At 45.8% G+C, this 72,089-nt stretch overlaps 2 protein-coding genes and 2 pseudogenes across 2 annotated transcripts in view; 1 reads left to right on the top strand and 3 right to left on the bottom strand.

Moving 5' to 3' along the window:
- The window catches only part of LOC125506716 (putative disease resistance protein RGA4), a 4,259-nt gene extending 2,346 nt beyond the window's left edge, over nucleotides 1–1,913 (bottom strand). Inside the window, exons 1-2 of the mRNA XM_048671456.1 lie at nucleotides 1,735–1,913; nucleotides 133–1,197 (exon numbers count right to left, since the gene is read on the bottom strand). Of these exons, the coding sequence (XP_048527413.1) occupies nucleotides 133–1,170 (1,038 nt within the window). The 5' untranslated portion in view covers nucleotides 1,171–1,197; nucleotides 1,735–1,913. The remainder of the gene's footprint in view (nucleotides 1–132; nucleotides 1,198–1,734) is intronic.
- A 12,411-nt stretch (nucleotides 1,914–14,324) lies between these two features.
- Nucleotides 14,325–14,467, top strand: LOC125511834 (annotated as a pseudogene).
- Nucleotides 14,468–18,737: 4,270 nt separating this feature from the next.
- On the bottom strand, nucleotides 18,738–48,523 carry LOC125506714 (annotated as a pseudogene).
- A 1,168-nt stretch (nucleotides 48,524–49,691) lies between these two features.
- Nucleotides 49,692–55,754, bottom strand: LOC125507747 (kinesin-like protein KIN-12C). The gene is made up of 15 exons (XM_048672238.1): nucleotides 55,294–55,754; nucleotides 55,048–55,191; nucleotides 54,845–54,928; nucleotides 54,639–54,764; nucleotides 54,490–54,549; nucleotides 54,291–54,344; nucleotides 54,114–54,206; nucleotides 53,426–53,521; nucleotides 52,964–53,112; nucleotides 52,602–52,748; nucleotides 52,364–52,493; nucleotides 51,354–52,274; nucleotides 51,183–51,281; nucleotides 50,361–51,092; nucleotides 49,692–50,256 (listed from the first exon to the last, which is right to left on the bottom strand). Exons 1-15 carry the CDS (start codon nucleotides 55,534–55,536, stop codon nucleotides 50,002–50,004), a joined length of 3,333 nt encoding a protein of 1,110 aa, XP_048528195.1. The 5' UTR covers nucleotides 55,537–55,754; the 3' UTR covers nucleotides 49,692–50,001.
- Nucleotides 55,755–72,089: the final 16,335 nt, after the last annotated feature.

Here is a 72,089-nt window from a genome sequence, read left to right as displayed (position 1 = left end):
ACTTAACACCGTGCAAGAGGAATCAATGCAGTAAGCATTCGAAGTACATTAATCCATGGCTAGTGTTCATCAATGGACGATTAAGTTATTATTAACTTCAATAGAGGTTACTACTAGTAATTGCAAAATTACCTGCTTCTTCAGCAAGGTCCATGCATCTTCAGGCCCTAATTTGCCAACATGGTGGTAGGGATGCTTGGCTTTCATGCCTAGGGCAACAGTCTCATGTCTTGTGGTGACAAGGATTCGACTATTGGATGCAGCATGGCTAAAGGGAGCCATGAGCAAGTTGTTCCATTCATTGGTTCCCCACATGTCATCCAACACAAGAAAAATCTTCTTGTCCCTGACGGCGTCAGCAAGAGCTGGCACAAGCAATGCTTTATCCTGAGACCCACCCCCCGAGCCAGGCAGGTTTCCATTGGCAGCTGTGATGGCCGTCCTCAGCAACTCAACCTCATTGAACACCTGTGTGATGCTCAGCCATATCTTCTTGGCGAATTTGCCCTGGATGGCCTCGTCGTTGAAGACCTTCTTGCTGAGGGTAGTCTTACCAATTCCACCGACACCAACGATGGCAACAATCATGATGCTATCACTATCATCAGCTACTTCCTCTGTGAGCACCTTCACAAGCGCTCTCGTGTCATCTTCAATCTTCTCCCCAACCACACGCGACCGCTCCAACAACGGATCCGTCTTGCGGTCAACAGCTTGAGAACGGGTCACCATCCGGTCCTGGTAGGCTTCTAGCTTGATGAAATTGAAACTACTACCCCTCTTGAAGATGTCATCCAACTTTTGGTTAAGTGTCTTGATGCGGCTGCCAATGTTATGGGTATGGAGGGGGTTCCTCATGCAGAAGAGCAGAGGGTTAAGGCACCCCATATCCTTGGATGGACCTTGCTCCATGACTTTGAGCTGACACAAGTCAAGGATGTCGGTAACATCATACATGGCGCGCTTCAGTTCCTCCACCCACCCCTGCACGCTCTCATCAGTGATGTTCCTCCTATCGGCATCTGCAAGGAAGTTCTTGAGGTCCCTAAGCTTGATGCCCAGATTTTCTATCTCACCAGCCACTCCAATCAGCATGGCCACCTCTTCTTTGGCCATCTCGATGACCATGTCAGCCACGTAGGATGCCAAAGAATCCAGGACCGCCGCCATACTGCTGCAATGAGCTCACTTTTGGTGCTACAAAAAATAAGCAAACAAATTACTCCTTTTATTATTACCACCAACAATCCCATGCTTCAAATAGAATGTCACCTAAAAAAATTAATTCACTTGAGACTACCGATTGAATTGGTCTTGATCCAGTATTCAACTACGAAACAAAATATTCTGGAATGTAGTCTAACTCTATCACAGTTGAGATGATATTGGCTCTATTTACCCATGCCCAATCAAACACCGCAAATATCAAACCTGATTCTAAGTAAAAGTAAGGGTTTCCTTTCTGATAAAAAGGAAAAACTTCTTCTAAGAACAAAAGGCAGCATCTTTATTCTGTAATAAGGTTACAATCACGTCGCAAGTAGTAGGTTAGCAATTGCACAACAATTACATGCACAACATTACTAGAAGATAAAAATAGAGATAGAAAGCTCATGGATTGTCTTCATGTTATACAGGTATACAACTACGAAAAGCGTTAAGACTGACGATGAACCAAACAAATCTAGAGAAATAGTACAACACACACGCATGCAGAGAGAGCAGCGAGATTACCTTCATTAAATTGGAAAGATTAGAAATGAATGGGTTGATCTTCCTCCGGTGATGCTCTAGTACTGAAATTTGTGGAAGCACCAGAGGATCGAACTTTGTTTCCTCCGTCCATGCTCTACAGCTGTAGTACTACAGCCTGTGGAAGCGCAAGAGAACCGAACTTCGTTTCCTTCGGTCATGCTCTACTACTGTACTTCTGGAAGCACCAGAGGATGAACTTCATTTATAATATATAGACAAAAGGGAAATACTTTAGAAGTCGTTAGATGACACCCTTCGATCGCACTGAATGACTTAACCCTGACTACAAGGTGATGCTGCTAACAAGTTTAAAATGCTGAATGACTTAGCCCTGATTCTAACAAATAATTCATAGTGGTGATGCTGTTAGCTAGTAGTATATGATTGTTCAGGAATGGGTAATTATTTCTGGACTAGTTGGGCGGGCATGTATTATCTATCAGATTCATATGCATCTATTGATGTAATCAGTTATAGTTATTAAATCCTTGCTACTCATCAAACAAAAGGGGAAAGAGTAAAAAATGCTGGGTGGCGCCTAGTGATGCCATGATGATTGTGGCCTGCCTCCACAGAATACATCCATCTACCAGCAAACAATTCTTGGTAAACTTGCAAGATGTGACAAGTGGATGGGTAAACTTGCAACTGGATGGCCAACTTGAAATATGTAACTCTTGGTAATCCAAGCTAAGAGGCGCAGGATGTGACAAGAGGAGCTTCCCATGCCCATTTAAGTTTCTTATCTTAATCCAATAACACCTTTTATTTTTTTTCCTCAAAAAATAAAATAAAGTTACAAGCAACTTTGGTGCGAACGCAGAAACATATGTCATGTTAGTTTTACAATGCATGCTGACAAGCTTTATACCACCGTATTTTTCATATATACAAGTTAATCATAGCATAATGGCATATCTACATTACTTGAATCTTCGTGTTCTTGGCAGCAAACCTTTCCTCAAGTATTCTATTATTAAGTAGAGCCACATGCTGCACAGAGGCACCAATACTTGGTATGAGTAGCTAGACTGCTAGAGCGAGATCTGGAGGCTGCAATTGATTCCACCTGGATGCAGAAGATCATCTGAGTTAAATTATAAATACACGTGGTATAAACATAAAATTATATTGCCAAGAAAAAGTGCCGAGTCAGAGTTACTATCTGTCAGTCAATTATTTAAAGCTCCCCACAAAAGAAGAACTAATTATTTAAAGCTGTGGTAACGTCAGGCTGATATAATTAGGTCGATCCAACTTATCATCATGAACTACAAAAGCATTGCACATATAAGAATAGGTAGATCTAACAAGAAATTTCAAGGTATATGAAGTAAACTGAGGTGGACATTCACTGCTAACAGCCTAACACGCAATGTGAACCTGCCCTGTCTGCTTATTCATAGTGTATATAACAAGCAATTTGTTACCTTAAACACAAAAGAACGGACTGGAAACAAAAACAGCAGGTGGAGTTAGAGAGAAATTCAAGGGACACAATCATTGGAAGTGCCTCCGGTTCATGCAGCGGGCATACTAGTCCATTAACAACGAGGAATTAGCTGGAGGAGTTGCATTTGTCAGTATGCTATTTGCTATAGCCTATTGTATTCATCAAACAGAGGTGGGCATATACATACAACATGATAACACACCAAACAATACGCCGAAGGAACCAAGGCAATGAGGATTGAAGATTTTTTGCCGAAAAAGGGTTTTCCCCCGCTTTGTATACAAAGCAACCAACCGATACATCCAACGATAGATGCTGGGGCGGAAGCAGCACAGTCACGCCCAAAAGAAAAGAAAGAGAAAATACAAGAGAAACAAATGCCAACAGCGGCGGATCGACAAAAAAAGGAGAAGCCTCGTGGCTGCTGCACCCACCAGAGATCGCCCACCAAGCTCCGAGCCTCCGAGGCACCGGTACCAATCAGCACCTCCAAGAAGCGACGCGACGATGACGGCGCTGCTGCCAAGGGTTTCCCCCGGTACGCTGTGAGGAGAGAGGAAGGGTAGCCCCGACGCCCTCCAGGAAGGTTAGGCGGTACCCACAAGCGCCACCGTGTTGGTGTCGACCAAGCCAACAAGGATTTCTCCCGATCCCACCCTCCACCTCAGACACTTCAGAGCTCGCCACCAAACAGACCCTCACCCTGCGCCAACCCGGTCATGAAGCTTCCCACTCCAGAGGATTGAAGATTTTGTCTGCATAGTTTATCATTATTATTTAGTTGAGTTAGAAGTATATACTGACCTGCTTATTAAGCAATGACCAAGCATCTTCTGGTCCTAATTTGCTGGCATGATGGTAGGGATGCCCGAGCAACAGTATCATGTCTTGTTCATGTTGTGACGATCAATGACTTTGGCTGCTAGGGGCTCCGTGGCTAAAAGGAGTCTTTAGTGGGTTGTTCCTCTAAAAGAACTTTTTGCCCCTGATGGTGCTGGCAAGAGCCAATACAAGCATGACCATGTTTCCATTCGACACTCAAGTCCGAGAAAGTGCCTCTCGATGGTAACAATGGCTGTCCTAAAAGGCTCAACCTCATTAAACTCTTGTGTGATGCTCATAAACTCTTGTGTGATTCGCCTTGGATGGCCTCGTCATTGAAGACCTTCTTGCTGCGAGTGGTCTTGCCGATCCCACCAACACCATGCTAGCACTCTTGTGGGCTTTCGTGTCATCTTCGATCTTCTCCCCAACCAAGGCAGACTGTTTTACACCAAGATTGCCGATCTGGCCTGAGACGCGGATTGGCATGGCCACTCTTTAGTACTGCCTACCTTTGACATCAACAAGTGCTGAAAATTGGTTCAGACATGCCCATGACCATGAAAAAAAGAAAGATAATCAGTCCAATCACTAGACACTGGCAAAAAAAATTAAACGGGAAAAAGGTGGCTTGCAAACATGAAGACGGCGCTATATGTATGCACACAAATTTCCTTGAGATAAAAAAAAATGCATGCTCCAGGGCGAGATTCGAAGTCAGGCCGACACAGCTAGTAGAAGCGAATCAGATCCAGTGAGATGTATTCAGTCGATCTCTCTCATAGCGCAATGATTGAGCGGCGGGGCTCGGGGAGCATACGCACCTATCGAGCAGAGGGGTGGGAGGCGGGAGCGTGCGCACCGACGTCCCGTCCCCCATCTGGCTCTTTCCCACTCCCTTCTTCGCCGGCGGCGGTGGAGTGGTCCAGCCTCGCGGTTCTTATTCCCCGCGTAATAACGCGCACCCCTCCCAGCAGTATTGCGCTGCTACGTAGGCCCGGCCCATTTTCTGGCTTTTGCTTCCCACTGGTTTTCTTTTTCAGGGTTCCTTTTCTTTCCCTTTTTTTCTAGTTTTTCCTTTTTTTAAAATTCGAGTTTTTTCATATGACAACCCAAGATAGTTTTTAAAACTCCCTATCATTTTCGAAATTCATGATTCACGAAAATTATTGAAAATCTAAAACTATTTTTGAAGTACATGAAAATTTTCTTAATCCACGAACATTCTTTTTAATGGCGAACATTTTAATAATTTGCAAACATCTTTTGAATTCTCAAACATTGTCTTGATTGCTTCTTTTTTTTAATTCGAAAATATTTTCTGAAATTCATGAATATTTTTTATCATCAAACATTTTATCCAAATTCTAGTGTTTTGGAAAAAATGTGATTTTAAAAAGTTCACATCTTAAAAAATATAACATTTTCTGAATCTGTGATTTTTGAAAAAAAACAGAATCTTTTATTTTTTTTGTAAATTATAGTAATTCAGGTATGTCTTTAAATTCCCAATTATTTTTTGAATTCACAAGAAAATTCAAAAACACTTTTAGAAATTTAGAACATTGTTTTAAATTCTAAATGTTTTTTAATTCCTGAGAATTTTTCTAAAATTCAGGAACATCTTTTGAGTTCATGAACATTTTTTGTATCCGTGAACATTTTTAAATGGCAGCACATTTTTAGAGATTTGTAAAAAAAAGGAACTCATGAACACTTTAAAAGTTCAAAACATTCCTTGGAAGTTATGAACTAATTTTCAATTCTTGATCAAAATTTTAAATTTTGTTATAAAATAAAAAGAAAGGAAACTAAAATGAAGAATGAAATAGGTGCCTCAAACCACACCCGCCCAACCTCAACCGCTGGCACAGTTGAGTGGCTACTCGATTTGGAAGCGTGAGTAATACTGAGCAAGGCTTAGTTGCGGCAAGGTGGATTTGGTAGATAGGGTTCACAGAAAAGAGGAAAGTATACCATGAGAACCAGGGTTTATTCTGCTATAAGATATGTGTTTATTTTTTGGTTATAAGATGCCGAATACATGCAAGAGCTGCCTTATGTAATGGTACAAAGTTAATAGCACGACAAGTAAAATGATGCAGTAAAGGCAAAAAACACTTCAGGTAGAAGGCGAGCCTTCGGATCCTGATGCGAGCTTCCATCTAGGTCGTCTGTTAACTAATGAATTGAACACTTACTGTACATCTGAAGCCTCACAAATACCCCCGCATGAAAACGATCTTGTCCTTAAGAAGGTGCTTGAAGATTGAACCATCTTTGTACAGTTTGCTTGAAGAAGGCAGGAACCATCATCTTGATGAAATCGGTTTCTTCCTATGTAGTATCATCAGGTGGAAGATTTTTCCACTAGACTAACCGTTGCAGCGCTTGCAGATTGTTGAGTCGAACTTGCCGAGTTTCTTGCACGAGAGCATGGTAACCATATCTACCAACCTCAACCGCTTCAACTAGACCCTTCCTATGTAGTATCACCAATGGTAGATATGAACAGAGCAAAACTTTGGGCCTGATATGCTTTTTCAACTACTCCCTCCGTTTCGAATTACTCGTCAGAGAACTGCATGTATCTACATGTATTTTAGTTCTAGATACATCCATTTCTGCGACGAGTAATTTGGAACGAAGGGAGTAGATGATATGAAATACTGATGCATGCCAATTTTCTCTGGAAACAACAACTTGTATGCTACACTACACATGAGCTATGGATCAAAATGGACCATAGTATTTACTTTGGAGTTTAATGTTGGTACCAAGATCGAAAGCATTGTGGCATTACAGCTGCATTTTCAGATAAATCATGTAACCAACATAAAAATTGTATCCACTCTTTTGCGGTCAGCATACTTTTTTTTCATCCGAGCTTGAGTTGCTGCTAAATTTGCTTTTCAAGTCGTGCATAAGAGTTTGTATGCCAGTCCGAAGTTCCTCGACTCCATTTTCTAGTACCCGTGGGTATGGTGAAATCACTGATATTTGGTGGGGGATATCCCTAGAGTGCTTCAAATGGGGTTTTTCTCAGAAAAGAATAAAATGATGTGTTGTACCAATATTCAGCAGGTGCTAGACGCGTTGTCACTCTTCTTAGGTTCAGTAGAGGCCATGCAACACAGATAATTTTCAATGCACTGATTGTGGTCAGACTGGGGATGATATATAGTAGAATTGCGACACAATTAAATTCCCATTGCCTTAAATATGTCTTGCTAGAGCTTACTACTCCCTCCGTCCCGAAATATATGTCGTTGGAGAAATCCTTCCGACCAGGTGAAAATCGGGGAAATGACCTTATTGCCCCCGCTACATTTGAATCCTCTGCTTCCCGCTCGTCTTCCACCTCCACCTCCGCCCACGTAGTCCGCCCAGGTCCATCCAGGTCCTCGATCCTCTGCCCTCAGCCAACTCGAGCAGATCCTCCGCCCAGGGTCGCTGATGCTTCTCCTCCCCCGTCGCTGCTCCTTCCCGACCCAGGGTCGCTGGTGCTTCTCCAGCCCCGCCGCTGCTCCTTCCTTGCGGAGTTGGGCAGGTGAATTTCTGGAAACAAAATGATTTGAAAACAATTAATACTCCACTGTTAATTTTGGAAGCAATACTTTTTGGAAAGGATCAAATAAACTTAATAAGTTTTGGAAAGGATCAATAAGTTGGGCAGGTGAGTATTGCATAAATTTTGGAAAGAAACAATAAATGTTGGAGTATTGATTTGGAAACAATCAATCCTCCAATTCTGATAAATTTTGGAGTATCAATTCGAAAATGGCCTATTATTGCTCTCTGTCACTCACTCACTCATCGAAAGCAACCATTATTGGAAGAACAAAAATGAAGGAAGCAACCCGTGTTGATGCACCTAGAGCTGAAGGAGTAGACAAATGTGGAGTACAGTACACCGAATAAGACGGAAGGAATCCATTTTTACAATCTGATGAGGAAGAATAAGAAGGAACCAAGCATATGAAGGAGTATTCAGTTACTCCTGCTGCTGCAACAGTACAGTACTCCAGGAATAATATGGAATGTGGACTAATGTAGACAAATGTGGACTACCCTACTCCAAGATGCCACTCTAACTATCAGTACTGGAGTACGTACTGTTTAGTCTGTTGGAGTACAACAATACTCCAAGATGCTAATCCGGTTTCAAACTTGCAAATACAACAAGACAAGCCATGTACCCATTTTACCTTTGATGTTAGATCTTGGGATAACAAAGAGTGCTCCCAACAAGAAGCACACCAAGTGAGATGAGAACTAGCAGTACTGGATAGTGTATTAACTGAAGTAGTGTTCTGCACAGCAAAATTGGCTGCAGTCAGCAAAACTTTTGGAGTACTTTAATATTCCAGTTAATTAAGAGAGAAAGAAGAGAGAAGAGAGGGACAATTTCTAGTAATGCATTTGATATTCCATGAATTTTCTACTCCAGTAAGTAATTTGATATTTCAGCAATACTACTCCAGAACAAGAAAGGCTCCATATTTCAGCAACCCATAAACAAGAAAGGCTCCATAGAACTTGCTCCACAACATGGAGTTAAGCAGCAACAATCATCATCAGCAAGTGCTCTTGGAGTACAAAGTCAGATAATTAATTGAAAATGCAAGATAACCTAACAGAGCAAGATGGAGTACTCCAAGAAAATTAAGAGAAAAAGGTTTAATTGAATTTAGTGGGTGTCTACAAGTGCTATACTGTTTCAGTTAATACAAGAAGAGAAGAAGAGAGAGCAAGAGCTATACTACTCCAGAAGAGAAGAAGGAATTGGTACTAGAATTGCTACTGGAAATCAGCTTGCTTGCTATTCCTAATTAACTTTCAGTTAATATCTCTAAAACTACAGCACCACCGTCGGCGTCGCCCTGCAAGCACAATATATGATTGAAACTCTGAATCGAACGACAACTAAAGCAAACCAATCGATCATCGACAGTCAAACTCTGAAGAAATGTTGACCCTTTTTTTTTCTGCTGCTGCTGCTTGGTTGATTACTGAAGAAATGTTAACAACCGAAGAAATGTTGGCAGAGGAGTACTGCTGCTGCTTGGTTGATGACAGAGAGCTCGGTAGATTACGTGGTAGAGGCCCCAATGAGTGCTTGATCTTATCCAAGAAGCCACTAAGCAATAAGCAACTAGAGTAGACTTGCTGCTTCAGCCTACACCCTGAAAAAAGATGGATCAATCGAGGTAAGCTACTAAGCCCAAGCACTAATGCACTGAAAAAGCACTAATGTTGTTGATTCTGCTTGGAGATCGTGGAATAAACTGACAGTAAACACTACACCCTGGTAATAAGACTTAACCGAAGTAAGCCAAGGCATTGTTACACTGAACAAAAGTTGCAAATCGGTCGTACTGACGGGATCTTTGTTCGCTGGTAGCAGCTCAGAGTTTGCTCGCTCTGTTCGCTGTATGGATCGAGCGCACTGACGGTGAACGAGCTAACAATCGACACAGAGAATGGCGCAGGCAATTCACATCGCAGCCGCCGGCGTCATACGAGGAAGAGTGGACGGGGCCGTACCTAGCGGGGCGAATCAGTCGTCGAGGATGGCCGGCCACGGAGTAGCCCCGACACCTCGCCCGACGAGGGGTGTGAAGAGGCTAAGCTCGCACGCCGGCGACACGTGCACCGGAGACGAGGCCGAGGGCTCGCTCGGTGGCGTCCATGACGGCGCGGAAGGGGCCGGAGAGGAAGACGACGCGACGGTCGGTGCCGGGGAGGAGCTGGCCCCTGCCGGGGAGCTTGATGTGGGCACCGGAGCCGGCCTCCATGGCTGCGATGGAAGAGCCCCCAGAATCCGACGCGCGAGGCGCCATGGTAGCCTCCGAATCCGACGGTGGGGCAAGGACGCCCTGCCTTTGTTGTTCCCATCCTTCTTCTTCTTTTTCTGTGTGTCTCCGGCACGGACCGCCGCCGCCGCAGTAGCACCGAAGCGAGAGGGAGGGAGAAAACGTGACGCACGCAGAACCAGCGCCTCCGCCGCCCAGAAGCTCGTCGCCGGCGCCTAAAATATTGATCTTTGGACGTCCGGGTGGTGGATTTCTGGCCAGGCCGTGGGAGAAGACGTGGTGGGAGGAGAGGAGAGGCCAGCGAAGACGCGAGGGGTGGGGGAGGAGAGACCGGCAACGGCGGGGAGGAGAGGCCGGCGACGAGAGAGGTGATCTGGGAGGGAGGTGGGCAGCGAGTGGGCTGTCGGGTGGGAGGGCAGTTTGGGAAACTTAAAAAATTTCGTAACATGACGAGATTGGTACGTGGAATACGGCCTACATTTTGGTATAGAGGGAGTACTATTGTGCAGGGTGGTAAAGTAGCTCTATCATTTTGTGTGTTGGAACCCTTGTGCAATGCTCACGGTCTCATGAAGCCGAGAGCAGTCTTAGGGCAATTATATATAATCGCAATCTAATACCTAAAAAAAAAAAAAAAGTTGGTCCCAAAAGTAAATGAAAAAGAAAACACTGGGTATATATTGGATGGCTGGTTCCTAATCAATCCACAAAAATTAATGAACCCAAAGCCACAATTCAGATTGCAATTCTCTGGCATTGTCCATCCATATCAAACATTCAACTTGTTCATCAGCATAAACTGCACAACTGATTCCACTGATGCATTAACACAAGCTTCTAGCTTATTAATCTGAGCTACTCATTAAACAACTTAGCTCACACAAAAGATTTTCTACCATAGTTTCTTGAGATAATTCAAACTTAGCATGAAGAAAACATCTCCTAACAGAACAAAAATTAAACATAGGACTCTCGTATGACAGCTCGCGTCAGTATGAGACTGTTGACTTCTCCAATGCCCGCACTTTGCAGTCTGCAGCGACGTGTTGCTCCGCGCGGTAACTCTCCATGGAGTCGAAGATGAAGATGTTATCCTCCATGAGCTGGTTCTTCTTCTCCTCATGATCACGCTTGTCTTGTTCGTAGGACATGAGTTTTTTTTAGACATTGTATGTAGGACATGAGCTGCAAGAGTTAAAGCCCTTTGGCCCCCGATTAGAGCGGGTTAAAACCACAAAAGGTTGTTTTCCAGGTTGGTGCTATTTTCTCGATTAGAAATACCACCAAACTCATATTCTCTAGTCATAGCCCAGTAAATCTCTTTCCCCCGATAAAATTTTTTCTTTGGGAAAATAATCCCACCTAACTCATCCCTGATACATGTATAACTCCCAAAAACTTAGTGTGATAATACCAAAGTCATACAAATACCAAAGTCATACAAATACCCAAGTCACACAAATGTGTATAACTCCCCAAAACTTAGTGTGTGATAATACAAAAGCCACACAAATATGTGTATGACTCCCAAAAACTTGGTGTAGAACTCATCCCTGATATTCTCTAGTCGAAGCGCAATAGTTTTGTTTATTAGCAAACACAGCATAATGTAATACCAAAGTCGCAACACACAAATATCCGACAAGCTCAGAACAACAATATCCAAAGATCGCATACCATTTCTACGTCTGCACGACATCTATGACTATTTATTCGATATACAGTATCTGCTAAATGTCACCTGACATGCTCCATTGCACTCTTTAGCTAATGCAAACACATAGTACAAGTTAGAAAAACAATATTCAAGATGTAATACCACGTCTATGTCTGCACAACATCTACGAATGTTTATTCCATATATCTGCTAATGTGACCTGAATTAATCGACATGGTTAGGAACTACAGACGGCCACAATGAGCATCCAAGGGGCCCAGTTCAGAATACTCTCTTTCCTACTTCTGTTGAACGTAACATTGTTCCATCCTCACGTGACAGAGTTCGGCACGTTCTGGAGATAAGCATGTTGGGTTTCGTAGTAATTTAAAAAAAAATTCCTACGCACACGCAAGATCATGGTGATGCATAGCAACGAGAGGGGGAGAGTGCGATCTACGTACCCTTGTAGATCGACAACGGAAGCGTTAACTTGGTTGATGTAGTCGTACGTCTTCACGGCCCGACCGATCAAGCACCGAAACTACGGCACCTCCGAGTTCTAGCACACGTTCAGCTCGATGACGATCCCCGGACTCCGATCCAGCAAAGTGTCGGGGAAGAGTTCCGTCAGCATGACGGCGTGGTGACGATCTTGATGTACTACTGTCGCAGGGCTTCGCCTAAGCACCGCTACAATATTATCGAGGACTATGGTGGAAGGGGGCACCGCACACGGCTAAGAATATGATCACGTGGATCAACTTGTGTCTCTAGGGGTGCCCCGTGCCTTCGTATATAAAGGCTCAAAGGGGGGGGGGGCTGGCCGGCCAAGAGGTGGCGCGCCAGGAGGAGTCCTACTCCTTCCGGGAGTAGGACTCCCCCCTTTCCTAGTTGGAATAGGATTCGCGGAGGGGGGAAAAGAGGAGAGAGAGAGGAGGAAGGGGGGCCGGCCCCCTCTCCTTGTCCTATTCGGACCAAGGGGGGGAGGGGCGCGCGGCCCATCTCTGGCCACCTCTCCTCTCTTCCACTAAGGCCCACTAAGGCCCATATACCTCCCGGGGGGTTCCGGTAACCTCCCGGTACTCCGGTAAAATCCCGATTTCACCCGGAACACTTCCGATATCCAAACATAGGCTTCCAATATATCAATCTTTATGTCTCGACCATTTCGAGAGTCCTCGTCATGTCCATGATCACATCCGGGACTCCGAACAACCTTCGGTACATCAAAATGCATAAACTCATAATATAACTGTCATCGTAACCTTAAGCGTGCAGACCCTACGTGTTCGAGAACAATGTAGACATGACCGAGACACGTCTCCGGTCAATAACCAATAGCGGAACCTGGATGCTCATATTGGCTCCTACATATTCTACGAAGATCTTTTATCGGTCACACCGCATAACAACATACGTTGTTCCCTTTGTCATCGGTATGTTACTTGCCCGAGATTCGATCGTCGGTATCCCATACCTAGTTCAATCTCGTTACCGGCAAGTCTCTTTACTCGTTCCGTAATACATCATCCCGCAACTAACTCATTAGTTGCAATGCTTGCAAGGCTTAAGTGATGTGCATTACCAAGAGGGCCCAGAGACACCTCTCTGACAATCGGAGTGACAAATCCTAATCTCGAAATACGCCAACCCAACATGTACCTTTGGAGACACCTGTAGAGCTCCTTTATAATCACCCAGTTACGTTGTGACGTTTGGTAGCACACAAAGTGTTCCTCCGGCAAACGGGAGTTGCATAATCTCATAGTCATAGGAACATGTATAAGTCATGAAGAAAGCAATAGCAACATACTAAACGATCGGGTGCTAAGCTAATGGAATGGGTCATGTCAATCAGATCATTCAACTAATGATGTGATCCCGTTAATCAAATGACAACTCTTTGTCCATGGTTAGGAAACATAACCATCTTTGATTAACGAGCTAGTCAAGTAGAGGCATACTAGTGACACTCTGTTTGTCTATGTATTCACACATGTATTATGTTTCCTGTTAATACAATTCTAGCATGAATAATAAACTTTTATCATGATATAAGGAAATAAATAATAACTTTATTATTGCCTCTAGGGCATATTTCCTTCAAAGCATTGCGCAGGAGTCCAACTAGATAGATTAGAATCTTCTCATATGGTTGTAACTCCCTTATCTCTTTCTCTCCAAGAATGTAATCTGAACAAACTTGTACGCTTCACCAGGAGGTCGCGACCTGGTTATTTAACACGCAGCCGTCGCCCAGGATGGGTACGACGTTCCTCTATATGGTATCAGAGCCTAACTCTTCCCATCTAGCCTTCCTCCTTCCACCGCAGCTTCCTGCCATGGCCTCATCCGCCGCCGCCTCCTCTCCCCTCTCCGGCCAGATCCCCGAGCGCCTTACCCGCACCAACTACGTCCTTTGGCGCACTCAGATCACGCCGTAGCTGAGAGGGGCTGGATTTTTTGGGTACGTTGATGGAAGCATGGCGGAGCCGGCCGAGTTCGTCGTCAGCAAGGACAAGGATGGAAAGGAGGAAACCATCCCCAACCCGCTCCATGCCGTCTGGTTCCGAGAGGATCAGCAGGTACTCGGTTATCTTCTGAGTAACCTATCCAAAGAGGTGCTAGTGCAAGTCACCTCCATCGCGCACGCACGCGAACTCTGGACGGCGCTGGCGAGCATGTTCTCGTCGACGTCGCTGTCCCGCATCAACAACATCCGCGCCGCCCTCTCCAATGCGCAGAAAGGAACGCAATCGGTGGCCACCTTCTTCGCGTATATGCGGGGACTCGCCGACAAGCTCGCTGCGGCTGGCAAGCCGTTGAGGGATGATGATGAGTTAATCTCTTATATCCTCAACGGGCTTGACATGGAGTACCAGCCTTTGGTGTCCGCCCTTGACGCGCGCACCACTCCGGTCACCCTCGACGAGCTGTTCGGGCAGATGAGCAACTTCGACCAGCGGATGGCTCTTTTCCAGGGAGCGGGCGCGGCAGGCGGCTTCAAGTCGTCGGCAAACGTTGCCACTCGCGGCCGGGGCGGAGGCTCCCGCTACCGCGGTCCACCTCGGAACGGCAAGGGCCGGGGCAACGGGAACGGCAACAACAACAACAGCGGCGCCAACAACACACGCGGCGGCTGGCCTTTCTCCTCCAACAATCGAGGCCGGCGCAACAAATCCTCCAACAACCGATTGCGCCCTGATGCAATCAGGTGCCAAATCTGTGGCAAGCCGGGACACTCGGCAAAAGATTGTTGGTACCGTTTTGAAGAAGATGAAGATGATTCCTCCCAAGATGAGAAGGTGGCTGGAGCTGCTGATGGCTCCTACGGCATCGACACCAACTGGTACGTCGATAGCGGCGCCACAAACCACATCACGGTGAGCTGGAGAAGGTGACCATGCGCGACAAATACCGTGGCAAAGATCACATCCACAGAGCAAGTGGAGAAGGTATGAAAATTAGTCATGTTGGTCACTCAATTATTAAAACCCCTCATCGGAAAATTCACCTTAGGAAAATTTTGCATGTCCCTAGTGCTTCAAAAAGCCTTCTTTCCGTTCATCGCATTGCCATTGACAATCATGTCTTTCTTGAGTTTCACCCTTACTTCTTTTTGATCAAGGAGCAGGCAACGAAGAAGGTGCTATATCGAGGTAGATGCGTTCGTGGGCTTTACCCTTTGATTCCGGAGATCCGAAGATTAAATAAACAAGTTTTTAGTGCCACCAAAGTGTCTTCAACATGATGGCACGATCGTTTAGGACATGCATCTTTTTCCTTAGTTGAGAGATTACTTAAGAAAAATAAGCTCCTGTATGTTGGAGAGCGTGATGTTGAGACAATTTTTGATTCTTGTCAAAGGGCTAAAAGCCATCAATTACCTTATCCAATTTCCACCAGTGTTTCTACCAAGCCTCTACAACTTGTTTTCTCTGATGTGTGGGGGCCTGCCCCCTCCTCTGTTGGTAGACACACGTATTATGTGAGTTTCATAGATGACTATAGAAAGTTTTCATGGATATATCTCCTTAAGAAAAGATCAGATGTGTTTCAAGTTTTTCTGAATTCCCAAGCTCTTGTTGAGCGCCAATTTGATTGCAAAATTTTAGCTCTCCAATCTGATTGGGGAGGGGAGTACGAGAAGTTAAACTCGTTGTTTCAGAAAATTGGCATATCCCATCACGTGTCATGTCCTCACGCCCATCAACAGAATGGGTCTGCTGAATGCAAACACAGACACATCGTTGAAGTCGGCCTAGCTCTCCTAGCCGGCGCCTCCATGCCCTTAAAATTCTGGGACGAGGCCTTTCTTGCTGCGGTACATATCATAAATATGCTCCCTAGCCGTGTCATTAACTATGAAACTCCTATTGAGCGTCTTCTTCACACAAAACCCGACTACACAACCCTTCGTGTGTTTGGTTGCGCTTGCTGGCCCAATCTCCGTCCATACAATGCTCGCAAGCTCATGTTTCGCTCTAAGCAATGCGCTTTTCTTGGCTATAGCGCCCAACACAAGGGTATCAAGTGTCTTGATATCTCCACTGGCCGCATTTATATTTCTCACGACATCGTTTTCGATGAGACCAAATTCCCTTTCTCTGAACTCCATCCAAATGCCGGTGCACTCCTTCGTAAAGAAATTCTTCTTCTACCATCTAGTCTTACCGGTATTTCTCATGGGGATAATGATTGTGGTGATCCAATATTGACTAATGTTTATAACCAAGTGCATGAGCTCTATGATGATGCAGATGAAAACAGCGCAGAAAATGGTGCAGAACCCATCCAACATGGCAAAGAAAATATGCAAAATACGCCATATTTCATGTGTCCAGGGCTGGGGGACAGATCTTCCTCGGGATCTGTTCCACTGCAGCCTGCCAGCCGATCTTCCTCGGGCTCGGAGTTGCATGGGAGCAGCGCTGCACGGAATTCCGCGTCGCCCGACAGCCAACTCCGCGGCGGGCCAGCATCTGCCACCCGGCGCATTACGACGGGCCCGGGTGATCCACCCCGCCTCCACCACTCGGACGCCTCCGCGCGGCGGCCCGAGACTCGTTGGGCCACCGATGGGCCCCGCCACTACGTGCGCCGCCAGCCGACTGGCGGGGAGGCAGGCGTGTCTCCCGGTGCAGACCCGGCCCCGTCCACTGGCGCGCCTTCCAGGGTCGATCCGGCCCTATCCGCTGGCGTGCGATCCGATGCTGTCGCGCCGGCTGTCTCCCGCGGCCCTGGATTGTCTGCGCCTGATTCCACCGCATCTCCCCCATCTCCAGCCCGTGTCAGTACAGAGGATCCGACTGGCTTGGTTGGCAGCGAGGCGGGGAATGCCACAGGATCCTCCTCGGATTCTGCTGCCCCTGACGCTGCAGCATCAGGATCTTCTGCACCAACACCTATTGCTGCCCCACGGACACGTCTTCAAAAAGGGGTAATAAAGCAAATTAATTACAAACAGTTGACAAAGTTCAGTCTAATGTGCTCCACAGATGAACCAAGTACTCTTAGCGAGGCACTTAGCGACAAAAATTGGAAGGCAGCCATGGAAGAAGAATACATGGCACTCCTCAAAAATAAAACGTGGCATCTGGTTCCCCCACGGCATGGTAAAAAATTTATTGATTGCAAGTGGGTCTTTAGAATCAAAAAGAAGGCTGATGGAACCATTGATCGCTACAAAGCCAGACTAGTTGCAAAGGGTTTCAAACAACGGTATGGTATAGACTATGAGGATACTTTTAGTCCAGTTGTTAAAGCTGCAACTATTCGTCTTGTGCTCTCCATTGCTGTTTCCAGGGGATGGAGCCTTCGTCAGCTAGATGTCAAGAATGCGTTTCTTCATGGTGTTCTGGAAGAGGAAGTGTATATGAAACAACCTCCTGGTTTTGAAAACAAAAACAAACCGTTCCACGTGTGCAAGCTTGATAAAGCGCTATATGGACTCAAACAAGCCCCCAGGGCGTGGTACTCCAGGCTAAGTCACAAGTTGCAAACTCTTGGCTTTGTTCCTTCTAAGTCTGACACATCCTTTTTTATTTACAATAAGCTGAAAACATCCGTATTTGTTCTTATATACGTTGATGATATTATTGTCACAAGCTCATCTGATGAGGCTATATCAGGACTGTTGAAGGATTTAAATGCTGTGTTTGCTCTCAAGGATCTAGGTGACTTGCATTTTTTCCTAGGGATTGAAGTTAAGAAGCAAGGGAACAGTCTTCATATGTCTCAGGAAACATATGCTACTGATCTGGTGAGAAGAGCTAGGTTACAGGGGTGTAAATCTTCATCAACTCCATTGTCCAGCATAGAAAAATTGTCACTTACAGAAGGAGAGCCCTTGGGTCAAGATGACAGTACCAGGTACAGGAGTCTGGTAGGTGCACTTCAGTATTTGACCTTGACAAGACCTGATCTCTCATTTGCAGTAAACAAGGTTTGTCAGTTTCTTCATGCACCCACTACAACTCATTGGACTGCTGCAAAACGCATAGTGAGATATGTAAAAGATACAGTCAATCTTGGTCTCACATTCCACAAATCCTCATCTACACTTGTTAGTGCTTTCTCTGATTCAGATTGGGCAGGATGCTTAGATGACAGACGATCCACTGGTGGTTTTGCAGTATTTCTTGGTCCAAATCTAGTATCATGGTGTGCAAAGAAACAAGCCACTGTATCAAGATCAAGTACTGAGGCTGAGTACAAAGCTTTGGCCAATGCCACAACTGAGATTATTTGGGTCCAGTCCATGTTGCGAGAGCTTGGTGTAAAGGTCACTAAAGCCCCATGTTTATGGTGTGATAACCTTGGTGCTACCTATTTATCTTCTAACCCTGTTTTTCATGCAAGGACAAAACACATTGAGATTGATTTCCACTTTGTCAGAGAACGAGTTGCAAGCAAACAGCTGGAAATTCGTTTCATTCATTCTCGTGATCAGGTTGTAGATGGATTCACCAAAGCTTTGCCCATACGAAACTTTGAAGAGTGTTTAAGCGTAATCTCAACTTGACCAAGTTGTGATTATGGGAGGGTGTTGAACATAACATTGTTCCATCCTCACGTGACAGAGTTCGGCACGTTCTGGAGATAAGCATTGCGCAGGAGTCCAAATAGATAGATTAGAATCTTCTCATATGGTTGTAACTCCCTTATCTCTTTCTCTCTAAGAATGTAATCTGAACAAACTTGTACGCTTCACCAGGAGGTCGCGACCTGGTTATTTAACACGCAGCCGTCGCCCAGGATGGGTACGACGTTCCTCTATAACTTCCTCTTGAATGTTGGGGGAGGCCGAACTCGAGCAACAAGTGAATGGCATTCCACGAAATTCAGAGAATGTACGAGGCTTGAATTGTTGTAGCATCCGGTCCTTGTCATTTCCACAAACAAACTTACAGGAACCAACAGGGTGCAAAATGTCTCGGTTGCCAGGACAGAATGCGCAACTCCTCCTGTACTGGTCAAGAGGCTCTTCTGCAAGAGCATGTATGTTAAACACATTAATCAAAACTAATAAACCAGTTAAGAAAGGAGGTTACAGACATAGATACATACCGATGATGATGCACACTTCAGCGATAGGTTTTGGGTTGTGGTTGTGGGTTTGTCACGGTAGATGTCCTCGTGAAAGGACTTAGTCGTGGAGCCATCGCTACGGGTTAGCTTAAAGGAGTTAAACCGGACAAGGGGACACGAGGGGTTTTATACTAGTTCGGCCCCTTCGATGAAGGTAAAAGCCTACGTCTAGTTGTGATTGTTATTGCTAGGGTTTCGATCACCAAGGAGCGAATCCGCTTTGCCTGGCTCTCGAGTTGTTGTCTGTCGTCCCTAAACCGCTGCCGGGTCATCCCTTTATATACACAGGTTGACGCCTGCCGGTTTACAGAGTCCCGAGGCCGGATCATAAACGTGTCCGGCTCGGTCTCTATTCCTTCTACTTACAATACAAGTTACATGAGAAAGTCGGTTTACATCTACAGGCCTTAACTCGCCTTTGGGCCTTGGGCATTCGTAAAGCGCCACCATCCTCACGTCTTCATGGGCTCCTAGCTTTCATAGAGCTAATCCGGCCACTCCTGGCCGGTTTATGTTCAGTAGTAATATCCCCAACATTAGGCCCCAGATTGGTTTGAACTTGTTCATGTCAATCTTCAACACTTAGAAAAATTCCTCCTTTGCATCTTTACCTTGATCTTGTAAACCATCATGACATCATATTCCGGGATCATGATAAATCTCCATGACATCATCTTGTTATTAAAATGATACATCTCACCTTCAGTTAATGAACTTCCGACAATCGAGGCGACCGCTCCTGTTAGGCATTCAATATTTCGGCTCCTCGATTCTTGCGCCGGTTACCTCTCCCTTTACCTTATAAATAGGACCAAGGGTCATTTCCCCTTTTCCCCTCCGTCTCTTCGCATCTTCTTCCTCCTCGCGACGCCCCTGCCTCCGAGCGCCGCCGCCATCATCGAGCTCCGCCGCTGCATCACCAACAGTCGCTGCATCAACCTGATTGCATCAGAAAGACGCGGCGCATCTCCGCTCCCTGACCTGCTGCTTGTAAGCTTCTCCTCCTTTCTCTGCAGATCCGTTAGGGTTCATGCAAGTTCCTTTTGTACTCCTCTTGTTCTTCGTCAACCCATAGATAATAGAACTTGATTTTTATATGTTCCGCATAGTAGCTACAAAACTCCCTATCTCAACCACTTGATCCAATCTTTAGATACACTGTAACTTGATCTGGACTTTTCGTGAACTGCTTCAGGACCAAGCTTTTGAATCTCAATATTTTTCCTTTTCCTAACTTACAGCAGATCCAAAATTTCAATGCAGTCTTGTGAAACCTGTTTTACCTTACTTAGTCGTTTTCGCTGTAGATCTGTCCCTTTTTACCACACAGGCGGTTTAGCTTTAAAAAGCAACCTATCATATACCATTAGTCCCCTGGTAAACTGGCAAACCCTTTTACATCCGTTGTTATAATCTGGTTTAACAACTTGTGTTTACCTTTGTTCTGATATGACCTTGTCATTTATTATTGTATCAGCCTCCGGTTTATGCCATTTTCAAGAACTGTATATCTTTATTCCGTTGCACCTTGCGTACCACCATGAATGATTTGTAAACCGGTGTTTTCTTTTCAGCTTGTCGTTCGCAATGGCCAAACAGTTTTATGCTTGCAACTGGGCTCCTTCACGGGTTACCGAAGAACAGCTGAACGGGATGGTTAATATCGGCACCTTACCCAAAAAACTGAGATTCGGTGGCGAGTTCCAAGAACAGAGAATCCTCCTACCCCGAGGCAGGGTGAGGTAGTGGTCTTTGTCGACCACATAGGTCGTGGTTTCAAACCACCCGGGTCGAAGTTTTTCCGAGATGTTCTTGCCAGTTTCCAACTCCATCCTCAAGATATTGGACCCAACTCGGTGTCCAATTTATGCAACTTTCAAGTCTTCTATGAAGTGTATTTACAAGAAGAACCAACTGCTGAGCTGTTCCAGGATTTCTTTCATCTGAACCGGCGCACAGAATTTGTAAACGATCCCAACACTGAACTTGGTGGCGTCTCTATCCAAAAGTGGAAAGAAGTTGAATTTCCTCATGCCAAGCTGCACAATCATCCTAAGGATTGGAACCAAACTTGGTTCTACTGCAAGGATACCTCTCATGAAGATGAGAACCCTCTGCGAGGCTATCCTGAGCACCGGCTTTCCAATACTCATCCATTACCGCCACGTTTAAGTTCTACGGAACGAGCCGCATATGCCCCTCAACTCGCCAAGCTCCGAGCCTTTATGGCCAACGGTTTATCGGGCGTCGACTTCATACGCTGTTGGATATCTTGGAATATCTTGCCATTAAGCCGCTGCTCCGGTTTAATGTGTGAGTACACCGGTGAAGTAGAAGACCCCCAACATCACATCAACATCCAGTTAACCGACGAAGAGGTCACTGAAGGTGTTAAGAAAATTTTGAATGAACCGGAATCTGTCTGTCGCCGAACCGGCGTGAACCCCTTCTACACCAAAAACAAACCACCCGCTGTAAGTACCATCCTTCCTTTTTATCTTCGACATCTTTTTGAATTGTTCAACCCGTAAATATTCTTCTGTTTGTTCATAACCAGGGTGGTGACCCATTCTGGAAGAGGAAACCCGCAGAGAAAGCGGCGAAACCATCCCGCCCCAAAACAAAAGCCGTCAAGAAAACCTCAAAGCGGAAAACAGCTGACCGGATCAACATGGAACTTGACGAAGATGCGGATGAACCGAAAGTTGAGGTAGAACTTGACTCACTTGGCTCCCTTTTCAGGCACCTCATTAACAATGATCTTTATCAGGAGGACGTGGAAGGCAGCCAGGCTGATGATGTAGAGGTAATTACCCTTTCCTCTGGTTCAGACTCTATGCCAACACAAAAAACCCGTCAAGCGGTCTGAAAAGTAAGCTTTTCTCATCCTATTGCTTACTTGGATCCAACATTTATTTTGAAGACATAGCAGCACGAGGCTCGGCGGACAACCCGGCACAGTGGCCAACAGGTCACTTCAGCCGGTTTACCCGGCACTCCGGTTCGGAAGCGCCGATCTGAGGTCTCCCCCACTTCTGACAATTCTTATCCCAAGGCAGGGTATTCCCGACAACCTCTTAATCCGTCCGATTCAAATTATCAGGTGACACCTCCCTCATCCTCTGGCGAGTCAACCGCGACCCAACTCTCTCCTCTCAGAACTGTAGCTGGGAAAGCATTCAAACCCTTTCTTCAAATGTTTTGCAAATCTTGACTAAGACGCTAAACCTCTTTTATTTTTGTTTGCAGAGCCAAAGCCAGACCCAGCAAGAAAACTCGGGTCAACAATCTGTCGGAAGACCAGGTGGTTTTTGAACAAGGGCAAACAGGTGAACCGGACCAAACTCGTGAACCGGAGGGTCCCCATCCTGAAGCTACCTTTGATGAGCCACCCCTTCAAGACCAGAATATTGATGAACAACCAAAAGCTGACATTGCTGTGCCTGACACTGAACCGGCAGCTCCAATCCGGGCTAGTCTGGTGAGAGCTACTGACACTCCATCATCACCCGCAAAAACTACTGGAGGCCAAGGAGATGATGTTATCATTACTGGCATGGGCCACAACTCTCCTGGCCATCCTGTAATCTTGACCCAACATAGTGCCAAAGAAGAACGTGCTGCCAGGGAAAAGGGTAAATGGAGCACTAATTTATCAAGTTATGCTCATCTCAGTGCTGAAGAACTTCACTCCAGTGTTTTAAACCGTCTGCACTCAAATCGTGACTATGAAGCCGGTTTGGTGAACCTGATGAAGGAACACTATGAGGTATTTTCATCTCCTTTCTTTTCTTGATTCCAAAATCTAAACATCAGCCCAAGTAGCTCCCAAGGGCTGTTTTATGATGCTAATCTTAAACCGGGACTTTGTAATACCTTAATCCTTACATGCTGATTCTCAATACGTCAAGTCCGCAGTAAAAAACTGATACTTTATCAATGTAGTTATATAGCTTTCATCGATGTAGCCCCCAAGGGCCGGTTTAGCTTTGCGAGGTAACCCGGGTCTTGAATCCATGCATTAGTTTTGAACAGATGTACATTAGCCCCCAAGTGTTAAGGATAATGCTGGCATTGTACTTGAGACTTGTTGATAATAGAGCAAATAGGCATTAGCCCCCAAGTACGAAGTGCATAACATGTTATACGCTTAGTACTTAGAAAATACATATCCTATTGTTGACATATCTTCACATTTGCACGCCGAGCTAAATAATAGGGATGCTCGAACCGCTGATCTGCAAGAAAATGTGAAGTCCCAACAAGCAGAGGCTTCGAAAGCGAAAGAGGAGCTGACCAAAGCCCTGGCAGCTATGGAGAAGTTAAAAGAGACTTTTAACCATGAGCGTGCTGACTGGGAGGCTGAAAAAGCTGGTTTAACCAAGAAAGCCGAAGACGCAGAAGCAGCTCTGAAGCCAGTTGTAGATGAACTGACCGGTTTGAAGCGACAGACCGATGCTATGACTTTTGCCATGTTCGGTAAGTATCTCCTGATGCTGTTTGTCCAAGTAATGAGATCTTATCATTTACCAGTTTGCTGATATTAAACTACGACAGGCACTCGTATTGCTCATCTGGGCACAGATATGCAGATGAAGCTTAAAGCGGCTTACACCTTAATTGAACAACTATATTCTGGATCCCAGCGTGCTATTTGTACTGCAGCTTACAACTAGTCGGCGCCATCACTGATAAAAGAAACCCTTGAGAAGCTGGCCATGCTACCAGCCCGGATTACCGAACTGAAGAAGGCAGCCGCAAGATCAAGAGCACTAACTGCACTAATCCGGGCCAAGGCATGGATTTCGGATCTTGAAGCGGATGGCATCATTAAAGGTTATCCAGGAGTGAAGGAGGACGGTTCAAACTTCAACAATGATGATCTCCGAAGGCTGACCAAGGAGATGCGGCCAATAGCCAGCAAACTGGCAAAGGATACAGACTTATCTCATTTCCAGACGGTTTACGATGCTGAAGGAAAGAGACAGCCTGCTGAAATCCATGAAGTTGAAGAACTTGTGCCTCCCATCCGTAAGCATACTTACGCTCCTGACATTAACCCCTCCAGCCTTATCCGTGAAGAAGCCGTGTTTCAAGCTTTAACCGGAATTGATTGGTCAACGGTTGATTTCCAGCGTCCGAGGAGGGATGAAGAAGAGGTGATTGCACCAAATGACCCTCAATCGTCAAGCCGTCCCGACAAAGCATCCTAAACCGACAGCCGGATTACCAGCTACTGTGTGCCACTGCTTAAAACAATTATTCCATTGGAGCCGTTTTGAAGCTTCTTGTAATAGGATAGCAAAAACACCCTTATCTGTCATGCCATCGAGCATGTTTATGTTGCTGGATATTTGGAAAACTTGTTTCACTTTTGGGATCTATTTATGCATAGTCCATGATGATTTGTGTTCCTAGATACAAGAACTTGAAAGTGTCCTAGTGGTTTACCACTGGACGGGTCATGATGCCCAAAAATATATAGGACTTGGATGAATAATCAAAGTTTGTATTAATTAGATAAAATAAATAATATCTGTGACATACCTCGTTGTTTGACCAACTGCTTGTATGGTAGAGGTGAAAACACCAATCCGGAGTGTTGATAACTCCTGGCCCTCTTGCCGTTTCATGTAGAAATCATATTGGGCTAAAAAGCCGTTGATTTGTTCGTATAAGGTTGGTGACATCTAGTCAAAACCAAACCGGAGCAGTTCGCTACCGGTTTAGAATCTAATCATGTACTGACAACTAAGCGATGAAAGTCAAGCCGGGTTGTAATGAACACCGGTTTGTCAGAAGAATATTTATAAATCCCTTATCATAAAAATAGCAAAAACAAAAGAAATATGCAAGGCTTTTCATGGGCTGCCAGGCCCTAAATCGAGGCTTTTCATGGGCTGCCAGGCCGCTGAGTTAAACCATTTTGCAAAGCATTTTAAGATGGACCTCAATCTTTAACCAATCACCAATTTAACTTTGACAAGTTCAGGGTCCATGGGATTGACTTGTCAAACGTTCGATGGGTCATACCAGGTTTACCTGAACGGAGTGACTTACTTAAAGAGGCAGGATAACCCGGGGTTTTAGGTGAATACACCTGGCTTCCAAGCCTGGCTTGATAGCCTATTACAAGGGTTCAAACTCATTGTTCTTTGAGAAGCAAAGAGCACCCAGGTAATATGTGAGCTGTGCTCGATGGTTACCTATGTTTGAGTTGTGCTTAATGCAACAGTCTCTCTTTGGCTCAATATAATTTCCTTTTGGCTTAAAGCCTATCAAGAGGTGTAGCTATGGTGTGAAGACAACCAAGCCCCCTAGTGATATCCCTTTGTGGTTTTAAACCGATCAAGAGGTATAGCCATGGTTTGGATACGACCAAGCCCCCTAATGATTTTCTTTATCTCTGTGTGGCCGTATAGGCCGGTTTAACAAAACTCCGTTTTGACAACAGAAGCTCTTGTAGGCTCACACATGATGTAAAAATAACAGACACCCCGCTTTATCGAGGCTCCGGTTTATTATATAATATATACATTGTCATAAATATGTACATAAGAGGAGCCTGTGGCTCAAGTATAGTAAGCCCGAAGAAGAGCTATATTCCATGGCCGCTTGGTCTCCTCCTCCGATTTACGTGAGTCTTTGTGCTCTCGAACATCAATGAGGTAATATGACCCGTTGTGCAGATTCTTGCTGACCACAAAAGGTCCTTCCCAAGGTGGGGACAACTTGTGCATATCAGTCTGATCCTGGATGAGCCGAAGCACTAGATCGCCCTCTTGAAAAGTTCTGGTCTTAACCCGGCGGCTGTGATAACGTCGGAGATCTTGTTGATAGATCGCCGAACGTGCTGCTGCAAGATCACGCTCCTCATCTAACAGGTCCAGTGAATCCTGACGTGCCTTCTCATTATCAGCTTCAACATAAGCTGCCACACGGGGCGAGTCGTGACGGATGTCACTAGGAAGAACCGCCTCTGCTCCATAAACCATGAAGAAAGGCGTGTAACCCGTAGATCTGTTAGGCGTGGTGTTGATGCTCCATAACACAGAAGGTAACTCCTCCACCCAACAACCCGGTGTCCTCTTTAAAGGAACCATAAGCCGGGGTTTAATACTATTGGGGAACGTAGAAGAAATTCAAAATTTTCCTACGTGTCACCAAGATCGATCTATGGAGAAACTAGCAACGAAGGGAAGGAGAGTGCATCTACATACCCTTGTAGATCTCTATGCGGAAGCGTTCAAGAGAACGGGGTTGAAGGAGTCATACTCGTCATGATCCAAATCACCGGAGATCCTAGTGCCGAATGGACGTCACCTCCGCGTTCAACACACGTACAGCCCGGTGACGTCTCCCATGCCTTGATCCAGCAAGGAGAGATGGAGAGGTTGAGGAAGGCTCCATCCAGCAGCAGCACAATGGCGTGATGGTGGTGGAGGAGCGTGGTACTCCAACAGGGCTTCGCCAAGCACCGCAAGAGACGAGGAGGAGAGAGGTAGGGCTGCGCCAGGGAGAGATCAAATCACCATCTATTGGGCAGCCCCAAACCTCAACTATTTATAGGAGGAGGGGAGGAGGGTGCGCCCCCTCTAGGGTTCCCACCCCTAGGGGGCGGCAGCCCTAGATGGGAAAGGGGGGCGGCCAAGAGGGGAGAGAGGGGGCGCACCTAGGGTGGGCCTTAAGGCCCATCTGGACCTAGGGTTTGCCCCCTCCCACTCTCCCATGCGCCTTGGGCCTTGGTGGGGGGCGCACCAGCCCACCTGGGGCTGGTCCCCTCCCACACTTGGCCCATGCAGCCCTCCGGGGCTTGTGGCCCCACTTGGTGGACCCCCGGGACCCTCCCGGTGGTCCCGGTATGTTATCGATAAAACCCGAAACTTTTCCGGTGACCAAAACAGGACTTCCCATATATAAATCTTTACCTCCGAACCATTCCGGAACTCCTCGTGACGTCCGGGATCTCATCCGAGACTCCGAACAACATTCGGTAACCACATACAAACTTCCTTTATAACCCTAGCGTCATCGAACCTTAAGTGTGTAGACCCTACGGGTTCGGGAACCATGCAGACATGACCGAGACGTTCTCCGGTCAATAACCAACAGCGGGATCTGGATACCCATGTTGGTTCCTACATGTTCCACGATGATCTCATCGGATGAACCATGATGTCGAGGATTCGATCAATCCCGTATACAATTCCCTTTGTCTATCGGTATTGTACTTGCCCGAGATTCGATCGTCGGTATCCCGATACCTTGTTCAATCTCGTTACCGGCAAGTCTCTTTACTCGTTCCGTAACACATCATCCCGTGATCAACTCCTTGATCACATTGTGCACATTATGATGATGTCCTACCGAGTGGGCCAGAGATACCTCTCCATCACACGGAGTGACAAATCCCAGTCTCGATTCGTGCCAACCCAACAGACACTTTCGGAGATACCTGTAGTGTACCTTTATAGCCACCCAGTTACGTTGTGATGTTTGGCACACCCAAAGTATTCCTACGGTATCCGGGAGTTGCACAATCTCATGGTCTAAGGAAATGATACTTGACATTAGAAAAGCTTTAGCATGCGAACTACACGATCTATGTGCTAGGCTTAGGATTGGGTCTTGTCCATCACATCATTCTCCCAATGATGTGATCCCGTTATCAACGACATCCAATGTCCATGGTCAGGAAACCATAACCATCTATTGATCAACGAGCTAGTCAACTAGAGGCTTACTAGGGACATGGTGTTGTCTATGTATCCACACATGTATCTGAGTTTCCTATCAATACAATTCTAGCATGGATAATAAATGATTATCATGAACAAGGAAATATAATAATAATCAATTTATTATTGCCTCTAGGGCATATTTCCAACAGTCTCCCACTTGCACTAGAGTCAATAATCTAGTTCACATCGCCATGTGATTAACACTCACAGGTCACATCACCATGTGACCAACATCCAAAGAGTTTACTAGTGTCACTAAACTAGTTCACATCATCATGTGATTAAGACTCAATGAGTTCTGGGTTTTGATCATGTTTTGCTTGTGAGAGAGGTTTTAGTCAACGGGTCTGCAACATTCAGATCCGTATGTACTTCACAAATCTCTAGGTCATATTATAAATGTTGCTTCCACGCTCCACTTGGAGCTATTCCAAATGGTTGCTCCACTATACGTATCCGGTTTGCTACTCAGAGTCATTCGAATAGGTGTTAAAGCTTGCATCGATGTAACCTTTTACGCTGAACTCTTTATCACCTCCATAACCGAGAAACATATCCTTATTCCTCTAAGGATAATTTTGACCACTATCTGGTGATCTACTCCTAGATCATCTTTGTACCCTCTTGCCAGACATGTGGCAAGGCACACATCAGGTGCGGTACTTAGCATGGCATACCGTATAGAGCCTATGACAAAAGCATAGGGGACGACATTCGTCCTTTCTCTTTCTTCTGCCGTGGTCGAGCTTTAATTCTTAACTTCATACCTTACAACTCAGGCAAGAACTCCTTCTTTGACTGATCCATCTTGAACACCTTCAAGATCATGTCAAGGTATGTGCTCATTTGAAAGTACCATTAAGCGTTTTGATCTATCCTTATAGATCTTGATGCTCAACGTTCAAGTAGCTTAATCCAGGCTTTCCATTGAAAAACACTTTTCAAATAACCCTATATGCTTTCCAGAAATTCTACATCATTTCTGATCCACAGTATGTCAACAACATATACTCATCAGAAATTCTATAGTGCTCCCACTCACTTCTTTGGAAATACAAGTTTCTCATAAACTTTGTATAAACCCAAAATCTTTGATCATCTCATCAAAGCATACATTCCAGCTCCGAGATGCTTACTCCAGTCCTTAGAAGGATTGCTGGAGCTTTGCATACTTATTAGCATCTTTCAGGATTGACAAAACCTTCCGGTTGTATCACATACAACCTTTCCTCAAGAAAAATCGTCGAGGAAACAATGTTTTGACATCCTATCTGCAAGATTTCATAAATAATGCAATAATCGCTAATATAATTCCAACAGACTCTTAGCATCGCTACGAGTGAGAAAGTCTCATCGTAGTCAACTCCTTGAACTTGTCGGAAAACATCTTAACGACAAGTCGAGCTTTCTTAATGGTGATACTTACCATCATTGTCCGTCTTCCTTTTAAAAATCCATATGTACCTAACAGCCTTACGACCATCAAGTAGTTCTTCCAAAGTCTACACTTTGTTTTCATATATGGATCCTCTCTCGGATTATATGGCCTCGAGCCATTTATCGGAATCCGGGCCCACCATCGCTTCTCCATAGCTTGTAGGTTCATTATTGTCTAGCAACATGACTTCCAAGACAGGATTACGTACCACTCTGAAGTAGTACGCATCCTTGTCATCCCACGAGGTTTGGTAGTGACTTGATCTGAAGTTTCATGATCACTATCATAAGCTTCCACTTCAATTGGTGTAGGTGCCACAGGAACAACTTCCTGTGCCCTGCCACACTAGTTGAAGAGACGGTTCAATAACCTCATCAAGTCTCCACCATCCTCCCACTCAATTCTTTCGAGAGAAACTTTTCCTCGAGAAAGGACCCGATTTTAGAAACAATCCCTTATTACTTTCGGATCTGAGACAGGAGGTATACCCAACTATTTTGGGTGTCCTATGAAGATGCATTTATCCGCTTTGGGTTCGAGCTTATCAGCCTGAAACTTTTCCACATAAGCGTCGCAGCCCCAAACTTTTAAGAAATGATAGCTTAGGTTTCTCTAAACCATAGTTCATACGGTGTCATCTCATCGGAATTACGTGGTGCCCTATTTAAAGTAAATGTGGTTGTCTCTAATGCCTAACCCATAAACTATCATGATAATTCGATAAGAGACATCATGGTATGCATCATATCCAATAGGGTGCAGTTATGATGTTCGGACACACCATCACACTATGGTGTTCCAGGCTGTATTAGTTGTGAAACAATTTCCACAATGTCTTAATTCTGTGCCAAACTCGTAATTCAGATATTCATCTCTATGATCATATCATAGATCTTTTATCCTCTTGTCACGACGATCTTTCAACTTCACCCTGAAATTACTTGAACCTTTCAATAATTCAGACTCATGATTCATCAAGTAAATATACTCAACATCTACTCAAATCATCTGTGAAGTGAGAACATAACGATATCCACTACATGCCTCAGCACTCATTGGACTGCACACATCAAAATGTATTACTTCCAACAAGTTGCTTTCTTGTTCCATTTTACTGAAAACGAGGCTTTCAGTCATCTTGCCCATGTGGTATGATTTGCATGTCTCAAGTGATTCAAAAATCAAATGAGTCCAAACGGTCCATTTGCATGGAGTTTCTTCATGCATATACACCAATAGACATGGTTTGCATGTCTCAAACTTTTCAAAAACGAGTGAGCCCAAAGATCCATCAACATGGAGCTTCTTCATGCATTTTATACCGATATGACTTACGTGGCAGTGCCACAAGTAGGTGGTACTATCATTACTATCTTATATCTTTTGGCATGAACATGTCTATCACTACGATCGAGATTCAATAAACCATTCATTTTAGGTGCAAGACCATTGAAGGTATTATTCAAATAAACAAAGTAACCATTATTCTCCTTAAATGAATAATCGTATTGCGATAGACATAATCCAATCATGTCTATGCTCAACGCAAACACCAATCTTGATGGTAGAGGGAGCGTACGATATTAGATCAACCTTGGAAATACTTCCAACACATATCATCATCTCACCTTTCATCTAGTCTCCGTTTATTCCGTAGCTTTTATTTCGAGTTACTAACACTTAGTAACCGAAACGGTATCTAATACCCTGGTGCTACTAGGAGTACTAGTAAAGTACACATTAACACAATGTATATCCAATATACTTCTATCATTAGCCTTCTCATCTACCAAGTATCTAGGGTAATTCTGCTCCAGTGGCTGTTCCCCTTATTACAGAAACACTTAGTCTCGGGTTTGGGTTCAACCTTGGGTTTCTTCACTAGAGTAGTAGCTGATTTTCCGTTTCATGAAGTATCCCCTTTTGCCCTTGCCCTTCTTGAAACTAGTAGTTTCACCAACCATCAACAATTGATGCTCCTTCTTGATTTCTACTTTTGTGGTGTCAAACATCCCGAATATCTCAAGGATCATCATATATGTCCCCGATACATTATAGTTCATCATGAAGCTCTAGCAGCTTGGTGGTAATGACTTCGGAGAAACATCACTATCTCATCTGGAAGATCAACTCCCACTCGATTCAAATGATTGTTGTACTCAGACAATCTGAGCACAAGCTCAACAATTGAGCTTTTCTCCTTAGTTTGCAGGCTAAGAAAATCGTCGGAGGTCTTATACCTCTTGACGTGGGCACGAGCCTGAAATCCCAATTTCAGCCCTCGAAACATCTCATATGTTTCGCGATGTTTCAAAACGTCTTCGGTGCCTCAACTCTAAACCATTTAACTGAACTATCATGTAGTTATCAAAATGTGTATGTCAGATGTTCGCAACATCCACAAACGACGTTCGAGGTTCAGCACACTGAGCGGTGCATTAAGGACATAAGCCTTCTATGAAGCAATGAGGACAATCCTCAGTTTACGGACCTACTCCGCATAATTGCTACTATCAACTTTCAACTAAATTTTCTCTAGGAACATATCTAAACAGTAGAACTGAAGCACGAGCTACGACATAATTTGCGAAGACCTTTTGACTATGTTCAGGATAATTAAGTTGATCTTATGTACTCCCACTCAGATAGACATCCCTCTAGTCATCTAAGTGATTACATGATCCGAGTCAACTAGGTCGTGTCCGATCATCACGTGAGATGGACTAGTCAACATCGGTGAACATCTTCATGTTGATCGTATCTACCATATGACTCATGCTTGACCTTTCGGTCTCTTGTGTTCCGAGGCCATGTCTGTACATGCTAGGCTCGTCAAGTCAACCTAAGTGTATTTAATGTGTTCCGAGGCCATGTCTGTACATGCTAGGCTTGTCAACACCCGTTGTATTCGAACGTTAGAATCTATCACACCCGATCATCACACGGTGCTTCGAAACAACGAACCTTCGCAATGGTGCACAGTTAGGGGGAACACTTTCTTGAAATTTTAATGAGGGATCATCTTATTTACTACCGTCGTTCTAAGCAAATAAGATGCAAAAACATGATAAACATCACATGCAATCAAATAATAGTGACATGATATGGCCAATATCATATAGCTCCTTTGATCTCCATCTTGGGGCTCCATGATCATCTTGTCACCGGCATGACACCATGATCTCCATCATCATGATCTCCATCATCGTGTCTCCATGAAGTTGCTCGCCAACTATTACTTCTACTACTATGGCTACCGGTTAGCAATAAAGTAAAGTAATTACATGGCGTTATTCAATGACACGTAGGTCATACAATAAATAAAGACAACTCCTATGGCTCCTGCCGGTTGTCATACTCATCGACATGCAAGTCGTGATTCCTATTACAAGAACATGATCAATCTCATACATCACATATATCATTCATCACATCCTTTTGGCCATATCACATCACATGGCATACCCTGCAAAAACAAGTTAGACGTCCTCTAATTGTTGTTTGCATGTTTTACGTGGCTGCTATGGGTTTCTAGCAAGAACGTTTCTTACCTATGCAAAAACCACAACGTCATATGCCAATTGCTATTTACCCTTCATAAGGACCCTTTTCATTGAATCCGATCCGACTAAAGTGGGAGAGACAGACACCCGCTAGCCACCTTATGCAACTAGTGCATGTCAGTCGGTGGAACCAGTCTCACGTAAGAGTACGTGTAAGGTCGGTCCGGGCCGCTTCATCCCACAATGCCGCCGAATCAAGATTGGACTAGTAACGGTAAGCATATTGAACAAAATCAACGCCCACAACTACTTTGTGTTCTACTCGTGCATAGAATCTACGCAATAGACCTAGCTCATGATGCCATTATTGGGGAACGTAGCAGAAATTCAAAATTTTCCTACGTGTCACCAAGATCGATCTATGGAGAAACTATCAACGAAGGGAAGGAGAGTGCATCTACATACCCTTGTAGATATCTATGCGGAAGCGTTCAAGAGAACGGGGTTGAAGGAGTCGTACTCATCGTGTAATCACCGGAGATCCTAGTGCCGAACGGACGCCACCTCCGCGTTCAACACACGTACAGCCCGGTGACGTCTCCCATGCCTTGATCCAGCAAGGATAGAGGGAGAGGTTGAGGAAGGCTCCATCCAGCAGCAGCACAACGGCGTGGTGGTGGTGGAGGAGCGTGGTACTCCAGCAGGGCTTCGCCAAGCACCGCAAGAGACGAGGAGAGAGGTAGGGCTCCGCCAGGGAGAGATCACATCACCATCTGTTGGGCAGCCCCAAACCTCAACTATTTATAGGAGGAGGGGAGGAGGGTGTGCCCCCTCTAGGGTTCCCACCCCTAGGGGGCGGCAGCCCTAGATGGGAAAGGGGGGCGACCAAGAGGGGAGAGAGGGGGGGCGCACCTAGGGTGGGCCTTAAGGCCCATCTGGACCTAGGGTTTGCCCCCTCCCACTCTCCCATGCGCCTTGGGCCTTGGTGGGGGGCGCACCAGCCCACCTGGGGCTGGTCCCCTCCCACACTTGGCCCATGCAGCCCTCCGGGGCTTGTGGCCCCACTTGGTGGACCCCCGGGACCCTCCCGGTGGTCCCGGTACGTTACCGATAAAACCCGAAACTTTTCCGGTGACCAAAACAGGACTTCCCATATATAAATCTTTACCTCCGGACCATTCCGGAACTCCTCGTGACGTCCGGGATCTCATCCGGAACTCCGAACAACATTCGGTAAACACATACAAACTTCCTTTATAACCCTAGCGTCATCGAGCCTTAAGTGTGTAGACCCTACGGGTTCGGGAACCATGCAGACATGACCGAGACGTTCTCCGGTCAATAACCAACAGCGGGATCTGGATACCCATGTTGATTCCTACATGTTCCACGATGATCTCATCGGATGAACCACGATGTCGAGGATTCGATCAATCCCGTATACAATTCCCTTTGTCTATCGGTATTGTACTTGCCCGAGATTCGATCGTCGGTATCCCGATACCTTGTTCAATCTCGTTACCGACAAGTCTCTTTACTCGTTCCGTAACACATCATCCCATGATCAACTCCTTGATCACATTGTGCACATTACGATGATGTCCTACCGAGTGGGCCCAGAGATACCTCTCCGTCACATGGAGTGACAAATCCCAGTCTCGATTCGTGCCAACCCAACAGACACTTTCGGAGATACCTGTAGTGTACCTTTATAGCCACCCAGTTACGTTGTGACATTTGGCACACCCAAAGTATTCCTACGGTATCCGGGAGTTGCATAATCTCATGGTCTAAGGAAATGATACTTGACATTAGAAAAGCTTTAGCATGCGAACTACACGATCTATGTGCTAGGCTTAGGATTGGGTCTTGTCCATCACATCATTCTCCCAATGATGTGATCCCGTTATAAACGACATCCAATGTCCATGGTCAGGAAACCGTAACCATCTATTGATCAACGAGCTAGTCAACTAGAGGCTTACTAGGGACATGGTGTTGTCTATGTATCCACACATGTATCTGAGTTTCCTATCAATACAATTCTAGCATGGATAATAAACGATTATCATGAACAAGGAAATATAATAATAATCAATTTATTATTGCCTCTAGGGCATATTTCCAACAAATACCTCTCAAATTTCTGATTTGCCCTTCTCCGCTGACTTAGATTGGGGGTGAGCACGATGCTTATAAGCCAGATGTGCTCACGTTGGCAAATTCCTCCATCTCTCCCTTGACAGAATTAGTACCATTATCAGTTATAATACTGTTGTGGAAAAGCCAAACGGAATATCACCTTTTTTGATGAACTGAACCGCCGTGGGCCGCATTCACACTTTACTGACTAGCTTCTGCTCCACTGAACTTGTCAACTGCCAAGTGGGTCTGTCCTTGGGATCGGCTTAAAGGGTCCCAACATATTGAGCCCCCAGTCGCAACGGCAGTTATTGGAATCATCCTCAACTCCTGAGCGGAATAGTCACGGCGTGCGAATTTTTGACCACTATCACATCTTTTGACTAAATCCTCCACATCAGCACGAGTTGTTAACAATAGGAAACCGTGGCGAAAAGCTTTAGCTACCAAGACTTTGAACCGGCGTGGTGACACAATCCCCTCATGGGACTTCTCGCAAAATCTCACAACCCTCTTGAGGAGAGGACACAACGCTGAATTGCCCCTGGACGCTGTGTACGATGTAACTCCCTTGATTATGGTCATTGACTTGGGAACACCGGATTACCTACCGGGCCGAGGTTTCATCCTCCGGTAACTCGCCTCGGTTCATGTAAGCCAGGTATGGGATTGTCCAATTCGGTATGACATGCAAAGCTGCCACCAATTGAGCCTCTGGATCAGGAATAGCCAACTCCTCCTCTGTTGGTACCTTGACCGACGGATTATGCAGTACATCAAGGAAGACATTTGGTGGGACCAGTTTACGCTGAGAGCCAAGGCGGCTTAAAGCGTCCGCCGCTTCATTCTTTCGCCGGTCTATATGGTCAACTTGATAACCCTTGAACTGGCCAGCACCATGTCCACTTCTCGTCGGTATGCAACCATGAGTGGGTCTTTAGAATCCCAAGTGCCAGACACCTGTTGAGCCACCAGATCAGAGTCACCAAAGCACTTAACCCGGCTTAAATTCATCTCCTTTGCCATCCGAAGACCGTGGAGTAAGGCCTCGTATTCATCTGCATTGTTAGTGCAAGGGAACATTAAACGGAGGACATAACAGAACTTGTCACCTCATGGGGAAGTTAGTATGACTCTAGCCCCCGAGCCCTCCAACTGTCTGGATCCATCAAAGTGAATAGTCCAATACGTGTTATCTGGCCTTTCCTCTGGTGCCTGCAACTCTGTCCAATCATTGATGAAATCCACGAGTGCTTGGGATTTAATCGTTGTGCGAGGTGTGTATTTGAGCCTGTGAGGTCCAAGCTCAATAGCCCACTTGGCAATCCGGCCAGTTGCTTCTCTGTTTTGAATGATATCTTCCAGAGGGGCTGAGCTGACCACTGTGATAGGATGACCCTGAAAATAATGTTTGAGCTTCCGGCTTGCGATAAACGCTCCATACACCAGCTTCTGCCAATGTGGATACCTCTGCTTTGATTCAATGAGCACCTCACTGATATAATAAACCGGCCGTTGAACCGGATATTCCTTTCCAGCTTCCTTGCGCTCCACCACAATAGCCACGCTAATAGCTCGGGCATTAGCAGCCACATACATCAATAAAGGTTCTTTATCGATCGGAGCTGCAAGCACAGGCGGTTCAGCTAACTGCCTCTTCAGATCCTCAAACGCTTTATCAGCCGCCTCGCTCCAGACAAAATCATCTGTTTCTTTAGCATCTGGTATAAAGGGATAGCCTTCTCACCGAGACGACTGATAAACCGGCTCAAAGCCGCAATCCGGCCGGCCAAACGTTGAACGTCATTGATACACGCCGGTTTAGCCAAAGGTGTAATTGCTGATTTTTTTCCGGATTAGCCTCAATGCCCCTGTTTGACACCAGAAAACCCAAGAGTTTGCCTGCCGGTACACCAAAGACACATTTGTCCGGATTGAGCATCATCTTGTAAACCCGGAGGTTGTCAAAGGTTTCTCTCAAATCATCTATCAATGTTTCCTCCTTCCTGGACTTTATCACAATATCATCCACATATGCATGAACATCGCGCCCAATCTGCTTATGAAGACAATTCTGAACACAACGTTGATAAGTCGCCTGGGCACTCTTGAGCCCAAAGGGCATGGAGACATAGCAGAAGGCTCCAAAGGGAGTTATAAAAGCTATCTTCTCCTGGTCCTTAACTGCCATTTTGATCTGATGATAACCAGAATAAGCGTCCAACAAACACAAACGGTCACAACCCGCCGTAGCATCAATAATCTGATCAATATGAGGGAGGGCAAAGGGATCTGCTGGGCAAGCCTTGTTCAAGTCTGTGTAATCTACACACATACGCCAAGTGCCGTTTTTCTTGAGAACCAGCACCAGATTAGCCAACCACTCTGGGTGAAAGACCTCCACGATAAACCCTGCGGCCAACAACCGAGCTACCTCTTCACCAATAGCCTTGCGCCTTTCTTCATTGAAGCGGCGGAGAAACTGCCGGGCCGGTTTAAACTTAGGATCAATGTTAAGTGTGTGCTCAGCGAGTTCCCTCGGCACACCTGGCATGTCAGAAGGCTTCCATGCAAAGATGTCCCGGTTCTCATGGATGAACTCGATGAGCGCGCTTTCCTATTTGGGATCCAGGCTAGTATTGATGCTGAACTGCTTGGATGAATCACCAAGAACAAAATCAACCATCTTAGTATCTGTAGCCGTCTTAAACTTCAACGCCGGATCGTGTTCTGTAGTTGGCTTTTTCAAAGAAGTCATATCTGCCGGATCAACTTTGTCTTTGTAAAATTTCAGCTCTTCCGTCGCACAAACCGACTCAGCATAGGCCGCATCACCTGCATATCAGTCTGATCCTGGATGAGCCGAAGCACTAGATCGCCCTCTTGAAAAGTTCTGGTCTTAACCCGGCGGCTGTGATAACGTCGGAGATCTTGTTGATAGATCACCGAACGTGCTGCTGCGAGATCACGCTCCTCATCTAACAGGTCCAGTGAATCCTGACGTGCCTTCTCATTATCAGCTTCAACATAAGCTGCCACACGGGGCGAGTCGTGACGGATGTCACTAAGAAGAACCGCCTCTGCTCCATAAACCATGAAGAAAGGCGTGTAACCCGTAGATCTGTTAGGCGTGGTGTTGATGCTCCATAACACAGAAGGTAAATCCTCCACCCAACAACCCGGTGTCCGCTTTAAAGGAACCATAAGCCGGGGTTTAATACCTCTCAAAATTTCTTGATTTGCCCTCTCCGCTTGACCATTAGATTGGGGGTGAGCCACCGATGCTATATCAAGCCGGATGTGCTCACGTTGGCAAAATTCCTCCATCTCTCCCTTTGACAGATTAGTACCATTATCAGTTATAATACTGTGTGAAAAGCCAAACCGGAATATCACCTTTTTGATGAACTGAACCGCCGTGGCCGCATCACACTTACTGACTAGCTCTGCTTCCACCCATTTGGTGAACTTGTCAACTGCCACTAACAAGTGGGTCTTTTTGTCCTTGGATCGCTTAAAGGGTCCAACCATATCGAGCCCCCAAGTCGCAAACGACCAAGTTATTGGAATCATCCTCAACTCCTGAGCCGGAATATGAGTATGGCGTGCGAATTTTTGACAACTGTTACATCTTTTGACTAAATCCTCCACATCAACACGAGTTGTTAACAAATAGAAACCGTGGCGAAAAGCTTTAGCTACCAAAGACTTTGAACCGGCGTGGTGACCACAATCCCCTTCATGGATTTCTCGCAAAATCTCACAACCCTCTTGAGGAGAGACACAATGCTGAATTTCCCCTGTGACGCTGTAACGATGTAACTCCCCATTGACTATGGTCATTGACTTGGAACACCGGATTACCTACCGGGCCGAGGTTTCATCCTCCGGTAACTCGCCTCGGTTCATGTAAGCCAGGTATGGGATTGTCCAATCCGGTATGACATGCAAAGCTGCCACCAATTGAGCCTCCGGATCAGGAATAGCCAACTCCTCCTCTGTTGGTACCTTGACCGATGGATTATGCAGTACATCAAGGAAGACATTTGGTGGGACCAGTTTACGCTGAGAGCCAAGGCGGCTTAAAGCGTCCGCCGCTTCATTCTTTCGCCGGTCTATATGGTCAACTTGATAACCCTTGAACTGGCCAGCACCATGTCCACTTCTCGTCGGTATGCAACCATGAGTGGGTCTTTAGAATCCCAAGTGCCAGACACCTGTTGAGCCACCAGATCAGAGTCACCAAAGCACTTAACCCGGCTTAAATTCATCTCCTTTGCCATCCGAAGACCGTGGAGTAAGGCCTCGTATTCATCTGCATTGTTAGTGCAAGGGAACATTAAACGGAGGACATAACAGAACTTGTCACCTCATGGGGAAGTTAGTATGACTCTAGCCCCCGAGCCCTCCAACTGTCTGGATCCATCAAAGTGAATAGTCCAATACGTGTTATCTGGCTTTTCCTCTGGTGCCTGCAACTCTGTCCAATCATTGATGAAATCCACGAGTGCTTGGGATTTAATCATTGTGTGAGGTGTGTATTTGAGCCCGTGAGGTCCAAGCTCAATAGCCCACTTGGCAATCCGGCCAGTTGCTTCTCTGTTTTGAATGATATCTCCCAGAGGGGCTGAGCTGACCACTGTGATAGGATGACCCTGAAAATAATGTTTGAGCTTCCGGCTTGCGATAAACGCTCCATACACCAGCTTCTGCCAATGTGGATACCTCTGCTTTGATTCAATGAGCACCTCACTGATATAATAAACCGGCCGTTGAACCGGATATTCCTTTCCAGCTTCCTTGCGCTCCACCACAATAGCCACGCTAAAAGCTCGGGCATTAGCAGCCACATACATCAATAAAGGCTCTTTATCGATCGAAGCTGCAAGCACAGGCGGTTCAGCTAACTGCCTCTTCAGATCCTCAAACGCTTTATCAGCCGCCTCGCTCCAAACAAAATCATCTGTTTTCTTTAGCATCTGGTATAAAGGGATAGCCTTCTCACCGAGACGACTGATAAACCGGCTCAAAGCCGCAATCTGGCCGGCCAAACATTGAACGTCATTGATACACGCCGGTTTAGCCAAAGATGTAATTGCTGATTTTTTTTCCGGATTAGCCTCAATGCCCCTGTTTGACACCAGAAAACCCAAGAGTTTGCCTGCCGGTACACCAAAGACACATTTGTCCGGATTGAGCATCATCTTGTAAACCCGGAGGTTGTCAAAGGTTTCTCTCAAATCATCTATCAATGTTTCCTCCTTCCTGGACTTTATCACAATATCATCCACATATGCATGAACATTGCGCCCAATCTGCTTATGAAGAAAATTCTGAACACAACGTTGATAAGTCGCCTGGGCACTCTTGAGCCCAAAGGGCATGGAGACATAGCAGAAGGCTCCAAAGGGAGTTATAAAAGCTATCTTCTCCTGGTCCTTAACTGCCATTTTGATCTGATGATAACCAGAATAAGCGTCCAACAAACACAAACGGTCACAACCCGCCGTAGCATCAATAATCTGATCAATACGAGGAAGGGCAAAGGGATCTGCTGGGCAAGCCTTGTTCAAGTCTGTGTAATCTACACACATACGCCAAGTGCCATTTTTCTTGAGAACCAGCACCAGATTAGCCAACCACTCTGGGTGAAAGACCTCCACGATAAACCCTGCGGCCAACAACCGAGCTACCTCTTCACCAATAGCCTTGCGGCTTTCTTCATTTAAGCGGCGGAGAAACTGCCGGGCCGGTTTAAACTTAGGATCAATGTTAAGTGTGTGCTCAGCGAGTTCCCTCGGCACACCTGGCATGTCAGAAGGCTTCCATGCAAAGATGTCCCGGTTCTCACGGATGAACTCGATGAGCGCGCTTTCCTATTTGGGATCCAGGCTAGCATTGATTCTGAACTGCTTGGATGAATCACCAGGAACAAAATCAACCATCTTAGTATCTGTGGCCGACTTAAACTTCAACGCCGGATCATGTTCCATAGTTGTCTTTTTCAAAGAAGTCATATCTGCCGGATCAACTTTGTCTTTGTAAAATTTCAGCTCTTCCGTGGCACAAACCGACTCAGCATAAGCCGCATCACCTTCCTCACATTCCAAGGCAATCTTCCTACTCCCATGTACTATGATGGTCCCCTTATGACCTGGCATTTTAAACTGCAGATAAACATAACACGGCCTCCCCATGAACTTAGCGTAAGCCGGTCGTCCAAACAGAGCGTGATACGGACTTTTGATTTTTACCACCTCAAAAGTCAATGTTTCTGATCTTGAATCATGATCATCTCCAAAATCCACCTCTAAGGCTATCTTGCCCACTGGATATGCAGACTTACCGGGTAGTCGGGCACCACACCATGGAAAACGGTGTTTGACGGTTTAAGATTCTTATCTGTCAACCCCATATGACGGAAGGTATATCATAATATAGAATGTTGATACTAATTCCCCATCCATGAGCACCTTGGTGAACTTATACCCCCCAACTTGAGGAGCCACCACTAAGGCCAGATGACCTGGAGTGTCAACCCGGGGCGGGTGATCCTCTCTACTCCATAAAATGGGTTGCTCAGACCAGCGCAACTACTGAGGCACCGCCGGTTCAACAGAGTTCACAGCCCTCTTGTGAAGCTTCTGATCACGCTTGCACAAGCTAGTGGTGAAGACATGATACTGTCCACTATTTAACTACTTCGGATTGCTCTGATAACCCGACTGCTGCTGCTGGTTCCCCTGATGGTTGTAACCTCCCTGGTTGCCCTGGTTCCCTTGATTGCTGTGTCCGGTTTAATTGCCCTGAAATCCTGAACCGGAGCTGCCGCCTCCGTAACCCGGCCCGTGAAAACCACCTCCTGAACCGCCGGGCGGGCCATTATCGTACTGAAATATATTGGAGTTCTTGAACTCTCGCATGATATAACAGTCCTTCCAAAGATGCGACGCTGGCTTCTCCTTTGATCCATGCTTTGGATAAGGTTGATTTAACAGGCGCTCCAAATTGGGGCCTGAACCTCCGCCCTTCTGGGGCCGCTTGCCCTTACGACGCTGACCGTTCTCCTGAGCATTGGTGTTAGCCACAAAGTCCAAACTATTGTCGGTCTTGCGCTTACCATTATTCCCATGGCCTGCCGGATTATGCTGCTATCACTTGGTGTTGCCGTTCTTTTTCCCTTTCCCCGGTTTGTCCTCCTCCAAGTCAGGGTCTCTGGTACTATCTAAATCGGCATACTTAACCAAAGCGGCCATAAGCGTTGACATATCATTGCAGTGACATTTGAGCCTTCCTAACTTCTGTTTGAGCGGCAGAAAACGGCAATTGCCCTCCAATGTTAGTACTGCGGTATCTGCATTGATGCGATCCGATGAATGCAGAATAGCCGAGACCCGTTTCACCAAATGGGTTGTAGACTCCCCATCCTCTTGGGAACAAGCGGCCAGGTCAACAATTGACATAGGTTGCTTACAAGTATCCTTAAAGTTCTGGATAAACCGGTGCTTCAATTCGGCCCATGATCCGACAGTTAGTTGGTAAGCTCTTCAACCAAGTACGAGCTGTCCCTTCCAACATCATGGTGAAGTATTTAGCACATACCGCTTCATCCACATCTAACATCTCCATTGCCATCTCGTAGCTTTCAATCCATGCCTCTGGTTGTAGATCGACGGTGTAATTGGGTACCTTACGAGGGCCTTTGAAATCCTTGGGCAGTCGCACATTACGCAAAGCGGGGGTGAGACACGGCACGCCTAAGGAACTGAATACCACACCTGGCTCCACTGAAGCGGCAGGGTGAACCAGAGTAGGTTGACGGGCTCCATGCAGAGCTGCTAACTCGGCCTCTCGACGTGCATGACCATGATCCACCACATCCTGCGCATTAGCACCTCCACCTGCCGGGTTGTGCCCTCGCGGCGAGTTACGGCGACGTGCACTGCTTGATACGGCCGGTTCATCCTCAACGTGCTTGCTGTAGCTCCGGCTCGGACGGGGGGGGGGGGGGGGGGGGTGTGGAATGAATCCTCTCACGACTATGTGAATAAGCCTGTTGCTGGTTTAACACTGTTTGAAGGAGCTCTCTGGCCCGTCGTGCCTCAATCGCAACTGGTGATTCATCGTCGGTTGGGAGGGCTGCCAATCGTGAAGCAGCGGCCACAATGTTGTCCAACGGGTTGGAGTAATGCCCCGGGGGTGTTGGAACATACTGTGGCACGATGTTATTCTGACGAGGCGGGTCCATCGTGCGTGGCTGAACCGACGCTCCTGTTCCTGGCGCCTTAGTCCGGTTTAATACTGGCTGGTTACTAGTTCCTGCTCCTGACGTGTTGAAGAGATTTCTTGGCTCATAACTCGGCGGGAGATGCGACCGGTATCTTCTTCTCATGACTTCCTCTGAGGCATTCTGATCTAGCCTAAGCCGGTAGGCCTGAGCTTCCAACTCGGCCCGTTCTGTAGCCATCCTAGCATTCTCTACTACTAGGTCCACTTTAGCCTGAGTTATCTGATCTCCTACCTTTGCGATCTCCCGTTGTGCTGATCCCGGGCTGCTGCGTCCACCTCCGCGGCCATCAATGTTGCCAAAGCGTCGAACAAGTCAGACAGAACTTGAGCCGGAGGTGGTGCAGAGCCCCCTGCTTCCGCCGGCGTGGCTGTTGCTGAACCAGAGAGCATTGCTACGGCGGTTGATGAGTGGGGCGCTGATTGTGTACCGGCCATGAAGATAGCGACCCGGTTTGGCAGATCAAGGGAGTCCGGAATATTGTTGCCCTCAGAACCTCCACTAATCCGGCCGTCCTGCAACTGATATAGCGATTCGGTTTCTTCAGAAGACTCGTCGTCGGAGCAGACAACGGTTTCTCCATCAGATGTCGGTCCGTCCTTATATTCTGCTCCATGGATGACACCCACGAAAACATGCCTCGCTACGGGCTGAACCGGGGAAGGGCTTGCATGCTGAGCCGTCTCGATGATGTCGGCACAGGTGTCCGGCTCAGGGCCCGGTTCGCCAATCTTGCCGATGAAGACGTGAATCCCACCAAAGGGGACCCGGTACCCGTATTCGATTGAACTGGCCTCGGGGCCCCATCCTGCGTCGTCGATGTAGAGCTTGCCGCGATGACTCTTCGTCATCCGGCCCACAACGCATCCCTTGAGTCCATCAAAGCTGCCCTTCAAAAACTTGAAACCATCGTGCGACAGCCCCACGGTGGGCGCCAACTGTCGTGGTTTGTCACGGCAGATGTCCTCGTGAAAGGACTTAGTCGTGGAGTCATCGCTACGAATTAGCTTAAAGGGGTTAAACCGGACAAGGGGACACGAGGGGTTTTATACTAGTTCGGCCCCTTCGATGAAGGTAAAAGCCTACGTCTAGTTGTGATTGGTATTGCTAGGGTTTCGATCACCAAGGAGCGAATCCGCGTTGCCTGGCTCTCGAGTTGTTGTCTGTCGTCCCTAAACCGTTGTCGGGTCGTCCCTTTATATACACAGGTTGACACCTGCCGGTTTACAGAGTCCCGAGGTCGGATCATAAACGTGTCCGGCTCGATCTCTATTCCTTCTACTTACAATACAAGTTACATGAGAAAGTCGGTTTACATCTACAGGCCTTAACTCGCCTTTAGGCCTTGGGCCTTCGTAAAGCGCCACCATCCTCACATCTTCATGGGCTCCTAGCCTTCACAGAGCTAATTCGGCCACTCCTGGCCGGTTTATGTCCAGTAGTAATATCCCCAACAGTTGTAGTGTAGCTCAGCGAAGAAGCGCTTGATTTTGTTGCTTTTGCGGCTGCGAGCCCAGAAGTTGACGTGAGCCCACATCTGTTTCCTGAAACTAGCTCTGGATTCCATCAGAGGCTTCACAGCATCAAACTCGTCACCTTGCAGAAATTACATCTTATGTCATGAAACATTCAGCACAACTTAATTGCGATTAACTTGATCAGGACCAATTAAATCTCTAGTTGAATGAGAAGAAAGGCATGTACCGGGTGCCTGGCATTGTAATAGTGGAGAGCGTGGCGGACGTGAGGCATGATGGTGGTGTCACGCTTTCTGCATCATATGAAATTAGTGTGTAATTTATTTGATATGTTAAGTTGTTTGACATATGCACGAGCATAATATATAGAAGACGATCTGCCCTACTATCAAATGCAAACAAGTCTTCTCATTAAGGCGCATCATGATCAACAAAACTAGAGCCGATGGGTAATCTCACACAAATCTTTCCATGATGCAATTCTCCAGCCACGACAGAAGAACCAGATTGTTATTCGTAACTGCAAGATTGGGGACGCAGAAATCATAAGAGCGATTGGAGTCACATGAGCATGCTATATTTATAACTTCCCTTAGGATTTCCTCAATCGCTGCATCAGAAAATAAAATATATATATAAATAAAAAGGCTTGTATCTGAGAATTATAGTTGTTTGACTTCAACCACAGTTGCCAAACATAAGCTGTCATTCCAACAAAGGCCAACGAAAGAAGAATTTGTGATGAACATGTCTATGCTCGAGGAGTCAGAAGCTCTTTGGTTAAAACCGAAGGCAAGGATGTCACTTTGTTTATGTCGCAACTGTCTCTTTTGTTGACCAATAACTACTTGTGCCACAAGCGGACATCACATGTGACCGAACCTATCTGCAGGTGCAGTAGCATCATATTTTAAAATTAATTGCCGCTGTGATCTTCGAGTTTGTTCCTTCCAGGTTGACGGGACCAATTCATAGAGCTCCAAATCAAGGGACTTGGTGCAGGCAAGTTTATGTGTTACTCCCATTTCCTTAACAGCACAGACACACGCACTAAGTGATTGAACATACTTTTAACTGTAAGTAGGAACTGTGGAGTAATGTCGTTCATATTCTAGACATTAGAAACGTTGCACCCAAAATATATATCACGCTTATACTACTTTCGGTCAACAAAATTAATGCATGAACTGCCAAGTGATTCCGATTTTCAGAAACCTCTACTGCATGGCACTTACTCCATCGCTTCACTTTGCGCTCGTGCTCGCGTAGGTCAGTAGGTGGCTCTGCAATCGTACCCGCTCCTCAAGGGAAAGCTGTGGCAGCAGCTCCTCCAGCGATGGCGCAATAAACGGCTCAACTTCCTGTCTAACGGAATCCGGCCCAGACTCCATCAGTGATTTGGAATATACCCCCGCTGAAGGTGATCTGTAGAAGGAATATGCCCATTAATTTTGCAAAACATCTTCAGAGTAACAGGGTAACAAACAATTCGCTGCAGTTTGAATTAACAGTAGTGCAGCTCCAATGTTATATACACAACCAATGCAATTACCTAATACACCGGAGGTAGTTAAAAAGATGGCACGCATCTAAGGCCTTGTACAATGGGAGGTGCTTAAAGAAATAAACCAGACTTTTTTTAAGCACCGGTGCTTATTTGTACAGGGTAGACGCTTAACTAAGCGTCTCTTCTATAGAAATAGGCACCGGTGCTTCAGAAAATCTCGGATTATTTTTCTTAGCACCTCTCTAAGCATCTCCCATTGTACAAGGCCTAACTATACATGTTTTTTTACAGCCAATTGCAGTTACCAATTGCTAAAATCATCAGAGGTAACAATTGCACAACGGATTAAGGACCGTTACTGCAATTAGCACCGAAATCGCAGCAGGTATTTAGATCGCTTAAATCATCGCATTCAAAACAAATAAAAACTAGAAACAACCCTAGTTCATGGTCTGTCTGTTCCAAAGACGTGCGTGCAGATCTGAGGTACGCAATAAGAGGAAGTGAGTTTACGCCGTCATGGGGCGTGGGTGGCGGCGGGGGGAGGGGGAGCGCCGGCGTCCTCGCGGCTGGAGGAGGTCGAGCTTCTTTGAGGGCGGAAGGGTCTACACGCGTGCGCTGGGAGGTGTAAGGCGGAATAGGAGGGGATTAGGCTGGTCGTAATGGTAGTATCATAGGTAGTATCATGCATGTCAATTAGGCAAATTTGATGAGGTGGCATAGAATTAAATGAAGAAAGAGAGGGTTGAATATCATATCATGATACCGTATCATATTAAACGGTGTACTACTGTCTGTCTTGCATGGCAATAAATGAAGTTAACTATGATACTATGCACTACGGATGTACTCCCTCTGTTTCTTTTTACTCTGCATATAAGATTTGACCAAAGTCAAACTACACAAAGTTTGACCAAGTTTATATAAGAAAATATGAACATCTACAACACTAAAACTATATAGTATGAAAATACGTTTCATGGCGCATCTGATAATATTAATGTCATATTGTGAATGTTTATATTTTTTAATATAAAGTTAGTTAAACTCTACAAAGCTTGACTTTGACCAAAATTTATATGCGGACTAAAAAAAAACGGAGGGAGTAGTATCATACACTAATATCATATGCATGATACTAGTATATGATACTCGCCATTACGACCAGCCTTAGCGTTCGACGCGTGCGCTGGGCGGCCGGGCGTTAGATGCGGAGGATTAAAGGACGCCCAGCTAATTAGGCCTTGACAGGCTGAACATGCGAGAATTGAGAGAACTAGCGCTCGGATCTTAGAAAAACTGGAGTAGTTAGGGTTCCTGTTACAAGAGGGAGGGAGGTGGTCGCCAACCACCCGGCGGCAGTTAGGGTTTACACCCGTTTGCATCGATGCCTCTCCGGCATGGATCTGAGGTCCTTAGAAGAGAAAAAAGGTTCACTGAAGGTAAAAGGAAGCTCGATAGCAACCTTGAGCAGATACGATAAAAAGGCGTGAACCAGTAATTTGATCTTAACCGACAGATGGGGATCGGGCGACTGTCGGCTGGTGACTTGAGTAGTTCAGTGTCCCGCTTCACTTCATCATGTTAGCCGCATGTTGTAGATCCAAGGGCTTGGGCCCGTTGCCGGCAAGGGAACAACTACTGAAGAAGAAGAAGAAGAAGAAGAACATGGGAAGGAAGGAGCCTGACAATACCCCCCCCCCCCCCCCCCCCACACACACACACACACACACACACATACATAGAAAAGACCAGACTTGTCCTCAAGGCTAGAAATTTAGGGAGATCTTCTGGATAAATGTGAGTCGGGCAGATTTGCTCATTTGACCAACCATCTAGCAACTGGAATATAGATTTCTCCTTAGGGTCTTGGAATGAGCTTGTTATTTGGAACTGCTTCAGGTTGGAGTTGAATTTGGCCCTGATCATCCACTATGGGCAAGTGTTTGGTAGGAATGACATGAGTTCCGGTGTGTTGCTTCAACTGGCTCGCATGAAAGGTGTGGCGTAGTTTACTCCCCTTAGGAAGGAGCATCTAATATACATGGTTTCCTACTTTCTTAAGAATTCTGAATGGGCCATAGTAATTAAAATGTACTCCATTATGCAGGTGAATGCTGAGATAGGTGTGCATGTAGGGCTGGATTTTTATGTAAACCATGTGTCCCTCCTGAAAAACTCTTCCTTTCCTTTTTTTGTCCACAAAGTGTTTTATCCTTTCTTGTGCCTTTTGCAAGTTTGCTTGATCATTTGACGAGCTACATCCTTGTCGAGCAGTAAATCAGGAGGGTCCTCACCTAAGAAATCTGGTTGACTGGATTCTCCAACCATGGGGGGAGGGAAGCCATATAGAGCTTGAAATGGGTTCATTTGTAGAGAGTTGTGAAAAGTTGTGTTATACCACCAAAATACTGCATAATGGGGAGCCATGGACATTTCAAGAAAGATGTGTTGTTCAGTTAGCTTCAGAATACTACATAATGGAGTCATCGTGCAGTTAACTAGATTATTGAGTTAAATTCAGTTAACTGCATTATTGAGTTCAATTCAGAATTGAGTATACTCTATTGTTTACATTCAGTCCAAGTGGATTTCACCAAATAAATTATTCAGTGTGCAATTCAAAAAAAAGTGAAGATGCACAACATACTACCTCACACATTCAGTTATAGCACCACAACACACCACACCAAACCTCAGAAACAACCACATCCACAATATAGTTGAAGACTACAAGTCAAACTAACTTCAAAAGCCACCATCTTCTTCGACCATTGACCATGCATTTTGGCTCAGGCAAGCATAAATCCATAGAAAGATGGATCCACCATAGTGTCAGGTGTTTCTTGCAAGCATCGTAACAGGAACAACCTTGGATTCAAGCGCTGGAGCGCATAAAATGAAAACATCCCCACCTTTACAAAACCTAACACTAACCCTAATTAAGTTTGAGCATGGTGGACCTACAAAGAGCTCCATTTCCATGCCAACCATGGAGATGTCGTCGTCCTAGCTAGCTCTCCTCCTCATCCTTCTAGGAAGGCATCCTCAACTTCGACTAGCTGAGGCATCCTCAACTTCGACTAGCAGCAACAGCGGCGGCGGCGTGGTCCGAGCAGAAGAGAGTCGGCTGAAAGAGTGAGGTCTGAGAGTGGGCAGTGAGAGAGTGGCTCGGTCAAGGCAGAGATGTGCCGTTAATGGGATTTCATAATTTACCATGCAGTGGATATTATATATGTGCAAAATTTCAAGATCAAACTCCATCTCATCTGCCAGATAAATAGCAATAATTATCACTGAATAATTATATTGTGCGGTTGATTAAATACCTAGTACTATACTAGCAGACATGCAAGACTCAAGACTGCACTTGAATGCAAGACTCAATGATACAAAGGGAAGTAGTACATATTTTCAGTTCAGCCTTTAAAAGAAGACCTGCACTTGGATGTTTGACAACTGCCTGCCTTCTGCTTCAGTGAATGCTTTCAGTATGAAATATATAAACTAGCAGTTCTCAAGAGGAAATGTAAACCCATCAATCATACAAAGGGGGAAGAAGTACAAACTGTCATCATACATAAAAAAATCAAAGCTCTGCCCCAACAGTGGGCACATGAACCATCATAGACATGTATAAAAATCAAGAAAGATCGAAGAACCAACGCTTGTTTCCTAACTGTCAACCAGGCCCAGTTGACTTACTCAAGCAATTTAGAGGCAAACGCAGCAGCTCGCCAGGAGTGATCATCTTCGTCACCGTCGGTGGTGGTGGCAAAGGAGCCGACGAATCACTGAAGTTCGAGCAATCATTCGAATTCAGACTTGAACGCAGAACGCCAGGACTGATCGTCGTCTTGGACAGTGGACGACTCCCTGGGAGCATGGCTGTACTCCCTGGGCGCATCCTCGCTGCGGTAGAACCCCTCCAGGGCCGACTCCGGCAGCCGGCTCTCCGCCAGGTAGTGCTTCATCGTCTCGATCTCCACCTCGTGCTTCTTCCTCGTCTTCTCCAGCTGCTTCTTGAGCTTCTGGTTCTCCTGCAGCATGGCGGCACTCCTCTCCTGCAAGACAAACACAAGACCAAAAAAATGAGTTTCACGAGACCAAAATGGATCTCCTGAACCAAAAATGGTGGTGCTCTGAAGTTTGAACCGGCCGGACGGACCTTCTCTTGCGTGGACGCCTCCTCGGCTTCCCTGAGCCTCACGAGCAGCTCACCGGCGGCATGCACCGCCTCCGCGGTGTCCCGGAGCTGGACGCGTAGCCTCCTGTTCTGCTCCCTGAGCTGCGCCCGCTCCTTCTCCCGGTCGATCCTCACCATCGACAGCTCCGCGGCGAGGGCGGCGGCGAAGGCCGTGCCGCAGCCCTTCTTGCCGGCCCTGGCGGCCGCCCTCTTCACCTCCGCGATGCCCCCCATGACGCCGCGGTGCCGCTCGAGGAGGTCGTTGTACAGCTCCTGGAGCTCCACGTAGTGCTCGATGATCCTGGCGTGGCCGTAGATGGCCCGCTGGAGGGCGTCGTCCAGCTCCTCCGTGCACTTCTTCTCGTCCCGGAGCTCCGCCTCCGTCTTCTCCGCGTGCCTCCGGCTCGACTCCAGGTCCACCCTCAGCTCCTCGGTGAGAGATATCCATTTGCTCTCGGACTCCGTCCATTTTTGCCGCTCTTTCTCCAGCTCGTACTCCTGGTCCGTGCTGCCGTTCCTTATCTGATCCAGAAGGCTGTCGTTTGCTGTTGATCCGTCCGTGAGAAGCTTTACTTGGTCCTTCAGCCTCTGGATCTCGCCTTCAAGTGCTTCCCTCTCATTCACATCGAGTGGCATTTTGCTATCCTCACATTGTTCAGCAGTTAGTTCCCTCATAGGCATAACATCTTCTGGTCCCTTCTTTTGTTGCCCAATCTGCAATTGAGCAGAGAAAATTGTCAAGGAATGGAAATGATAATTGCCTGAAGAAACTTATTCACAACTCACAAGTAAAACACCACATACCAAGTTGCTCAACTCCTTGATCTTAGCTCCCTGTTCTTCACATAAAGCTTCAAGCTCAGCCACTCTCTTAGAGCCAGTAGTCGAAGAGATATCACCGTCCTGGTAGAGTAAAAATGTGTAAGCAGGTGCCAAGATTTGATGAGTACAAACTCTGCCAACAAAATAGCATACCTGGAGGGAAGCATTAGCCAAGTCATTGGATGTGACAGCAGTCGCCGTTACAATCTGCTTCTCTGAGTTGATGTCCTCTAAATGGTCCTCATTTGTATCCATTGCTTTCTTGCAGGATGAGCAAATGGTAGAAGCCGAACTGGCGTCCCCCTCCGGTAATGCCTCAAGGGCTGAACTTGCTTTTGCTGACTGGCGGGGGTTCAGTGCAAAATGGTCAAATGAAAGGCCAACAAACGATTTTCGTGGTGCTGGAGGATTCTGCTGATGATACTCTATAATGTGCAGGCCCCGTTGGAGACTTGCGGCCAGCGAGTCAGTGGGACTAAGCTTGCTCGATTGTAAGGAGGAACGCACTGCACTCTTCCTATATGTTTCCAAATCGGCTTCTCCTGGGCTGGATTCACCAAGCTTGCTCGGAGAGAACCCTGGCGACGCAATGCTCCTTCTTGCCTTGTGGATCTTTGGAGAAGAGCAGAACATCGCGTCTTGGATTGGGCTCAGCTGTTCGGAAGCACTAATTGATAGAACAGATTTCCTGTGAGAAACCTGGTCATGATCAGCATTTGTATTGCTGTGCATTTTCTGGGGCTCTTCCTGAAGTGGGCCTTCACTGTCATCTATGACAACCTGATCATCATGTTCCCATGGTATTGGACTGTCCTCTCCACTCTCTGCATCCATGAAGTCATCAAGAGTGTCTTCAGATGAAGAATGAATCTTGCTAATCTGATCACGCAGTTCATGCACATCATCTTCATCCACATCCATTTCATCATCTGTCTCAACTTCAATAAGGGGCAAAATTATAGAGCGATTGAGGCTCACACGCAAACTGTGCAAGCTCGCTCGAGCAATTTGTGCATTGAGGTATCCAGTCTCAGATGTTGCGTGCTCTCCAGACTTGGTTCTTACAAGTTCATCCTGCAGGTCATAGAACACAATTAGCAAATTTGCAAATTTCTGTAAACTGTTGCCACATATGTCTACTCTCTACTGTGCTCCTGTAGTACCTTCAGCTGACGGATCTGATCACTCAGACCATTAACATCATCTTCTGATATCTCATTTACCACAGCTTTGTTCGGCATGAGCTTTGTTCGCTCACCAAACCTTAGCGTGCTTAAAGTCTCAGACCTGCATCTGCATTTCAGGGGAACATGCCAACTTAAGAAACTGTAGCATACCCCCTAATGATAAAGCGCTCAAGAAAATGCAAGGGGCATATGAGAATTCCAGAGCCAAACATACCTGTGCTCTGAAGAAATGGAACACAAAAATGTAGCCCTTGAATTGCCGCCTAGCGTATCCTTCAGCACATGTGTCAAACGGGACTGGCTGTATGGCAATTCATCTTCCTGGGGCTTTGGTTCTTCTGAAAGAATATTGACTAGTTTCCTAAAACCACAGTGTGCAAACGTGAGATATCTGCCTTTTTACATTCTTGTTAAAGAGGCAATGACGTATTAGTGTCAATAATTGCAAAAATATCAACCACACAATCTGAATGTTTTTGTTACAAGAAGGATCAGTAAATATGTATAGTAACAAAAATATCAATCATGCAATCCCAATAGGAAAAATAATTGTGTACTTATCATTAAACAACATACCCGAGGTTTGAGAGAGACTTCTTAACGTATCTTTCCTCTCGTGTAATGTTCTTGCCAGCGCCATCACTTTCATCAATATCAACACCAGCTAGATCAACAAAGGTAATTTTGCTAGTTTTTGAACTACTAAAGCCATTTGATGACAAATCCTGCAATATTAGTTGAATAAAGTAAGATAAATCACCAAATTTATATCCTCTTATCAGCAGACTATTCAAAATGAAGTAAGATAAATCACCACATCTACATCGGCTGATCAGGTGCAGACATTTCAAATTAGAGTAGAATGAACTAGCAGGATATTGAACTTTTGATGAGCTCTAGCACTGATACGAATATATGATTACTACAATATTTGCAGTCAAATTAATGGCTGTAAAGTGCAAATGGATAACAGGCAACAAAATACACAACAGAAGAAAACATTATTTGCATAAAATCTTATGAGGGGAATATGATTACCTTGCTCCAAGCTTCAATGACACAAGTGAATATCACGTGAGAACGTGAATTTTTCAAGTTCATACTATCAACGCCAATTTTTCTTTTTGTCAGGCCCTGCAAAAGGAAGCAACTCATGCTAAGCATGACATATATGATTGGAAACTTTGGTATCAAGATAACTAGCGACAACCCTAGAACAATGGCAGACTGAAGCACATGATGGTTATTGTACATATCACACCAGATACAGCAAAATAGTAATGGTGCTGAGAGAGCATGGTGAAAAGCAATTATCATGAATTGGTGCGATCTAAGCATTATAATTGCAGCTGGGTTTCCAAATAAGCTTTTTGGATAGCTCTAACTTAGTCACTGTAGAGTGCACATAATTGTTCATGCAAACAAGGATTGCCTTTCTGGACAGAATAGAAATACCAATTTTGAACTTTCTTCTTAAAAAAACATAATCACGGTGCGCTATTCCCTGTAACACTAACTAGACATGAGCTTCAATTATCCTATTGGTTTCTCTGAAAACCATGCATCAAATATATTTTTAATCACTGAATCAAGAATTTTAACAATTTTTAACTTTCTTAACACTAACTAGACACGAGCTTCAGTTATCCTATTGGTTTCTCTGAAAACTATAAATACACACAATTAAATAGTAATAAGTACGTATTGGTTAGGCCTCTCACAATACCTTCATCAAGATCTGATTTACATCCTCGACTGTCGATACATACTCCTCGGTCAAGTTTTCGACATGGACACCATTGCCAGTGGTCTCTCTTATCTAAAAGGGTGGAGCTGGGTAAGATATCCATATAAACCAGCACAAGTGCACGTTTCAATGTAACTTTCTTGAGTAAGAATATACCTGAAGATTACGTTGAGATGGATCAAGCAGGTCATTGATCTGCTCATTAAATACCTGCAAGAAGTTGGAAAGCAGAGAAATTAAAAATTCGGTTGGTGGTTCAGTTGTGAATCCTGGAAGCATTTTTTTGTTCAAAACATTTCAGTTCTAGAAATCCATATGTGTAGATGCAGTATTCATCCGTTTTCTAAGTAAGCACCTCGAGAAAGGAGCACCGGCACTGGTAACTTGTGTGCTTCTCAGGGGAGCTCTCTTCGTTCTGAAACAGGAAAAGAACAATTCAACAAGAGAATCGAAGCAGCTTAACTGAAAACTGCCGGGAACTAGAGATAAAGAAAGGGCTCTTACGCCTTGGATTTGGGAGAAGAGGTTCTGGAAGAAGCGAGGCACGATCCCCCGGTCGGCCCGGTCGGAGCGGTTGTCGAACATGGCGGCGAGGGGGCCCCACATGGTGTATGTCTTCCCTGTGCCACTCTGGTATGAATGAATCGACGAGCAGAGCGTCAGCAGCAGGAGGAGGAACAGAGAAGACAGTACAGAAGAAATGGCAGTACCTGGCCGTAGCAGACGAGGGAGGTGTTGAATCCGGCGAGGGCGCTGTGGATCATGGGCACACCCACCAGATGGAACGCATCCTCCTGCCAATCACCAATTCACCATCAACCACAGAATTAGTCTCATGATTACGGCAAAGCTCCACCAAAGCAAGCAAAGCTGCTCCGACTGACGGAGCAGAGCAATTGGAAGCAGAGGTTACCTGGGAAGCCCTGTCGTCGAGGAAGCCGTCAACGGCAAAGGCGCGGTCGCCGACGGCGATGGAGTCGGGGGAGGTCTTGCGCACGAAGAAGAGGTCCTTGCCGTCCACCGGCAGGCTGACCGCCGGCCGCACCCGCACCACGACCTGCCACAACCGTCACCCCGCGAGATCTGTAAGCGTAAGGACGACCGACCCGTGGAGAAGAAGCGGGCTCGTCGCGTGAATGAATGAGCGGACGGTGCGTACCTTGACGGCGGGCTCGTCGTCGACCGGCCGCTGCTGGGTGGGCGCGGCCGCCGGCTGGGGAACGGGGACGGGCTTGGACGGGCCCGGCGGCGGCGTGGAGGGTTTGCCGGCCGGGGAGGGCGGGGCGGCGGCGAGGTTGGGGTGGAGGTTCTCCTGGTCGTCGGCGGGGGAGGCGACGGAGAGCGGGGAGAGGGACCGCGCGCGCGAGGTCTGGCGCTTGAGGTTCCGCCGCAGCATCTCCATGGCTGCCGCCCGCGCGAGATCGACTGGATCTGCTGCTGCTGCGGCCGGATCGAAGGGGGAGGAGGAGGAGAGGGGAGACGGTGGGACGGAGGCGCTTGCTTGGGTTGGAGATGTAGATGTGATTGACTGGCTGGCTGGCTGGGTATCCGTTGCGATTCAAAAACTTTTGAAATGGGGATGCGGGGGAGTGGTGGAGCGCCGTTGGGTGGATTGGAAGGGAGTGCGGCTGGATCTCTCCCTGGTTGTTGTCCGTTCGGAGCAGAAAGCCGCCAAGACAACTCGCGGAATAAAAACCAGGTGGTAATAATAGAAGATTCCCATATTACTCCCTCCATCCAAAAATACTTGTCGGAAAAATTGATGTATCTAGACATATTATAGTTCTAGATACATCTATTTTTATGCATTTCTTCAACAAGTACTTCCGGACAGAGAGAGTACTTTATTTCCTTTTAATAAAGTCAGTTTTTTTAGGCCGAAGAAAGGTCGGTCAGGGCAACAACAAGAGGCACCATCCGATTTAGCCGAGTGGCTGTCCAAGGACATGTTTGGACTGGAACCCTTCTCCAACGGGCCCCATTTGTTCGTGGACAGCCCATCGCCCCGTTTCAGCCCTAGCCATGAGAAACAAGATCTCCATTTTCTCACTCTTCTTTTCACTCCTCCTTGTTATCTTGTCACCCTCTTCCCCACCGACCAAAACCCCATTCCGATGCCCCTATCGTCGTCGACCACGCTGACGAGGAGCTGCTATAGGCATCTTGCACCGCCTGGTTGCTCCACATGATCGAGGGAGCTACTTCAGGTTCCAACTTAGCATCTCTATTTTCATCGTTGCTCCCTCTCAATTGGACTCTTCTACTGTGGTCGAATCAAAGGGAGAAAGACAGGCAGGAGATGGTAGGGTGTGGATGTGTGTGTACGTGCACGTGTGTCACGTGTGAGGTTTCATTGGCTAGCTATCCTCTACAATTCAAAAACTACTGAAAAGGGGATGCGGACACAGCGAGATGAGGAGAGTTGAGCTGGCTTGGTTGGCTCCTGTCAGTGCCAAGGATAACATGAGTAGGGTATTCTTAAAGTTGAAGAAAGTGAAGGATAATCTTCAAAGTTGTGTGTGTATGGGGGAGGGGGGGGGGCTAATATCAGAGAAGATAGTAACAAAAGGAAGAAAGAGGTGTTGGCAAAACTGGAGGATCTGGAGATCCTTGAAGGAATGGAATGTATATCTGGTGAACATTTTGAGAGGAAAAGTTTTGTTGAAGGGGCCTTGATGCACATTTATGAGGAAGAAGAGATGTATTGCTATAACAGATCTAGCGAAAGATGCATGGCTCCTACAAGGCGATGCAAACATCAAATACTTATATAAAATTGCTAATGGGAAGAGAAGGAAGAATATGATGTATTCTCTAATAGAAAGACAATGTTGAGGTTCATGGTCTACTACTATTGTCGGGGGGATGAACCCCAGGTAGGCAACGGAACCCGGATCCTTTTCAAAAACAACGGGGCCAGCAAGCCTCTCGAGCCGGCTCACGCTTGGCCAGGTCACTCGACCCGGCCAAACTCCGCAACCCGGTCGGACTCCTCGATTCGGCCCCGACCACCAACTCAAGACAGCCGAGCTCGGTACGTCAAGACTTCCCCAACAAGCCAGCTTCACCCTTGGCGCGTTCCTCAACCCGGCCACGGGTCAGCTCCCGTCCCGTCCTAGCCGTACGATGGGACGAGTCTCCACCTACCGATGACCGAGGCAACAGTGCCCTGCCCATGCCTCTGGTCAGCCGGGGCATGGCAACAGTGCCCCACCTACCCGCTGACTAAGGCCGGCGTGGCAACAGTGCAACCATCGTCACCAATGACGCCAGCAAGCGGTGACCTGACGGAGCGCCACTGTAGCCGGCTCAACCCGGCCACTCCCTAACGATCGACAAGACGGCCAACAGTGCCCCCATACCCAGCGGGCCCCGTGCCCGAAGAACTCGGTGAGCCTGGGCCCCCGGCGGGTCCCAGCGTCGGCTTCCTAGACAATGACAACCTGACCCCACGGCCTTGTAACATTACCATTGTACCCCGGGGGGTTGACCTATAAAAACCCCCAGGAGGCCTCCATGCACAGGGGTGAAGAAATCCGGTCAGTAGAATACACACACACATGAAGAGGGAGCAGCCTAAGCCCTGGCCTGCCTTCCTTCTTCCCCGACACATCTCAAGGAGCAACTCTGTACTGATACACATCAACCACACTCGGCAGGACTAGGGGTGTTATCTCTCCGGAGAGCCCCGAACCTGGGTATGTCTTGCGTCCCGCACTCGCTCATGCCGACCTCGCCTCTGGAGCCCACCAGTGCCCTCGAGCCTCCTCCTATCTTTAGCCATTCATTGGCATCTGCCATGCGCCCGCCACGACAGTTGGCGCCCACCGTGGGGCAGCTCGAGGTCCTGGCCGGGAGCATGCTTCAGACAGGGCTCCTCTCCGACTCCGACGAGCCCGTCATGCTGGCGGACGACGCCATCGACGCACTCGCCACCTCCTTCGCCGCACTGCGCGTCTGATGTCTACTACACAACCTTCTTCTTGTAGACGTTGTTGGGCCTCCAAGTGCAGAGGTTTGCAGGATAGTAGCAAATTTCCCTCAAGTGGATGACATAAGGTTCATCAATCCGTGGGAGGCATAGGATGAAGATGGTCTCTTTCAAACAACCCTGCAACCAAATAACAAAGAGTCTCTTGTGTCCCCAACACACCCAATACAATGGTAAATTGTATAGGTGCACTAGTTCGGCGAAGAGATGGTGATACAAGTGCAATATGGATGGTAGATATAGGTTTTTGTAACCTAAAAATATAAAAACAGCAAGGTAACTAATGATAAAAGTGAGCGTAAATGGTATTGCAATGCTAGGAAACAAGGCCTAGGGTTCATACTTTCACTAGTGCAAGTTCTCTCAACAATAATAACATAATTGGATCATAAACAGTCCCTCAACATGCAACAAAGAGTCACTCCAAAGTCACTAATAGGGGAGAACAAACGAAGAGATTATTGTAGGGTACGAAACCACCTCAAAGTTATCCTTTCTGATCGATCTATTCAAGAGTCTGTAGTCAAATAACACGAAGCTATTCTTTCCGTTCAATCTATCCTAGAGTTCGTACTAGAATAGCACCTTAAGACACAAATCAATTAAAACCCTAATGTCACCTAGATACTCCAATGTCACCTCAAGTATCCATGGGTATGATTATATGATATGCATCACACAATCTCAGATTCATCTATTCAACCAACACAAAGAACTTCAAAGAGTGCCCCAAAGTTTCTACCGGAGAGTCAAGACGAAAACGTGTGCCAACCCCTATGCATAAGTTCATGAGGTCACGGAACCCGCAAGTTGATCACCAAAACATACATCAAGTAGATCACGTGAATATCCCATTGTCACCACAAATAAGCACATGCAAGACATACATCAAGTGTTCTCAAATCCTTAAAGACTCAATCTGATAAGATAACTTGAAAGGGAAAACTCAATCCATTACAAGAGAGTAGAGGGGGAGAAACATCATAAGATCCAACTATAATAGCAAAACTCGCGATACATCAAGATCATGCCAAATCAAGAACACGAGAGAGAGAGAGAGAGAGATAAAACACATAGCTGCTGGTACATACCCTCACCCCTGAGGGTGAACTACTCCCTCCTCGTCATGGAGAGCGCCAGGATGATGAAGATGGCCACCGGAGGGGGATTCCCCCCTCCGGCAAGGTGCCGGAACGGGTCTAGATTGGTTTTTGGTGGCTACGGAGGCTTGTGGCGGCGGAACTCCCGATCTAGGTTTTTTTCTGGAGGTTTCTGTATTTTAGGAATTTTTGACGTTGGGAACAAGTCAGGGGGTCCCCGAGTCATCCACGAGATAGGGCGGCGCCCGGGAGGGTAGGGCGCGCCCCCACCCTTGTGGAAGGCCCGGGACTCTTCTGGCCCAACTCTTTTACTCCGGGGGCTTCTTTTGGTCCATAGAAAATCATCAAAAATTGGCATGTCAATTGGACTCCGTTTGGTATTCCTTTTCTGTAAAACTCAAAAACAAGGAAAAAACAGAAACTGGCACTGGGCTCTAGGTTAATAGGTTAGTCCCAAAAATCATATAAAATAGCATATAAATGCATATAAAACTTCCAAGGTTGATAATATAATAGCATGGAACAATCAACAATTGTAGATACGTTGGAGACGTATCAAGCATCCCCAAGCTTAATTCCTGCTTGTCCTCTAGTAGGTAAATGATAAAAACAGATTTTTTGATGTGGAATGCTACCTAACATATTCATCAATGTAATCTTATCTATTGTGGTAAGAATATTCAGATCCATAAGATTCAAGACAAAAGTTTAATATTGACATAAAAACAATAATACTTCAAGCACACTAACTAAGCAATTATGTCTTCTCAAAATAACATGGCCAAAGGAAGCTTATTCCTACAAAATCATATAGTTTGGCTATGCTTCATTTTCGTCACACAAAAATGCTCTCATCATGCACAACCCTGATGACAAGCCAAGCAATTGTTTCATACTTTAGTAATCTCAAACTTTTTTCAACTTTCACGCAATACATGAGCGTGAGCCATGGACATAGCACTATGGGTGGAATAGAATATAATGATGGGGGTTGTGTGGAGAAGACAAAAAAGGAAGTCTCACATTGACGCGGCTAATCAATGGGCTATGGAGATGCCCATCAATTGATGTCAATGCAAGGAGTAGGGATTGCCATGCAACTGATGCACTAGAGCTATAAATGTATGAAAGCTCAACAAAAGAAACTAAGTGGGTGTGCATTTGAGGAAGCCCATTGTTGGAATATACAAACCAAGTTCTATAATGAAAAATTCCCACTAGTATATGAAAGTGACAATATAAGAGACTCTCTATCATGAAGATCATGGTGCTGCTTTGAAGCACAAGTGTGGAAAAAGGATAGTAGCATTGTCCCTTTTTTTATTTGGACTTTTTTTTCATTTGGCCTTCCCCCTTTTTTTGGGACAATGCTCTATTAATGATGATCATCACACTTCTATTTATTTACAACTCAAAGATTACAACTCGATACTAGTACAAAGTATGACTCTTTATGAATGCCTCCGGCGGTGTACCGGGATGGGCAATGAATCAAGAGTAACATGTATGAAATTATGCATGGTGGCTTTGCCACAAATATGATGTCAACTACATGATCATGCAAGGCAATATGACAATGATGAAGCGTGTCATAATAAACGTAACGGTTGAAAGTTGCACAATATATCTCGGAATACTACTAGGGAAAAGCCTATACACAGAATCTTACCAGCAGCGCCCTTTAAAATCAGGCGCTGCTAGCAGCAGCGCGGGTTTTTAAACCTCGCTACTACTAAGTTGATAGCAGTAGCACTGGTTTTTAACCCTCGCTACTACTAAGCGGTCTCTACCGTGCCCCCCGGGACATGCCATAGTAGTAGCGCGGGTTTTTAACCCTCGCTACTACTAAGCTGATAGCAGTAGCGCTGGTTTTTACCCCTCGCTACTACTAAGCGGTCTCTACCGTGCCCCTGGGCCATGCCATAGTAGTAGCGAGGGTTATAAACCCGCGCTACTACTAAGTTTTTACCCCTCGCTACTACTAAGAGGTCTCAACCGTGCCCCTCTGGGACATGCCATAGTAGTAGCGAGGGGTAAAATCCCTCGCTACTACTAAAGGTCCCATTTTGAATCTCTACCCCCCCCCCCCCCCCCCCCCCCCCCCCGTGGATCGCCTTTTCGGTTTTGTAAAAAGCAAAAGAAAATGATAAAAAATTCAAAAATTAAAATCCTTCGAGATGTAGTTATGTTACTACATCTACTAGTTAGGAAAATTTAAAAACTTAAATTTGGACATGTTTTGCAAAAAGTGTAGGGAAAATGTAAAACAGCTATAACTTTTGCATACGATGTTAGAAAAAAACGTATAATATATCAAAATGTTTCAAAAATTAAAATCCTTCGAGATGTAGTTATGTTCTTACATCTACTAGTTAGGAAAATTTAAAAACTTAAATTTGGACATGTTTTGCAAAAAGTGTAGGGAAAATGTAAAACGCTATAACTTCTGCATACGATGTCAGAAAAAAACGTATAATATATCAAAATGTTCAGCACGAAAATCCGCATACGATTATGCTTGAATTCCTCAAAACTTCTTGAGGGCAAAGGAACTCGGCATCCAGCGCATCCTATGTTATGGCGACTCGGATCTGGTGGTGCAACAGTGCTCCAGCGAATGGGATGCCCGCGACCCCAACATGGCGAGCTACCGCTTCCTCGTCCAGAAGCTGTCCGGGTTCTTCGCGGGCTGCGAGTTCCTCCATGTCCCACGCGCAGTAAACGAGGCGGCAAACACACTCACCAAGATCGCCTCGTCCCGGCGATCCATCCCGTTCGGCGTCTCCCTCGAGCACCTGCGCAAGCCGTCCGTCAAGTCATCTCCGGACTACGAGTCCATCCACGTCCCGGACGCCCCGGCCGCACCTCAACCCGGCCCGAGGACTGCTGAACCCGGCCCGGGGGCTGCTACCATCGACCCGGCCACCGCCGTACCCGGCCCGGGGACTGCTGCTATCGACCCAGCCGCCGCCGTTCAAGAACCAGGGGCCGCTGAACCCAACTCGGGGGCTGACGTCCCGGAACCCTCCATAGTGGCCATCCTCGCCGTGGTGACGGCGCCATCATGGGCCCTGCCCATCTGAGAGTTCCTGGAGAACAGGGTTCTCCCCATGGACGAGACCGAGGCCCGGCAGGTGCAGCGCCGGGCATCTGCCTACATCATCATCAACAACGAGCTCGTCAAACGCAACACCGTCGTGTTCCAGCGCTGCGTTGAGCAAGACAAGGGCATTGAGATCCTCCTCGACATACACCAGCGCGAGTGCGGACACCATGACGCCTCACGGTCCCTGATGTCCAAGGCCTTCCGCCATGGTTTCGACTGGCCCAAGGCCCTCGAAGACACCGAGTCGCTCGTCCTCAAGTGCGAGGGATGCCAGCGCTTTAGCAAGCGCAGCCACCAGCCGGCATTGGCACTCTGGACCATCCCGATCGCTTGGCCCTTCGCGGTCTGGGGACTCGACATGGTGGAGCATTTCTGTTGGGGAACGTAGTAATTTCAAAAAATTTCCTATGCACACACATCATCGTGGTGATGCATAGGAACGAGAGGGAAGAGTGTGTCCACGTACCCTCGTAGACCGAAAGCGGAAGCGTTATGACAAGGCGGTTGATGTAGTCGTACGTCTTCACGATCCGACCAATGCAAGTACCGAACGCACGACACCTTCGAGTTCTGCACACGTTCATCTCGATGACGTCCCACGAACTCCGATCCAGCAGAGCTTTGCAGGAGAGTTCCGTCAGCACGACGGCGTGATGACGGTGTTGATGATGCTACCGATGCAGGGCTTCGCCTAAGCACCGCTACGATATTACCAAGGTGGAATATGGTGGAGGGGGCACCGCACACGGCTAAGAGACCAATGATCAATCGTTGTGTCCATGGGGTGCCCCCTGGCCACGTATATAAAGGAGTGGAGGAGAGGGGAGAGGGTCGGCCCCTATGGCGCGCCCCGGATGAGTCCTACTCCCACCGGGAGTAGGATTCCCCCCTTCCAACTAGTAGGAGTAGGAGTCAAGGAAAGGGAAGAGAGAAGAGAAGGAAGGATGGGGCGCAACCCCTCCCCCTAGTCCAATTTAGACTAGGCCTTGGGGGGCGCGCAGCCTCTCCTCTCGCTTTCCCCTAAAGCCCAATAAGGCCCATATACTCCCTGATGAATTCCTGTAACTCTCCGGTACTCCGAAAAATACCCGAATCACTCGGAACCTTTCCGATGTCCGAATATAGTCATCCAATATATAGATCTTTACATCTTGACCATTTCGAGACTCCTCGTCATGTCCCCGATCTCATCCGGGACTCCGAACTACCTTCGGTACATAAAAACACATAAACTCATAATACAAATCGTCACCGAACATTAAGCGTGCGGACCCTATGGGTTCGAGAACTATGTAGACATGACCGAGACACGTCTTCGGTCAATAACCAATAGCAGAACCTGGATGCTCATATTGGCTCCTACATATTCTACGAAGATCTTTATCGGTCAAACCGCATAACAACATACGTTGTTCCCTTTGTCATCGGTATGTTACTTGCCCGAGATTCGATCGTTGGTATCTCAATACCTAGTTCAATCTCGTTACTGACAAGTCCTTTTACTCGTTCCGTAATACATCATCTCGCAACTAACTCATTAGTTACAATGCTTGCAAGGCTTATAGTGATGTGCAGTACCGAGTGGGCCAGAGATACCTCTCCGGCAATCGGAGTGACAAATCCTAATCTCGAAATACGCCAACCCAACAAGTACCTTCGGAGACACCTGTAGAGCACCTTTATAATCACCCAGTTACGTTGTGACGTTTGGTAGCACACAAAGCGTTCCTCCGGTAAACAGGAGTTGCATAATCTCACAGTCATAGGAACATGTATAAGTCATGAAGAAAGCAATAGCAACATACTAAACGATCAAGTGCTAAGCTAACGGAATGGGTGAAGTCAATCACATCATTCTCCTAATGATGTGATCTCGTTAATCAAATGACAACGCATGTCTATGGCTAGGAAACATAACCATCTTTGATTAACGAGCTAGTCAAGTAGAGGCATACTAGTGACACTCTGTTTGTCTATGTATTCACACATGTACCATGTTTCCGGTTGATACAATTCTAGCATGAATAATAAACATTTATCATGATACAAGGAAGTAAATAATAACTTTATTATTGCCTCTTGGGCATATTTCCTTCCGTCTCCCACTTGCACTTGAGTCAATAATCTAGTTCACATCGCCATGTGATTTAACATCAATAGTTCACATCTTTATGTGGTTAACACCCATAGTTCACATCGATATGTGACCAACACCCAAAGGGTTCACTAGAGTCAGTAATCTAGTTCACATCACTATGTGATTAACACCCAAAGAGTACTAAGATGTGATCATGTTTTGCTTGTGAGATAATTTTAGTCAACGGGTCTGTCACATTCAGATCCGTAAGTATTTTGCAAATTTCTATGTCTACAATACTCTGTAAGAAGCTACTCTTAGCTAATAGCTCCCACTTTCAGTATGTATCTAGATCGAGACTTAGAGACATCCAAATCGGTGTCAAAGCTTGCATCGACGTAACTCTTTACGACGAACCTTTTGTCACCTCCATAATCGAGAAACATATCCTTATTCCACTAAGGATAATTTTGGCCGCTGTTCAGTGATCTACTCCTAGATCACTGTTGTACTCTCTTGCCAAACTCGGTGTAGGGTATACAATAGATCTGGTACACAACTTGGCATACTTTATAGAACCTATGGCTGAGGCATAGGAAATGACTTTCATTCTCTTTCTATCTTCTGCCGTGGTCGGGCTTTGAGTCTTACTCAACTTCACACCTTGCAACACAGGTAAGAACTCTTTCTTTGACTGTACCATTTTGAACTAATTCAAAATCTTTGTCAAGGTACATACTCATTGAAAATCTTATCAAGCATCTTGATCTATCTCTATAGATCTTGATGCTCAATATGTAAGCAGCTTCACCGAGGTCTTTCTTTGAAAAACTCTTGTCCAAATATCCCTTTATGCTATCCAGAAATTCTATATCATTTCTGATCAACAATATGTCATCCACATATAATATCATAAATGCTACAGAGCTCCCACTCACTTTCTTGTAAATATAGGCTTCTCCAAAAGTGTGTATAAATCCATATGCTTTGATCACACTATCAAAACGTTTATTCCAACTCCGAGAGGCTTGCACCAGTCCATAAATGGATCGCTGGAGCTTGCACACTTTGTTAGCTCCCTTTGGATCGACAAAACCTTCCGGCTGCATCATATACAACTCTTCTTCCATAAATCCATTCAGGAATGCAGTTTTGACATCCATTTGCCAAACCTCATGATCATAAAATGCAGCAATTGCTAACATGATTCGGACAGACTTTAAGCATCGATACGAGTGAGAAAATCTCATCGTAGTCAACACCTTGAACTTTGTCAAAAACCTTTTTCGACAAGTCTAGCTTTGTAGATAGTAACACTACTATCAGCGTCCGTCTTCCTCTTGAAGATCCATTTATTTTCTATGGCTTGCCGATCATCGGGCAAGTCAACAAAGTCCACACTTTGTTCTCATACATGGATCCTATCTCAGATTTCATGGCCTCAAGCCATTTCACGGAATCTGGGCTCATCATCGCTTCCTCATAGTTCGTAGGTTCGTCATGGTCAAGTAACATGACCTCCAGAACAGGATTACTGTACCACTCTGGTGCGGATCTCACTCTGGTTGACCTACTAGGTTCGGTAGTAACTTGATCTAAAGTTACATGATCATCATCATTAGCTTCCTCACTAATTGGTGTAGGAGTCACAGGAACAGATTTCTGTGATGAACTACTTTCCAATAAGGGAGCAGGTACAGTTACCTCATCAAGTTCTACTTTCCTCCCACTCACTTCTTTTGAGAGAAACTCTTTCTCTAGAAAGGATCCATTCTTAGCAACGAATGTCTTGCCTTCGGATCTGAGATAGAAGGTGTACCCAACAGTCTCCTTTGGGTATCCTATGAAGACACATTTTCCGATTTGGGTTTGAGCTTATCAGGATGAAACTTTTTCACATAAGCATCGCAACCCCAAACTTTAAGAAACGACAACTTTGGTTTCTTGCCAAACCAAAGTTCATATAGTGTCGTCTCAACGGATTTAGATGGTGCCCTATTTAACGTGAATGCAGCTGTCTCTAATGCATAACCCCAAAATGATAGCGGTAAATCAGTAAGAGACATCATAGATCGCACCATATCTAGTAAAGTACGATTACGACGTTCGGACACACCATTACGCAGTGGTGTTCCAGGTGGCGTGAGTTGCGAAACTATTCTGCACTGTTTCAAATGAAGACCAAACTCGTAACTCAAATATTCTCCTCCACGATCAGATCGTAGAAACTTTATTTTCTTGTTATGATGATTTTTCACTTCACTCTGAAATTCTTTGAACTTTTCAAATGTTTCATACTTATGTTTCTTTAAGTAGATATACCCATATCTGCTCAAATCATCTGTGAAAGTGAGAAAATAATGATACCCGCCGCGAGCCTCAACACTCATTGGATTGCATACATCAATATGTATTATTTCCAATAAGTCAGTTGCTCGCTCCATTGTTCCGGAGAACGGAGTCTTAGTCATCTTGCCCATAAGGCATGGTTCGCAAGCATCAAGTGATTCATAATCAAGTGATTCCAAAATCCCATCAGCATGGAGTTTCTTCATGTGTTTTACACCAATATGACCTAAACGGCAGTGCCACAAATAAGTTGCACTATCATTTTTAACTTTGCATCTTTTGGCTTCAATATTATGAATATGTGTATCACTACGATTGAGATCCAACAAACCATTTTCATTGGGTGTATGACCATAGAAGGTTTTATTCATGTAAACAGAACAACAATTATTCTCTAACTTAAATGAATAACCTTATTGCAATAAACATGATCAAATCATATTCATGATCAACGCAAACACCAAATAACACTTATTTAGGTTCAACACTAATCCCGAAAGTATAGGGAGTGTGCGATGATGATCATATCAATCTTGGAACTACTTCCAACACACATCGTCACCTCACCCTCAACTAGTCTCTGTTTATTCTGCAACTCCTATTTCGTGTTACTAATTTTTAGCAACCGAACAAGTATCAAATACCCAGGGGCTACTATAAACACTAGTAAGGTACACATCAATAACATGTATATCAAATATACCCTTGTTTACTTTGCCATCCTTCTTATCCGCCAAATACTTGGGGCAGTTCCGCTTCCAGTGACCAGTCCCTTTGCAGTAGAAGCACTTAGTCTCAGGCTTAGGCCCAGACTTGGGCTTCTTCACTTGAGTAGCAACTTGCTTGCCGTTCTTCTTGAAGTTCCCCTTCTTCCCTTTTCCTTGAAATTAGTGGTCTTGTCAACCATCAACACTTGATGCTCTTTTTTGATTTCTACCTTCATCGATTTCATCATCATGAAAAGCTCGGGAATCGTTTTCGTCATCCCTTGCATACTATAGTTCATCACGAAGTTCTACTAACTTGGTGATGGTGACTAGAGAATTCTGTCAATCACTATTTTATCTGGAAGATTAACTCCCACTTGATTCAAGCGATTGTAGTACCTAGACAATCTGAGCACATGCTCACTGCTTGAGCTATTCTCCTCCATCTTTTAGCTATAGAACTTGTTGGAGACTTCATATCACTCAACTCGGGTATTTGCTTGAAATATTAACTTAAACTCCTGGAACATCTCATATGGTCCATGACGTTCAAAACGTCTTTGAAGTCCCGATTCTAATCCGTTAAGCATGGTGCACTAAACTATCAAGTAGTCATCATATTGAGCTAGCGAAACGTTCATAACATCTGCATCTGCTCCTGCAATAGGTTTGTCACCTAGCGGTGCATCAAGGACATAATTTTTCTGTGCATCAATGAGGATAAACCTCAGATCACGGACCCATTCCGTATCATTGCTACTATCATCTTTCAACTTAGTTTTCTCTAGGAACATATATAAAACTTAGGGAAGCAATAACGCGAGCTATTGATCTACAACATTATTTTCAAAATACTATCAAGACTAAGTTCATGATAAATTAAAGTTCAATTAATCATATTACTTAAGAACTCCCACTTAGTAGACATCCCTCTAATCATCTAAGTGATCACATGATCCAAATCAACTAAACCATGTCCGCTCATCACGTGGCATGGAGTAGTTTCAATGGTGAACATCACTATGTTGATCACATCTACTATATGATTCACGCTCGACCTTTCGGTCTCAGTGTTCCGAGGCCATATCTGCATATGCTAGGCTCGTCAAGTTTAACCTGAGTATTCCGCATGTGCAACTGTTTTGCACCCGTTGTATTTGAATGTAGAGCTTATCACACCCGATCATCACGTGGTGTCTCAGCACGAAGAACTTTCACAACGGTGCATACTCAGGGAGAACACTTATACCTTGAAATTTAGTGAGGGATCATCTTATAATGCTACCGTCAATCTAAGAAAAATAAGATGCATAAAAGATAAACATCACATGCAATCAATATAAGTGATATGATATAGCCATCATCATCTTCTGCTTGTGATCTCCATCTCCGAAGCACCGTCATGATCACCATCGTCACCGGCGCGACACCTTGATCTCCATCGTAGCATCGTTGTCGTCTTGCCAACTATTGCTTCTACGACTATCGCTACCGCTTAGTGAAGAAGTAAAGCAATTATAGGGCGATTGCATTGCATACAATAAAGCGACAACCATATGGCTCCTGCTAGTTGCCGATAACTCGGTTACAAAACATGATCATCTCATACAATAAAATATAGCACCATGCCTTGACCATATCACATCACAACATGCCCTGCAAAAATAAGTTAGACGTCCTCTACTTTGTTGTTGCAAGTTTTACATGGCTACTACGGGCTGAGCAAGAACCGTTCTTACCTACGCATCAAAACCACAACGATAGTTTGTCAAGTTAGTGATGTTTTAACCTTCTCAAGGACCGGGTGTACCCACACTCGGTTCAACTAAAGTTAGAGAAACGGACACCCGTCAGCCACCTATGGGCAAAGCACGTCGGTAGAACCAGTCTCGCGTAAGCGTACACGTAATGTCGGTTTGGGCCGCTTCATCCAACAATACCGCCGAACCAAAGTATGACATGCTGGTAAGCAGTATGACTTGTATCGCCCACAACTCACTTGTGTTCTACTCGTGCATATAACATCTACGCATAAAACCTGGCTCGGATGCCACTGTTGGGGAACGTAGTAATTTCAAAAAAATTCCTATGCACACACAGGATGATGGTGATGCATAGCAACAAGAGGGAAGAGTGTGTCCACGTACCCTCGTAGACCGAAAGTGGAAGCGTTATGACAACGCGGTTGATGTAGTCGTACGTCTTCACGATCCAAGTACCGAACGCACGACACCTCCGAGTTCCACACACGTTCAGCTCGATGACGTCCCATGAACTTCGATCCAGCAGAGCTTTGAGGAGAGTTCCGTCAGCACGACAGCTTGATGACGGTGTTGATGATGCTACCGACGCAGGGCTTCGCCTAAGCACCGCTACGATATTACCGAGGTGGAATATGGTAGAGGGGGGCACCGCACACAGCTAAGAGATCAATGATCAATTGTTGTGTCTATGGGGTGCCCCTGGCCACGTATATAAAGGAGTGGAAGAGGGGGGAGAGGGTCGGCCCCTATGGCGCGCCTTGGAGGAGTCCTACTCCCACCGGGAGTAGGATTCCCCCCTTCGAAGTAGTAGGAGTAGGAGTCAAGGAAAGGGAAGAGAGAAGAGAAGGAAGGAGGGGGCGCAGCCCCTCCCCCTAGTCCAATTCGGACTAGGCCTTGGGGGGGGGGGCGCATCCTCTCCTCTCTCTTTCCCCTAAAGCCCAATAAGGCCCATATACTCTCCGGCGAATTCCCGTAACTCTCCAGTACTCTGAAAAATACATGAATCACTCGGAACCTTTCCGATGTCCGAATATAGTCGTCCGATATATCGAACTTTACGTCTCGACCATTTCGAGACTCCTCGTCATGTCCCAGATCTCATCCGGGACTCTGAACTACCTTCGGTACATCAAAACACATAAACTCATAATACAAATCGTCACCGAACGCGTGCAGACCCTACGGGTTCGAGAACTATGTAGACATGACCGAGACACGTCTTCGGTCAATAACCAATAGAGGAACCTGCATGCTCATATTGGCTCCTACATATTCTACAAAGATCTTTATCGGTGAAACCGCATAACAACATACGTTGTTCACTTTGTCATCGATATGTTACTTGCCCGAGATTCGATTGTCGGTATCTCAATACCTAGTTCAATGTCGTTACCGACAAGTCTCTTTACTCATTCCGTAATACATTATATCGCAACTAACTCATTAGTTACAATGCTTGCAAGGCTTATAGTGATGTGCATTACCGAGTGGGCCTAGAGATACCTCTCCAACAATCGAAGTGACAAATCCTAATCTCGAAATACGCCAACCCAACAAGTACCTTCGGAGACACCTGTAGAGCACCTTTATAATCACCCAGTTACGTTGTGACGTTTGGTAGCACACAAAGTGTTCCTCCGGTAAACGGGAGTTGCATAATCTCATAGTCATAGGAACATGTATAAGTCATGAAGAAAGCAATAGCAACATACTAAACGATCAAGTGCTAAGCTAAAGGAATGGGTCAAGTCAATCACATCATTCTCCTAATGATGTGATCTCGTTAATCAAATGACAACTCATGTCTATGGCTAGGAAACATAACCATCTTTGATTAACGAGCTAGTCAAGTAGAGGCATACTAGTGACACTCTGTTTGTGTATGTATTCACACATGTATCATGTTTCCGGTTGATACAATTCTAGCATGAATAATAAACATTTATCATGATATAAGGAAATATAAATAACAACTTTATTATTGCCTCTAGGGCATATTTCCTTCACACTACCTCACCCTACCTCGGGGTAGGAGGATTCTCTGTTCCTGGAACTCGCCACCAAATCTCAGTTTTTTGGGTAAGGTGCCGATATTGACCATCCCGGTCAGCTGTTCTTCGGTAACCCGGGAAGGAGCCCAGTTGCAAGCATAAAACTGTTTGGCCATTGCGAACGACAAGCTGAAAAGAAAACACCAGTTTACAAATCATTCATGGTGGTACGCAAGGTGCAATGGAATAAAGTTATACAGCTATGGAAAATGGCGTAAACCGGATGCTGATGCAATAATAAATGATAGGGTCATATCAGAACAAAGGTAAACACAAGTTGTTAAACCAGACTATAACCACGGATGTAAAAGGGTTTGCCGGTTTACCAAGGGACTAATGGTATGTGATAGGTTGCTTTTTAAAGGTAAACCGCCTGTATGGTAAAAAGGGACAGATCTACAGCAAAAATGACTAAGTAAGGTAAAACAGGTTTCACAAGACTGCATTGAAATTTTGGATCTGCTGTAAGTTAGGAAAGGAAAAATATTGAGATTCAAAAGCTTGGTCCTGAAGCAGTTCACGAAAAGTCCAGATCAAGTTACAGTGTATCCAAAGATTGGATCAAGTGGTTGAGATACACAGTTTGTAGCTACTATGCGGAACATATAAAAATCAAGTTCTGTTATCTATGGGTTGACGAAGAACAAGAGGAGAACAAAAGGAACTTGCATGAACCCTAACGGATCTACAAAAGGAGGGGAAGCTTACAAGCAGCAGGGTAGGGAGCGAAGATGCGCCGCGTCTTGCTGATGCGACCATGTTGATGCAGCGGCTGTCGGTGATGCAGAGGTGAAGCTCGACGATGGCGGTG

Source organism: Triticum urartu, chromosome 5 (assembly GCF_003073215.2).
Source record: "Triticum urartu cultivar G1812 chromosome 5, Tu2.1, whole genome shotgun sequence".
Taxonomy (NCBI): domain Eukaryota; kingdom Viridiplantae; phylum Streptophyta; class Magnoliopsida; order Poales; family Poaceae; genus Triticum; species Triticum urartu.
Note: the sequence above shows the minus strand (reverse complement) of the source record. Positions and strands in the feature narration are given on the sequence as shown.

Bases quoted from the DNA above. Each gene is read 5' to 3' on its own strand.
- LOC125507747 (XM_048672238.1), bottom strand. From the start codon at position 55,536: ATGGAGATGCTGCGGCGGAACCTCAAGCGCCAGACCTCGCGCGCGCGG. The intron at 54,345-54,489 runs GTGCTTACTTAG...AACTTCTTGCAG, and splicing joins GCCGGTGCTCCTTTCTCGAG to GTATTTAATGAGCAGATCAA. The intron at 54,207-54,290 runs GTATATTCTTAC...CCACCCTTTTAG, and splicing joins CATCTCAACGTAATCTTCAG to ATAAGAGAGACCACTGGCAA.